This window comes from Cryptomeria japonica, chromosome 4 (assembly GCF_030272615.1).
Source record: "Cryptomeria japonica chromosome 4, Sugi_1.0, whole genome shotgun sequence".
Classification (NCBI taxonomy): domain Eukaryota; kingdom Viridiplantae; phylum Streptophyta; class Pinopsida; order Cupressales; family Cupressaceae; genus Cryptomeria; species Cryptomeria japonica.
In genome coordinates this window covers 627756703-627828791 of record NC_081408.1, presented here as the reverse complement: position 1 = coordinate 627828791, position 72089 = coordinate 627756703, and the positions used below count along the sequence as shown (strand labels likewise).

Below are 72089 nucleotides of genomic sequence, written 5' to 3'. Positions count from 1 at the left end.
GAAAAGCTTAGTGAAATTAGGTAGAGCTAAAACAGGGCATGAGCTGATGATCTCCTTAAACCGATCAAATACTGCCTGTGCCTTGTCTGACCACTCAAAAGCTCCTTTCCCTGTAAGATCTGTGAGGGGGCAGCTAACTGAGAGTATCCCTTCACAAACCTACGGTAAAAACCACAAAGACCCAAGAATCCCTTCAAGTGTGTTATGTACTCGGGAGGAGGCCAATCAATGATAGCTCTAATCTTTTTGGGATCTACCTTCATACCCCCTGCACTGATAATGTGACCAACGTAGAGCAATTCTTCCATTCCAAATTCACATTTGGACTCCTTTGCAAACAGTGATTCGGATTTCAGTATGCTCAACACTTCATCCAACTGTTGTAAATGCTCCTTCTAGGACTTGCTTAATATGAGTATATCATCAAAGAATATGAGTACAAACTTCCTCAACTATTTCCGGAAGATTTTGTTCATGCATGTATGGAATGTGGCCGGGTCGTTCGTCAAGCCAAAGGGCATGACTAGGAACTTAAAATGGCCAAAGTGGCATCTGAAAGTAGTCTTCTCTACATCTGACGCCCTCATCCTGATTTGGTGGTAGCCCGATATGAGATCTATCTTTGAAAAGAACACGACTCCATGTAGCTCATCAATGAGCTTGTCAATTCTCAGAATTGGGTACTGATTCTTGATGGTTTGCTGATTTAGAGCTCGATAGTCCACGCACATTTCTCCTTTTTCATCCTTCTTCAGCAAAACCACAGCCGAAGCAAAAGGGCTTTTGCTTGGCTGAATATATCCCATGTCAAGAAGCTCCTTAATAGCTTTTTCTATTTCATCCTTTTTCTTCTTGGGGTACTGATAGGGAGTAGTCATAACAGGGTTGGCTCCCTCTTCTAGCTCAATGATGTCATCTACACCTCTTTCAGGAGGTCTACCAGGAGGTGGATTCTCAAACACCATACTCCTCTTGGTTATCAAAGCCTGGATGTCTTCAGGATAACTCTTCTTCTCTTCAGATGGATTGAATGGCGTAAGCATGAACTTTGTATGTTTACCAAGGAGTGGATCCCCAAGAGTCTTACTCCTCTCCGTGATCAAAGCTTGAATGTCTGTAGAGTAGCCCTTCTTATCTTCAAGTGTATCTGAAGGTAATATCAAACACTCCGCTGCCCACTCCACTTGGTTATTTTGGATCAAGCTCTCCATCCGCTTCAAAGATACTACTCTAAGTCCACCATTGGACATTCCTCTTAGGACTACCTTATTCCCATCTGCCATAAATTTCAGCTCCATGGTTTGCAGATTTAGAGTAATCTCTCCAAGAGAGCTCAGCCACGGAATTCCAAGGACTGCATCATCAGTCCCTCCAATGCCAACCACAAAGAGTCATCTCGAATCTCATGGTTTCCCAACTTCAGAGACATGTTGGAAATCATTCGGTTGCAAGATATAGTGGAGCCATCAGCTACCATGACTTTGAAGCCTTCTACTTCCTTTGCCACTAGCCCCTTCTTTGCAACAATTCTCTCATCAATGAAATTATGAGTCAGTCCAGTGTCAATGAGAGCAATGACATGATGTTCTCCTATCACACCCCGAACTCTAAAAGACTCATTCTTGTGAATACTAGAGAGTTGAGCAACCACTCCTCTGTCTTCTAGTTCATTTTCAGACCCTTTAGGAGCCTCTTCATACTCGCCGTCCTCAATTTCAGTCTGCTGTTTTGAAATTTCAGAATCTGATCCATCTGTAGAAAAGCACTATATTTGATGTAAATTGCCCGTCCCATGACATTTATGTCCTGGGGCCCAAGGTTCTCTGCAAGAGTAGCACAGATTCTTCCTCCGGAGCTCTTGATGGAGCTCGTCATCCATCTGCCAAGGAAACTTCTTGGTTTGATTTGTAAACTTCTTCTTATCCTTCCGGAAAAGGAAAAGGTTTGGACTGAAATTTGTTCTTAGGGGCAGCCAATTCCATGCTCCTAGATTTCTTAATGGTTTTTGCCAAGGTGGCCCAATCAAAAGCTTTAACCCAACCTTTCAAGGGTTCTTCAAGTCCTTCAGTGAAAAGGACCACTAACCGCGTCTCAAAAATACTACTTACCATAACAGAGAGATTTTGGAATTCAGTTATGTAAGAGTGCAATGAACCTTGTTGTTTGAGTTGAGCAAGTTCCCCAAATTTCATCTCCGGATCCTTGGTATCAAACCTTTCAATGAGCTTGTTGGTGAAATCAACATATTATCAAGTTATGACCAAGGGAGACCAACCCATGGTACCTCCATTTATGAGCAATACCATCCAAATGCAAAATGGCGAACTTGATGGCGTCTTCTTCGGGCATAGGCCTTAAGGACAAATAATTGTCCAACTTCTGCACCCATGCTCTAGCTGTGCTCTTATTGGTTCCATCAAAATGTGCTAGAGTCACCCTTCCAAGAGCTTGTTGATAATCTCTTGGGGTAGGAAATCGGTTGTCATTTCTCCTTCCTCGCTTCATTTTCTAATTCATGTACTGATCCAAGGTGAGAATATCTCGGATCTCTATAGGGAGAGAAGCATACTCTATATAGACGCCCTTATCTCATCGGCTGTAGGTATCTCAACGTCATCTTGTGGTGCTTCTCTAGGTAGAAAAATGGGTTGCAGAGGTCTTGGAGCTGAACCTCCATTGTTGTTCCCATTGTTACTCCCGTTTCCATTTCCTCCAGGAGTATTAGAAGTGCTAGCTTCCGGGCCATTGTTGGGTTGATTAGGGGTCCCAACAACATTCTGGTTAAGTTTGGCCAGCAACTGAGACATCCTATCCATCACGGCATTGAATTGCCTCTCAGCCTTTTTGTCAGGTGCTTCATTCTGTTCTGCAACCTTCTTTGCCATTGAATGCTTTTGCGTCTTCAACATTTTCTCCAAGGCATCACTATTGCCATCAAACCAGATTCTTACGTTGAGCTCATCCTGACACTTCTCAAGGTCTTTTCGGAGACACTTCATTTCTCCTTCTAGTTGCTGATACTTTTTATCCTTTGCCTCTAGCTCAGATGCTAGATCATTACACCGACATTCCTTGGTGTCTTCTTGTTGAGTCTTCAACTCTGAGATACATTTCTCAGATTCTTCAAGGCATCTGATCAATCGGTTTTGTTCCACAACTGCAACGTTCTTGAATAACTTGTATTCATTTGTCACTTTGCTAAGTTCTTCTAGTGCACTTACAAGTTCACCTTCAAGATTGACTTCTAGTTCATCTTCTTCTTCACCTTCACTATCACTGCTAAACACATCTTGCCGGTACAAGTGGTCTGCATGATCATTTTCCAATGTGTGTCTCTCATGTTCTGATTCTTGAGCCATGAAGAGATTAGTTTCTTCTTCATCATTGCTGTTGCTGCTAACAGATCTATCTTCATCATCTGCAGACACATGAGTTGCATTTCTTATCTTGTCTTCACAAACCGGTTCTGCAGTGGTAGGCTCATTTCCATAGAGCTTCTTCAATTTGTCCCATAGGCTTTTTGCCGATCTGCATCTGTCCATTTGTGATGAGACATCACCGGATAGCCCACTGAGTATAACCTTCATTTCTACATCATTACATTGGTTTCTTCTTTCTGCATCTAAATTGGTGGGAGAATTGAGTTTACTAGGGCAGCCATTAACAATCGACATCCACACTAGAAAATCTAAAGAGGATAGGTAGACTTCCATCCTACAACTCCGAACAGAAAAATTTGAACAATCAAACATAGGCGTAGGGATTGACACTTAACAAACCATTGTGTTCAAATACCAAAATCTACCCAAGCTAAAGAAAGCTTGTCAACCCGAAACCCAGGCTCTGATACCAATTGTTGAACACAAGATGTCACTGAGAGGGGGGCTGAATCAGCGATTTCCAAATCTTTTCCCTTTTCTATCCTATGCATATATACTGGTTAACTAATCTAACATAAAACAAACATACCGGTTAGATGAGAGGATAACACAAAAGCAATCACACATAAAAGGGACATCTCATAGCACCAGATGTACAAGGAAAACCCAAGATGGGAAAAACCTCTGTGAGAAATGCTGCTCCAATCTAGCCTCACAATGAAAACCTTGGTTACAATATTTAAGGAACCAACTCAAGGAGTATCACTCCTGCTTTAGGGCACCAACTCAAGGAGCACCAACCTCTGATTTTAGGACACCAACCTATTGTGCGTTGCACACACTCCCTGTCGCCGATAGGATCCCCCTCTTTCATTTTCAGTCACGTGGCCCGGAGGCCATGTCGCAGAAAGCCTCGCAATCTGAACAATCAAAATCAATCTAAGGAAGACTGGTTTTGGCACAAGCCTGGGAATCGGCTAAGTTGGCATGAGTATCAGTTCCATGGGTTTGCGAAATCTCTCTCTAGCCCGAAATTGCAAGCATAAAGGGCGCTTCACATTACAAACTTTTTTCAAAGCCCGGTTCACCTCGAAAATCGCCTAATAGAGGGAAAATGCTAAAAGTTTGAAAAGACCTTTTCAAAAAGGCCTTTTAAGCCGAATTTCGGGGCCCAGAGTCAAAACGTAAAAAAAAAAAACTTTTCAAAATATCCTTTTGACCCGAATTTCGCTAAATACAAGTTAAAACGTGAAAGAAAAAAACTTTGCAAAAGTGCCATTTGGCCCGAAATTCGCCAAGTACCAGTGAAAACGTCTAAGTTGAAAAACTTTTCAAAATGGCCCTTTGGGTCGATTTTCGCAAAAGCAAGTCAAGTTAAAAATGTTAAAACTTTTCAAAGTGGCCTTTTAGGCTGAAATTCATTAAAATTTAAAATTGGCTTAACAAGCCGAAATGCGAAAAGATAACTAAACTCGCAAAACGCCCAAGGTGGCCAAAATACCGAAAATCGTCAAAGATCATGCAAAATAAAGAGGTTTCAGCCTTTTCATTCATTTTGAAAGGATCCAATTCTCGCAAAATAAGCACATTGACCCGAAAGTAATGAAATAGGTGTAAATCGCGTTAAAGTTTACAAAATGGTGCGCAGGCCGAAAATGGCAAACTCCAAAAATCTCGCACAGAGCCCAAGTGAGCCGAAATCCACCAAAACTGCCAAAACCATCATGTATGCTGAAGGTTAGCAAAGTCAAAATCGCGAAATAAGGTTAAAGGTCGAAAATCAAAAATACTGAATGCGTTAGAGAAGAAAGGAGTGTTGGAAACAATCTACGGAAAACTTGCGCATTTCCACCTGAGGTCGTGAAATCCCAATAAGCTAAAATCATGTGAATACGAGGAAACCCCAATTTCATCCTGATAGGCCGAAAATCAAAGGGCGAAAATGATAAGGGAGGGGAAGTCGCGAAAAAAAAGCCTAGGCGGTGTCTTTAGATTTGCATTTATTTCCTTCAGCTCGAAAAATTGGGCAATCAGAGAATTGCGTGAGTTGTAGTTAGGGCTTTTTATTTAGGTTTGTATTTGTCTCTTCAGCCTCAAAATCGCCTAGCATCCAAAATCGCGGAGCTATTATACTTTTTTCCAAAAGCCCTCTTGAGCGAAAGCATAATTCAATAAGAACTTTAAGGAAGGCGTTTTCAAAGTTTTCAGAAGGACCTTGTAGGCGAATTTGCACAAAGCCATTCTAACCCAAAGTTTGGGGAGATCGCAGGATAGTCATCTTGTTTGCCAGGTAAGCTCGTTTTGTCTCCTTTAAAATCATTTAATAAGTGCAAGACTAGTCACTATGCTTAAACGGTTAATGGAGAATTAATCAGGTTAAATTTTGTAGATTGCAATTTTCTTTTGAAAGGTACCAAGCAAAGCATTAAGCGTAGCGCAAAAGCAAATCCTGTCTAAAGTTAACCTTGAAAGCAAAAATTCAGACTTAGGGAAATTTTGAACATTTTGAAAAAATTAAACATAGGCAAAACTCCTCTTCGAGTGCAAAATTGGCAATCATTAAGGCCCCCGAGCCCTGAACCACCTCCCAGTAGCAAATTTTAAGCAAAGAGCTTAATAGCATTTCACTTCCAAATTAATCAGGCTCTTTTGTTGAAGCATCGTACTTTCTTAAAGTTTCAGTTTTCCCGTTAATCCTTATGTGCTAACATCATCCTCTATTTTGACTAACCTGTTTGTTCCCTTCATCTCGTCTCGTAATCCGTGTCTTGTTATGCAGGATAAATACCTAAATCTGCGGTAGAATCCTCAAAGATGCCTAGTGCGACCGAAACACCTCGGGTCTCTAAATGTGACACTCCCTGTAAAGGCGAGAAGATGAAATATGATAGGGAGCTTGCTAGGAACGTACTCATAAGGCTAATTTGCTCAAAAGATTCAATTCATTAGCCAGAGAATTGTAGAGTCTGTTGTGTATGACTACTCAATCTGTCTTGTTGTCGTAATACCAAGTACTCCATGGTTTACTTGCCTAATAAACTCCCTTTTTGGTGATGATTCTCGCCCATGCACAAATCTACTCAAAATGCTTATTCCTTCTAACTACACTTTCTCATGCTTGGCTCTTGGGGCCTTCAACCTTAGGTTTCAGAGGGTACTAGGGGTCTTCCACATGGAAATGCAGGGGTAGTAGGGTATTGTTCACCTTTGAATGCTCATAATATTGTTTGAGGTCTATAACCCTTAACTTGCTCAAATTCATTAACAAGGCTCAACTACCCCCAAATGAGGCTGCACACTGTCTTGGAGTCCCAAGTACACTTGTTGATCTGCTTGAACTTCTCTCAATATGTTTCATAAGTCTCCAAGTTTCATTTTTCCATCGGGTTCATGCATTTGACAAAAACCAGTCATTTGTGTGTTATGCAGTCCTAGAGGGCTACTAGCTCATGGAGGCCTAATTGGCCCTTTTTTCCTCACCTAGCCCAACGATGGGCATTTCAACCAAGAAAATTGTTTTGGATGGTGTTTATGAGGTCTAAGCTTGAAGATTTTCAAGGTTTAGCCCACTGTTTGTGCAGGTTTAGGACTGTCCACCTTTTGTGGCATATTTGGAGGGTTTGGTAGGGTTTGGAGCAAGTAATGTTAGAAAGTCTCTCTAACTCCACTCTTTAAGCCTCTACAATGGTTTAGGACCTCTGCCACATCTTAAAGAACCTTCCCTTGTTTTTTTCCTGCAAGTAAAATGTCAAACACTTGGCAAGCAAGTGGGAAAACAGTAAACTGCCCAGTCACTGTCTTTTTTCTGCCTTTTACTAGTCAGCAACCTTTGCTCTTTGGAACCTGCAAGAGTGAAGAGTTTGGAAATGGGCAAGTACCTCAATGAGGTCTTAAAACATATAAAACTCCTCCTATTACATTGCCTTCAAGATGCAAGGCTTGGATGATGCTTTTGGACGCATCCCATTGAGCAATTTTACAAGATACTAGTCACAAAACAGTGAACATATTGTTTGTTTACAAAAATAGGAATGTTTGATACAACAAGTTTAATCCAACAAGCCAAGGTGATGCTCAACTCTTTGGACCATACTTCCATATCACTGCCTCATTGATTTGTTCATTCCAAATTACTTTTGGGTGACAATCTTGACTTTTAACCATGAACTAGCCTAGTTCACACTCAAATGCATCTTCAAAACACTTTTCTGGCACAAAAAGAAAGATATGTACATTATATACACATGGATCAACTTGGAAGAATCCATTGGAGGGATCCCAGACCTGGATCAACCAAGTTGATACATTTTACAACTCCAAACCCTTGGCAGGGCCATAGGTTCCCAGTTTACACATATTTTTATACAAACACCTTGCAAATGAAAAACCAATGAAATAATTACATAGGAAGCTTTATTACATCAACATTTCAACTTCCAAAAAGGTATAGTACGGATTTGCACAGCTACAGTACAGACTGCTCTTCAAAGAAAGGAAAAAGAATCATAAAAGCCCCAAAAACATGATTTTTATTAAGTCTCACTTGTAAATACAATCACCAACCCTTTCCAAGGCAAAGGGAGGCCTTATATAGTTTCTCCAGTTGGTTTTCACGCCCTAGTACAGACAATGAAGCTTCAACAACTTCATTTTGCAAGAAAATGACAATTTTGATAACTTTTCAAGGCAAATGACAACTTTTCTTGCTCACAAAGGCATTTTGACAACCTAGCCCTATCAACTTGCCTAAACAACTTAGACATGCTTAAAAACACTAAACAAACTTGTTTTAATGCTCTTGAAGACATTAAGAGACCTTTTTCGCAATTTTTGTGAACTCAAGGCCTAAAAGGCAAAATTTAATCTCTAGAGCCCAAAATGAGATCAAAACCACTAAACATGACCCAAAACAATCTAAAACAACAAAATCAACCTAACACAAGACTTTACAAACATAAAAGCATTAAATACCCAAAAATGGGAGTTTTACTCAACTAGGTGCTCCTGCACCATACTCCCCCCAAAACAAAGAAGTCATGTGACTCTTTTAGGCAGCAAAGAAGAAGAAATTCCAACTTTCTGAAAGTCAGCTTCAGGTATCCAAGTGGCCTCTGAGATAGGCTGATCCTTCCACTTGATGAGATGATCCATGTAGGTGTGATTCCTTGTCTTTTTGAGAACTCTGGAGTCTAGAACCTGTTCAGCTTGGGGAAAAGAAAGATAAGGGAGAGATAGATCAGAAAGGGATTTGGAAACATCTGAAACTCTTTGAACCTCCTTAGGTGGCTGCCCTTTGAAAGCAATCAGATCTGCAACATAAAAAATGGGGGAAAAGAAACATTAGTAGGCAAATCAACTTTATAAGCATTAGACCCATACTTAGCCATGATCTTGCAAGGGCCTATCCTCCTCATCTGAAGCTTGCTTGGAACTCCCTTTTGTAGCCTTGCCTTATTCAAATGAACCATCACATAATCACCTATGGCAAACTGAACATGTCTCTTTGTAGCATCCACTCTTGCCTTGATTTTTTGAGAGGTGTCTTGGAGAGCTTGTCTCACTTGCTCATGAACCTCCTTCATGGAGTGAGCCATGTCATCTGCTGTCCCACTCTTATGCTGCAAGTTAGTGATATCCCTCAACTCCATTATACCCCTTGGATGCATATCATAAACAACTTCAAATGGACTTTTACCTGTAGACCGGTTAACACTGTCATTATAGGCATATTCTGCTTGATGAATGAGTTGATCGCAACTCTGCCCATAGTCCTTTGTCAAGCACCTAAGCATGTTTCCAAGAGACCTGTTCACAACTTCTGTTTGGCCATCAGTTTATGGATGATAAACTGAACCAAAAGAGAGATTAGTACCCAATCTCTTCCACAATGTTTTCCAGAAATGACCAAGAAACTTAACATCCCTATCTGAAACAATGCTAGTAGGCAAACCATGAATTCTAACAACTTCTTTGAAAAACAAATAGGCAATATGACTTGCATCATGTGTTGTTTTGCAAGGAATGAAGTGAGCCATCTTACTGAATCTATCAACTACTACAAAGATGCTATCAAATCCTGCTCGAGTTCTAGGTAATCCTACTAAAAAATCCATGCTAATGCAATCCCAATGCCTATGTGGAATGGGATAGAGGCTGATATAAACCAGCATTAGAGGAATTACCTTTTGCTTTCTGGCATACCAAGCACTGCTCAACATACCTCTTGATGTCTCTCTGCATCTTAGGCCAATAATAGAACCTTTGAACCAGTTCTAAGGTCTTATTGAGACCGAAATGTCCACTTAAGCACCCATTGTGCTTCTCTTGAATGAGGTTCTCTCTCATAGAACCCTTTGGAACACACAACTGTCCACCCCTAAATAATAAACCATCCTGTAAAGTGAAATCAGCATATGCACAATGGAAGTTATTCTCAAAATCTTTATAAACTTTATAAGCTTCAGCAAATTCATTATCAGTAGGATACATGTCTTTGAAACTATCAATACCAATGCTCTGAACTTGAATCTCATGAATAGTTAACAACCTTCTACTCAAAGCATTTGCTACTTTATTCAACTGACCCTTCTTGTGCTTAAGAGTAAAAGTGTAAGCTTGCAAGTATTCTACCCATTTAACATGCTTACAATTCCGTTTATCCTGTGAGTTCAAGAAACTGAGTGCTTGATTATCTGTGTATACAACAAACTCTTTAGGAAGAAGATAGTGTCTCCATTTCCTAAGTGCTTGTACCAATGGATAAAGTTCTAAATCATAGGATAAGTACGTTTTCTTTGCATCATTCAATTTCTCACTAAAGAATGCAACTGGTCTATTTTCTTGACTTAAAATAGCTCCTACTGCAATATAACTAGCATCATATTCAATAGTAAAAAGCTTATCAAAACTAGGTAAAATGAGCTCTGGTTGAGTAGCTACTTTAGTTTTCAATAATTCAAACCCCTTATTGGCTGCACTTGTCCATTGAAACTTTACCTTTACACCCCCTTTTATGGTGTCCAACATTGGAGCACAAATCTCACTTAATCCCCTGATGAATTTCCTGTAAAATTGTGCGAAACCATGGAAGCTTCTGACATCACTGGCTGTCTTAGGAGTTGGCCAACTGATTATTGCTGCCACTTTTGAGTGATCCATTTTCAGATTGCCTCCTGATACAACAAAACCAAGATAGACCAATTCTTGTCTTCATAAAATCACATTTCTCAAGATTAATGGTTAGTTGTTCATCAGATAACTGTTTCAAAACATTAGCTAAATGCTGTAAGTGCTCTTCCTTAGTCTTGCTGAAAATAAGAATATCATCTAAATACACTACAACAAATTTTCCAATGAAATCATGTAAAACTCCATTCATGAGCCTCATGAATGTGTTGGGAGCATTAGAGAGTCCAAAAGGCATGACTAACCACTCATAGAGTCCCTCATTTGTTTTGAAAGATGTCTTCCACTCATCCCCCTCTTTGATTCTTATCTGATGGTAGCCACTCTTCAAATCAGTCTTACTGAATTACTGTGCACCCCCCCAAACAATCCATCAAATCCTCTCTCTTGGGTATGGAAAATCTGTATCTGATGGTGATTTTGTTTATGGCTCTGGAATCTGTACAAAGTCTCCATGTTCCACCCTTCTTAGGTGCCAACATTGTAGGTACTGCACAAGGACTAATGCTTTTCCTAATCAGCCCTTGGTCTAAGAGTTCTTGTATTTATCTTGCTACCTCTTTGTTTTGTTCAGGGGTCATCTTGTAGGCTGCCTTATTGGGCAAAGAGGCTCCAGGAATGAAGTCAATCTGATGGCTAATGGCTCTAGGAGGTGGTAAGGCTGTAGGTGTACCATCACTGATTATTTGTTTGAAGTTATCAAGGATTTGCTACACCTCATATGGCATCTCAACTTTCTTTTCTACCTTTTCTTCCTTGGGCTTCACTATGAGTGCAAATCCTACCCCCTCACCCTCTTCTAGTGTTTTTATGAACTCTTTCTCATTCACTAGCAAGATGTTAACTACTTTGTTGCTGCTGTCTCCTTCAATGAGGGATTGGGTATGATAGCTTACTCCATCTTTCTGAAAAGAATAGGAGTTTCTTTCCCCATCATGTTGTGCTTTTCAGTCAAACTGCCATGGTCTACCCAACAGCAGGTGGCAAGCATCCATAGGAAGGATGTCACATAGGATCCTATCTACATATCCCCCAATGTGGAAATCTACCCAGGCTTGCTCATTTACCAACACATGTTGTCCCTTATTCAACCAGGTGTCTTTATATGGCTCCTAGTGTTGTATCCTAGGTAGTTTCAATTTGCTTACTACTTCTTCTGATATGATGTGATCTGTGGATCCTGAATCTATGATCACCTTACACACCTTTCCGATGATTTTACACTTAATCCTGAACAATGCTCTTCTCTGTGAGGCCTCTGTACTATTCGGCTTCTTCATTAACACTCTCTTGATCATCAAACTCTCACCATCTTCTGAAGCTGGGTGGTTCAATGTTGAAGTTCTGGTACTACATCCATCTTCCTGAACATAATTTACCCTCTTTTCACCTCCATAGGATGAACTAGGCTTCTTTGGGCATCTATAGGCAGGGTGGCCTGACTTTTGGCAGTTGTAGCATTTCATGGTTGAGAAGTAGGACCCTCTCCCTGGTCCATTAGATCTACCCCTATTCGGGTTGCTTGATCCCCTACCCCTATAGTTGGGTTTGCTCTGAGAATCCCCACTTTGCTCAATAAGCTTAGACTCTCCCTGGGACCGTTGGTCTATGTTTCTTACCCCAAAACTGCCTCTATGGCCTCTACCATCTCTTCCCCTACCTCTTCCTCTATTGTTTTGTTCTTGCTTTCTCCTACCTTTGTCTTCCACCTTAAGTGCCAATTGATAGCACTTGTGTACGGTTTGTGGGCATAACAAGCTCATCTCTTCCTGGATGTTCCATCTTAACCCATTCAAATACCTTGCCACTTTGATACTCTCATCCTCTACTACTCTGGATCTCATGCACAGTTTTTGAAACTCTTCAGTGTAGCTACTTACATCTAGGTCTTTTTGTCTCAAGTTTTGTCTTTTCTTGTGAAGTTGTATCTCATAGTCTTCAGGAAGGTAGGACTCTTTGATTTTGGCTACCATTGCTTTCTAGGTGGTTAGTGGTTGCTGACCTACTTTCACCCTTTCCTCTTGGATGAATTTCCACCATGTTAAGGCTGCCCCTCTCAGCCTTGATTTTGCCACCTTGACCTTTTGTGCTTCAGTCACTCCATCACACTCAAAATGGTTTTCTAACCCTTCAATCCACTCTATTAGAGCATCTGGATCCATCTTCCCACTGAAAAGAGCCACTCCTTCTAAGGTCTTACCACTCATAGCTCTCAAGGCTTTCAAGAATGGTTCTTGCTCAATGACAGGGTCGGGCATGGGGACTTCATCCTCCATTGCCATCATTTTACCCTGATCTCCAACCTTATCATAGACTTCTTCAGTTTTGACTTCTACATCAACTAGTTTCATTGCTAGTTGGTCTAATCTCTCTCTGAGTGTCCTATTTTCCTCTTCTTGGTCCTCAACCTTCTTAGCCAATTTTGCATTGGTCACCATGTTTGCCTAATGTGTCTTTCTGCTGAATCTTTTGTTGGCTCTGATACCACTATGATAGGGAGCTTGCTAGGAAAGTACTCACAAGGCTAATTTGCTCAAAAGATTCAATTCATTAACCAAACACTTGTAGAGTCTGTTGTGTATGACTACTCAATCTGTCTTGTTGTTGTAATGCCAAGTACTCCATGGTTTACTTGCCTAATAAACTCCCTTTTTGGTGATGATTCTCGCCCATGCACAGATCTACTCAAAATGCTTATTCCTTCTAACTACACTTTCTCATGCTTGGCTCTTGGGGCCTTCAACCTTAGGTTTTAGAGGGTACTAGGGGTCTTCCACATGGAAATGCAGGGGCTGTAGGGTATCGTTCACCTTTGAATGCTCATAATCTTGTTTGAGGTCTATAACCCTTAACTTGCTCAAATTCATTAACAAGGCTCAACTACCCCCAAATGAGGCTGCACACTATCTAGGAGTCCCAAGTACACTTGTTGAACTACTTGAATTGCTCTCAATATGTTTCATAAGTCTCCAAGTTTCATTTTTCCATTGGGTTCATGCATTTGACAAAAACCAGTCATTTGTGTGTTATGCAGTCCTAGAGGGCTACTAGCCCGTGGAGGCCTAATTGGCCCTTTTTTCCTCACCTAGCCCAACGATGGGCATTTCAACCAAGAAAATTGTTTTGGATGGTGTTTATGAGGTCTAAGCTTGAAGATTTTCAAGGTTTAGCCCACTGTTTGTGTAGGTTTAGGACTGTCCACCTTTTGCGGCATATTTGGAGGGTTTGGTAGGGTTTGGAGCAAGTAATGTTAGAAAGTCTCTTTAACTCCACTCTTCAAGGCTCTACAATGGTTTAGGACCTCTGCCACATCTTAAAGAACCTTACCCTGTTTTTTTCCTGCAAGTAAAATGTCAAACACTTGGCAAGCAAGTGGGAAAACAGTAAACTGCCCAGTCACTGTCCTTTTTCTGCCTTTTACTAGTCAGCAACATTTGCTCTTTGGAACCTACAAGAATGAAGAGTTTGGAAATGGACAAGTACCTCAATGAGGTCTTAAAACATATAACACTCCTATTACATTGCCTTCAAGATGCAAGGCTTAGATGATGCTTTTGGACGCATCCCAATGAGCAATTTTACAAGATACCAGTCACAAAACAGTGAACACATTGTTTGTTTACAAAAATAGGGCAGCAGGTTCCCAGTTTACAAATATTTTTATACGAACACCTTGCAAATGAAAAAACAATGAAACAATTACATAGGAAGCTTTATTACATCAACATTTCAACTTCCAAAAAGGTACAGTACGGATTTGCAAACCACAGTACGGACTGCTCTTGAAAGGAACGAAAAACTGTCATAAAAGCCAAAAAAACATGATTTTTATTAAGTCTCACTTGTAAATACAATCACCAACCCTTTCCAAGGCAAAGGGAGACATTATATAGTTTCTCCAGTTGGTTTTCACGCCCTAGTACGGACATGAAGCTTCAATAACTTCATTTTGCAAGAAAATGACAATTTTGACAACTTTTCAAGCCAAATGACAAGTTTTCTTGCTCACGAAGGCATTTTTGACAACCTAGCTTTATCAACTTGCCTAAAGAACTTAGACATGCTTAAAAACACTAAACAAACATGTTTCAATGCTCTTGAGACATTAGGAGACCTTTTTGACAATTTTTCACATTTTGCCAAAAATTGTCTACTCAAGGCCTAAAAGGCAAAACTTGGTCTCTAGAGCCCAAAATGAGATCAAAGCCACTAAACATGATCCAAAACAACCTAAAACAACAAAATCAACCTAACACAAGACTTTACAAACATAAAAGCATTAAATACCCAAAAATGGGAGTTTTACTCAACTAGGTGCTCCTACACCATACTCCCCCAAAAACAAAGAAGTCATGTGACTCCTTGAGGCAGCAAAGAAGAAGAAATGCCAACTTTCTGAAAGTCAACTTCAGGTATCCAAGTGGCCACATATGGGAAAACATAGGTGATACTGATTTGGGCTACATAGACATTCAAGACTTCAGAGAACGAGTATATTTTCCTAACGCCTATGGCAAGCCTAGGCGGATGACGGAAAGTGGTATCGCTTAGATGGCAGGTTTTCCTCCATCCGTGCAGAATTATGAGTTAGTAGTTGAGGCTGCTCGACATTATCAGCCAGAGACCAGGATAGTGGTTCTAGAAAATATGGTGCTAGCTGACTTCACACCTGAGGCCATAGGGGATGCATTTGACATCTCATTTCCTTATAATTGCATTAATACAACTATAGATTAGGCATAGGTTGCTTATGACATGAATCCTACTAAATGCAAGGCATTGATAAACGAAGAGTGGTATAAGGAGAGAAGGCCTCCGAGCATTAGAATTAGTAAACAGACCCCCAGAAGTGACTTTTATAATGAGCATGGTGATATGGTCACCTTACTCAGCCAGGTTATGGGACTCCCTCAGTCTAACTTTTTTGAATACTGGATGTTCTCCTTTACAGAGCAGGTCTTTGCCGGGAAATCCAAGTTCGACTGGGCTGAGATCATCAGTGATAGTATCCATACGCAGCTAGTGGAACTTGAAGAGAAGAAGTACTTCACCATGACCTCCTACCTGATTTATATGTTCGCCTGACACCAGCCGATGACAGGATTAGTCAAGAAGGGTCGGGAACGACCCAAATCAAGTCAGGGTGTTGTTGATGTGTATTTTGTACACAATCATACACAAAATAAAATACCCAAGGGTACCTTATCCTCTCTTGAATAAAATCTCTAACTGCTGAAGATATCGCAAGAAGGATCAGTTAGGGTGACTTCAATGTTCTTTTAAGTAGGGTCTCTACGTGTGGATAAGCACCAGTGGTCGTTGTGATTGCTATGTCATCAAGGGGCCTTACGTTTCCGAAGTAGAATTTCCTAAACTAAACGAATTCTCAAAAAAGATCAAAAGAGTAGGGCTTGCAAGAGATCTAGTCTAATCTAACCCTAAGAATGACTCAATGTGGACGAGACTTGGCAAGATTCTACCAACTTCAATATTGCCATAAAATAACAACTCAATTGAAATTGATGTGATCTTCTAAGGTAACAAATGATTTTTCAATTCATCAAGGATCATAGACACTACCACAAAGGCACATATCCAAGATACAACGATGATTGAAGGTTTAAGCGATTCAAGTTTATCCAGTTGACCACGCAAGGCATTCCTACAATCAGCAAGAAGCTAGTGGTTTGGAGAGTGAATCTCACCGACGATCAAGTCCAACACTTTATCCTTCAAACTAAAATACTACTTTGATTGAGAATGATTCAAGAAAGTGAACAACCATGAAGATAACCATAAGAATTGCAATAAAACACCATAACTTCAATATTCTATTGATCTCAAAGCCATCATGAACAACAATTGTTTGAAATTCCTTCCTCAAAGCTCAATCTTGCTACAAATCAAATTGCTAATCTCTAATATCTCTCTAATTCTCTAATTTCTCCTTAATCTCTAGTTTTTTTAGTTACAAAATGAAAAGAAATGAGGGTATATATAGCATCCTCAATTACAATGAACGGTCCAGATCAAAAGAAGATCAATGGCCAAGATTATGACACCTAAACCCTAATTAGGGTTTATTACAAGTAGCCCCCTTTTTATTGAACAATATTAAATGCATAGCCAAATATTAAATTTGGCACGAAAATTTAGGAGACATAGACCAATGACAATTAAGGTGCCACATCATCTATAACAACCTCTCATCTAGAATCTTATTCCCTTTCCAATGCTCCTTCTTAGCATATGCAATGAATCTAGACATGATTCCCTTGATCTTAGCAATTGGAATCTCGGGAAGATTCTTCATTCGTTCCTCCAAGTGGATGACCTGATCGAAAGCCTTGAGAAGAGCAGCGTCCCACTCAGGTTCAAGTTCCTTGGTCTTCTCAATCAGGAGCATGGTAGCAAACATCTGGTCCAGTTGCTCATCTGTAATAACATTCTCATCTTTGCAAAAGATGACCTTGACTCTATCTTCCAATTCCTGCAAATCCACATCTGTCTCAACTTCGATCCTCCTGCCAAGAATAGTACGTAGTACCTCAAACACTCTGTCCTAGATTGGGTGGATAACCTCCTCAACATGATTGCATCTAGTACTGATGTCCTCGAAGAGAACTTCCTTCATTTGGAGTAAAGTCGACCACTGAAGTAAACTATGAGGTCCTCCATCCATTATCTTTTCTTGCACTAGGACCTTCCTTGATGTTTGTCTGATTACTTGTAAGACAGGAATGATAACATCTTTAGTATGAGCAAAGGCAGCTACCGTTATCATCAAGTTGTGGATGACCTCAAGAACTTGAATAGCTCGATGAATGGTCTGCATCATCCTTGTTGCAAATTCAATAGCAACTGTATGGGATTTGTCAATCCACGAGCTCATAAGCTAAACCAAACTCCTGACTCTCTCTGCCTCGCCAACTGATTCAAGGGGAAGTGCCTGCATAGGAGATACTGCTGGATCCTGACGTCCCAAAGGCTGATTGAGATGGCTAAAGTAGCCTCTCCAAGCACTGACCTCTCGCTCAAGCTTCCTATTCTTTTCCATTTCCTCCCTAAGCTTGTCCTTAAGTGCCTCAAATGAATCAGTGGCATCATCCAACGTCTGCTCGGCTGTGAGTGGACCAAGCTCAAATGTCTCTACATCATATTCCTCTGCGAGGATCTCACCTTCATACTTGTCTACTGCCGGTGTAGCTATCTGCAATTTCCTGAATCCTGTCTCATCTCTGATCATCTTGGACATCTTAGTAGCCTTCCTCTTCTTTGTCATCTTTTGAGAATTTCCAACAAGGCTCTCTAAATCAATCACACTGTCCTCGTCTTCGATCACAATCACCCTTGTAAGTCTTTCCTTTAACCAATCTGGGATGGCCGATCTTGTTTCTTTAACCTGTATCTCCTTAGGTAATGTTTCTTCTTCTCTGAGAGGAGATGTTACTTCATTATCTTCCTTATCTTCATGTAGCTCATTAGCTTGGAGAGACCCACTTGGTGACCTTCGAGGTGCCTGTCCTTCTTTATCGTTCTATACCATTGATTCCATAGACTCCTCTATCTCAAGTGTCCTCTTCTCAGGTCGAGAAGATGTGCCGAATGAACGATCTCGGTTGGCCTCTTGCTTCTTCTTGGAAGATTCTCTTTTCTCAGGTCTCTCTTTCCTCTTCGAGCCTCTTGGATGGGGATTGCCCTCACTTACGGTTCGAAGGTTGCCTTCGCTTGCATTTCTGGGATTAGGATTACCCTCACTTACACTTGCTCCTCCTTCAACTGATCTTTCTTCCAAAGTGAAAGTCATAGATATGCCTTGCTCTCTCAACTTTTGATGTTGCACATCAACCCATCTGCGAGTACAAGACAAGACTGGAGCCATCAAAGCATCTAGATCCACAACCTCGGGTTCATTCCAATCTAGCCTCACTGATTTGCTTTCTCGATCATAAGATGATTGGAGATGTCTACCACTGTCCTGAGCTTGGTCGGCCACTCTGTAAATCTTGCATTTCCTGATGAAGTCTAAAGGCAATCTAGAATGCATCTTTCTTTTCACTTCAAGGTCATCCAAGAGATTCATCACAAAGTCTTCTATCTGAAACTCATGCTTATATTTTCTTCCGATTGTCTCCTCTATATACCCATATGGATCAAAGTTCTCTCTCAAGGCAAAGAATGAAAATGAATATAAAGCTAACTCTTTCTCTGCATCATCCATGGCTAGAGCATTAGGACATACCTCAACTGAATTCCCTAATATGATAGGCACAGGAACTCCATTTCCATGTCTGTGTCTGAATGCTTTCACATAAGCTGCCAACTGTCTTGTTACCTCAAGTAACACTATTTTGTCTGTCGGATATCTTGGCAACATGTAGGGAGGTGAAGGACATCCATGAACTCTAATATATGTAAACTTCTGCAATTGGATGAACCAAGCACCGTACCTCTTTACAAGCTCTTGTGCATCTTGAGATAGCCGATTGTGAATCCCGCCTTGCAATGCCCTGGTGATGTTTATCGTGAATGTATCATTGACTAACTTGTAGTTACTTCCTAGCGGATGATGCAAGTGAATATAGGAATCACAAACTCTGACCTCGCCAGGTCCTCTTCCAATCACTCCTCTGTGAGGTAGTCCTGCATACTCAAAGCTCCTGATCAAGGCATATATGATGCATGAACTCATGTGGAAAGACTTGGTAGCCTTCAATCTCCTTAACTGTACGTCTAAGCAATGGCTAATCATTCTAGCCCAATGGATTGTTCCTTTTCCCTGAACTATCACTTGGATGAAGTAGAACATCCACTTCTCAAAATAGAAGGCTTGAGGAGCCCCTGTAACTCGGTTGAGTAGTGTTATCAAATCTCTGTACTCCTCCTGGAAGTCGATCCGATGTGGTGTGTTCGGAATCTTGCTCAGGCGAGGACGACTCTTGAGTAACCAGTTCTTGTTGATGATGCTCAAGCAAGTGTCTGGATCATCTTCGTACATGGACCTGGCTCCTTCTAAGCTTTTATAAATCATATCTTTATGTTCTGGCAAGTGAAGAGCTTCACTGATAGCTTCCTCTGAAAGATAAGCAAAAGTGTCTCCTTCCTTGGACACGATCGATCTGGACTGTGGATCATAATGGCGAGCACACTCGATCATCAACTCATGGCACTGGATTGCTGGAGGGAAGCCGACCGCCTTAATGATGCCACTTTCAATTATCCTCCTGGCGATAGGTGACGGCTTGCCAATGTAAGGGACCTCTCGAAACTTCTTCGTACTGAAGTTCCCCAAGTTAGTATCTCCAATGTTGCTCCACTTAGACACGATCTTGGTCTCCAATTCTTCGTTCTTTTGATCTTCCTTCATGAGAGCTGGATGACTGATGGATGCTCCCGCCTTTGGGGTCGCCATTGTAACACCTACACAACATTTCATAATAAGAAATAGATTTTGCAATGTATAAACATAAATTAGATTAAAGATTGAATTTAGGAAACTTCATGATAAGTCCTTGAGTTATCATTTCCTAAATACGATTGAGCTACTGGAAATTCAAAATTTCAAAATTCAAAATTTAGATTAAGACTATGACGATCAAAATTCAAAATTTAGACAAAAGAAGACTTCACCATACCTCACTTGAGAGCTAACTCTAAAAAGATGCAAAAAATATGAAATTCGCCTAGGCAAAAATGAAATTTGAAGTCTTCAACGTGATCCTCCTTTAGCAAAGGCGCCTTTCTTGTCAATTCCACCACCCCTGGGGTCTCCAACGTGATGATAGAGAATTCGCTCCACTTGCAAGAAAATTCGCACTCCTTTCTTGATGATATTTCGCACTTTCTCCTATTGCTCCCCAAAATCGCATGCAACAATGATTGAATGATGATTTGAAATGAGATATCATACCTCCCCTTTATAGGCGCTTACATCTTCAATCTCCCCTGGGCCGACTTTTGAAAATAGGCAAATAATAAATAAATTTTAAATAAAAATGGAGGCCGACTTTGTAAAATATAGAAAATAAAACCCAAGCGCTTCAATTTTATTTATTTAATTTAATAATTAATTAATTAAATGCCTTGTAATTAATAGCTTCGATTTTTTAAAAGGCAAAATTAATTATTAAATGCCTTGTGCGCACCCATTAAATGCCAATTTTAATTAAAAATATCAAGGTTTATCGAAATTTAGCATTTAATGCAATTCAAAATTTATTGGCGCCAAACACATGAGAGATGTAAGGGATACAAACCATATCGCTCTGGTCCCTGGGAGAGGGACAGGAGCGCCTTAGCTTTTTAATTTTGATTTTCACGTTCAAAACCACTTCCTCTACGTTGAAACTAGCATTTTAAATAGGAACCTTGAGCTTGATTGATTCAATGTTTTGAAATGAATGCCTCCTAGACCATTTTCGCTTTGGTCCTTGACTGAGGGACAGGAGCGATTTTGCTTTTCTTCCTTGGTCTTTGTCTCCTTAATCACCAATTTGCATCACAAGGCAAGTAACAATTTTATCCATTCATTCTACGCATACTTTACTTGTCCTTTACAAGGCAAATTTGATATTCAAGTGAATATCGCCCTGGTCCTTGACTGAAGGACAGGAGCGAACTTTACATTTTAGCTTAACATTGTCAACTTTTAACATTAACTCCTCATTCATCGCCTTTCTAATGACATTTTCAACCTTGTGTGGCCTAGGCTTGACGAAGCTTTTGAAGGAAATGACTAATTTTATGAATATCGCCCTAGTCCTTGACTGAAGGACAGGAGCGACTTTGCATCCTTGCTCAAGTTAATCACTTTTTGACGTTTGGTTCCTTGTCCATCATCCTTCCAAGGACATATTCGACCTTGTGTAACTTTGCCTTGGCGTGGTCTAGGAAGAAAAGGATTGATTTTATGAATATCGCCCTGGTCCTTGACTGAAGGACAGGAGCGAACTTTTGTTCATTGGGCTAATCCTTGTTCGTATCAACTTGCAATTGCCTTCAAAGTATTAAATGGTGTTCCTTACTCCTTTTTGAACATTTGAAATGGAAGTGGCACCTCAAAATTAAGCATACTTAGACATTTCGCTCTGGTCCCTGGGAAAGGGACAGGAGCGAACTTGACCATTTCCATCACTTTTCGCGGCCCTTGCAACTTTGTTTCTCTTCGAGGCGTTCCAAACATCATTGCCCCCTTATACCTTGGCCTGGAGTGGTTTAAACTTGGAGGGGAATATTAGATAGCCTTGATTTCGCCCTGGTCCCTGGTTGAGGGACAGGAGCGAACTTTCACTTATAAGCTCATTCGTGCTTTCCAACTTTCAAATTTGTCTTCAACGGACTCATTATGTTCCCCTTCACTTATCTTTAACATGAGACTTGCTCCAACTTGGTGGTAAATTTGTTTTAAGAAGAAATCGCTCTGGTCCCTTGGAGAGGGACAGGAGCGCCTAGGCAAATATGGGCTTCATTTGGTATCTTGCAATATTCAAATGATCTCCAATAGATTCGTTATGCCTCCTTTTACTTGCCTCAAACTTAAAAACTCTTTTCACTTCGCCAAAAACTTGTCTTGTGGAGGAATCGCTCTGGTCCCTGAGAGAGGGACGGGAGCTATCATTAAAATTCGCCCTGGTCCCTGGCAGAGGGACAGGAGCGATTTTGCTTCTAGGGCCAATTTTCTCCTTCGAGGTACAATCAAATTATATTCAACGAGTAAAATGTACCTCCCTTGTTCTTCTCAAATCGCGAAATCGTTCAAATCTTTCAAGGACAAGGCAATTTTGGATTTCAAGCTCCGGTCCTTCAGTGAGGGACAGGAGCGACTTGTCTTCATAGCATGTTTCCTTGTTTGCAAATTTCTTCAAATTATATTCAATGGACAAAAGATGTCCTCCTTTACCTCTTCCAATCCAAAAATCACCTTAGTCCTGCAAGGACAGTTGAATTTTAAGAAACAAGCTCCGGTCCTTCAGTGAGGGACAGGAGCGATTTTTGTCCTTGAGGTCAAAATCTCAACTTTTCATTGCAAACGGCTGAATCCTAGCGTTCCATCATGTTGATTTCACCTTCCATTGCGTCCTTGACGCTTCAATTTGATCAAAATGAGGTCAAAAATGGTCTAAATAAGTCATTTCGCCCTGGTCCCTGACTGAGGGACAGGAGCGATTTGACTTTATACTTTAAAAATTTGCCATTTTGAGTCTCAAAAATCTTCTAAATCTTTAATTCATGCTCGATTGCACCTCCTGGCGACCCTGCACAAGATAAATGAAATAAATTAATAACCAAGATGCATAAAATATCATTTTCGCCCTGGTCCCTGGCTGAGGGATAGGAGCGATTTCACTTCCATAGGCCAAAATACCAAGATTTTAAGACTTAAGTCAGTTCTCAAGGCAAAATTAGGCCATTTCCAATGCCTGGGATCAATTATCAAAATTTCCAAAATTTGGTCAAAATCACTCAAACAAAATTTCAAAATTCCATCATTAACACTTAGGCAAAATTTGGACTTGCATTCAAAAATCTGACTGAACCTAGACAAACTCATTTGACCCCCTGACAGATTCACCTTATATCAAAATTGCATCCTACGAGAGGAAGCTCAACAATCTTCAAAATTTGGACTAGACACCGGCTTGAAAACATCAAAACGGAAACCCTAAGGCTTAAACCCCAGTCCAGACGACTGACTCACTAACCCAAAACCCTAAAAGCAGAGAGAGAAACAGGCAAAACCGAGCAAAAAGAGGGGGTCCCCATTTTAATGGGGCGATGTGTGAAATGGTCACAACAGGTGTATGACTGCTATCCTCAACTGCATTACTATGACATAGCTCAGAGGGAAAAGGACAATGTTGCTTATGCAATTGGTCAATATGAGCGTGTCAATGACGCCTTTACAATGAGTCTAGTTAGGTTGATGCAGGGGGGATTGCACATAAGGCTCTTGGAGCAGGTTACCATTTTGGTACAAAAGTACGGAGCCTGGTTTATTCAATTCCCTAGGTTCACCTATATTAGGATAACCAACTTTGAGGGAGCTCCGTTCCGACTTCCATGCTATTCGACAGAGAAAGTAGTTCTTATGGAAGTTGCAAGGCAAGCACATCCAGCGGGCAGCTTACTCAGAGATAAGAAACAGTCCAGATTCACCTTCCCTATGATTTTGGGTAACCTTGATGTGCATTTCAAGAATTCAGTGCAAGCCGATGAGTCACTTGCTGAGTTAGCATCTTCTGGCCTACAGGAACATTTCCCAAGGAAATATTTTGATCATGACAATTTGGCAAAAAGAGCCTATGGTAGGCGCTACAGAGCAAAGGAATCAATTGAGGACTATTGGAGAAATTGTTCCGATGACTATGAGGTCGGACGGCGTGAGTATTTAAGGTTAAGTGTGCAGCAGAGTTGTAGTTGTTAAATCAGCCCCCTTCCAATTAATCAGCCTGCTAGAGTAACAATTCTAGTTTGTGATTCATCGGGAAGCCTAACTATCGCCCCCCTGCAGGGGGTTCGGTTGTTAATCCACCCCACAACCTATTCTTCCATTTCCATCCCGATGAACCGGACCAAGTCCTTCCTTTCATGCCGATCAACCCATCCTGGAATAGTAGATTCAATGATCAATCCATCCGACCCTCGGAATACGAGCCATTCTCTGATCCAGCCTTGCCATCCCAACTATCGAGTGTGGGTTCAGCCGTTGCTCGAACCGATTCTGATGTGGCTTTATGAGTACCGTTCGGTCCCATATCAAGTGACAGATTCTGGCAATTGCTTGTAGGTCCAAGAGTTTGAGGCAGTAAAGTACCTCTTGTCGGGCATTGATTGGTCTTAGGATCCGATTACTGATTTTGAGGCAATTATGGCGGCTCAAGGAAGGTACATTGATCATTGGTTACACTAGCAGATTGAGAGACTAACCCATGAAGGAATTCAATTCACATACCATATGATGGGCAGTCTCGATTCCCAGTCTTCGGAAGATGAGAGAACCTCAAGTGCACCGAAGGAAGAGGTTGAGAAACCCAAAAAGAGGAAGAAAGCCAGAGCTAATAGAGGGACTCAAGCATCAAATAGAACTAGAAGGGAAAAGATCCCTATTAGAAGGCCTGAGGTCAGTTCATCATCCAAGGATCCCAGTTCGGAGGATGACGTAGTTGAGCTTGACTATATTCCTGCTCCGTCCTCCCAGAGCGATGTTGATGCATTCGAGGCTAATAATCCTCCGACACAAGATGAGCTAGATGCAGAGGTCAGGATCATTGATTCTAGTGAACCAGGAAATCAAGTTGAGGAAGGAGAATTTCTGCCTAATCAAGAGGCTGATATGCATGATCTCACCCAGGGAAGTCGACATGAATTGCAATTGAATAGCGCTGGCAAAGATGACACCACCATCGAAGAAGAACACAAGGCGGATGAGACCCAAGAGCCCGACAGAACTAAAGAGCAACCATCACATGTGGATACCTAACAGTTGTTCAGTGAGGTAGGGGAGAACTCAGCTATAAGTAAAGGGCTGGATACTGCATTTGTTCCTTCTATGACAGATCAATGGCAGATAGGTAGTGAACCAACTGAACCTCTAAGAAGCAAAGTGGGAATTTGGCCATAACATCTGGGCAAACCATTCCTCAAGATTGGTTAGTTGCTAGTGCACAGCGGAAGGCAGTCATCAAGCCACCTATGAACTTGGAGGATATTTTCTCTCGTATAGGGGAAACAAAAGTTAAATGCAAGAAGAAGCCCAAGACCTACTCCCAGATCACCAAGGATGAATAGAGGAACCGCACCATCCATATCGCTACCCCACTTGTCGATAAGCTAGCAGATCAAATTGCATTGGTTGATTATAGCATTGCAACCATCCCGATAGGGCGAGCCACCAAAGAGCAAGAAAGGGAAGTGTTCGAGGATTCCGTGCAGAATATGCTCAGGCAACTCGACGAAATCTCTGCTGAGAGAAACATGTACCGTGTTCGTGTTGAGTAGGCCGAGGGATATATCGATCACCTGCTGAGACCACTACAACATGCCCCTGAATCCCATGTCCCCCCATTGGCATTGGCACAAAGGACAACAACAGAGTTTGAAGGAGTATGTGATATCGCCAAACCTGTCAAGGATTGGATTCGGGACATCAAAGAAAAAGGAGAGCGGATCATTGAAGATGTAAAGGAAATGGCCCACCACCGAGAGACAATTCTTGTCAAATTGTTCGAGGTAAAGAGGGAATGTCTCAGGGTTCATGAGGTGGTTGGTACAATTCTCCCCCTCATGGGGGCTCTTTTTTTGACCCACGCGCAGATTCCCACATTGTATGCTATCCTGGATCCCTATGAAATCATCATCTTTAAAGAATGGTACTGGATCGCCACCATGAAGAATGAAACAAAAGATACCCGTTAATAAAGAGTAGGAGGAATGCGAGGAAATTTTGAAAGACATGAGGGATCTAGGTGGAAAGATCCTCCGATCAATGGTTCTGGGTTGGAAAAATAGTTTGTCCGATGACCAAGTGCAACCAGACTGGGAGGATAGATTGAGAATTGATAAGGTCGCGTACTCCACGGAGGCCCTAGAGTTTGCCAGTGGATTGCATTCAGACATTTTATGTTTTGAAGCTCATTGGTTCGATCGGAATGATGGTTTAAAGCATGTAGATCGCCACTTGGAGGGTACACAATATAAAAGACGCCATCCTCCTATGCCTCAAAGCATGGTGTTGTTCCAGCTATGCATCAGATTTCAAGACAATGTTTGGGCAGAACATACGGCAGGTCGGGACCTCTGGAAAGAGTATTTGCACGGCGAGGATGAATTTCTGGAAAAAGGGTCTACAACAAAAAATGAGAAAGTGCTTTCATAAAGTGCAAAATTCTTTTAAAATCTTAAAAAAGCACTTTTTGGCCATAAAGTTCATTTCTAACTACCAAAACAGTTGTAAATCTTGAGCTCCGTGCGTGTGCAACTTTTGAGCAGCTTTTTGGTAGTTATTCATTACCTTTTTGGGTAGTTATTGTTTCTCCTTTTGGTGGTTGTTGATATTTTGCTTCCCATTTATGGGCATGGGTACTATGTTGTATTGATGTATCTGGGCCACTTGTTTTGTTTTAATCTTGGCCATTCATCGAAGATTTGAAACTCTATTTAAAGGGGTTGGTTTTCCCTTACTTTTGTAAGAAGTCTAAGATTGTTGTTGAAACTTTGGCGAAATTCAAGCAGAATTAATGTAAATTAAAGCTGTCTTATTTCTTTGTGAGTGCATGGTCTCCTTCTTCATCGTTTAATATTCTTGTTATGTATTGTGCTTTCAGATAGTGTTTTTGGGGATAATATTTGATAGAAACCTTGGTGTTCATACCATTAAGGATTGGCTGATTGCCACCCCCCCTGCATGGTTAGTCTGAACCCATTTATGTGCTTAGTTCGGTTGTTAAACATTAAATGGGTGGATGTCAAATTCTGTATTTATGTTTATTAACATGAAAATCAAACTCCCTTCGAAGATTGCACTAGATTTTACAACATTGTGCTTTATTAGCTGATAATGTTAAATTTGGTTTTTTAAGGTTTCCGTCTATCTTCCTAGATATGCTATCTTAGATAAATTAATTAGATATTTTCTATCTCTTTTCCCTTCCTTTTTCCCTTTTCTTTTTATCAAGAAGAAACTATACAGTCAAGTTGAGATAGTATCAATTAGAAGCAAAATCAGATGATATAGGATTGTTGAACTTTAGGGAACTTGTTCGAAATCAATTTCGTCTAACCTTAAGTCCCCTTTGTGTTTCCAACAAAATACATCAAACCACTAAGGTATCTCGCAGTGAAGACCTGACAACCAAAACATTGAGGTAATTTCCATTGATCAAATTAACATAGCATTAGGGATTTCCTTATCTCAAGAGAGGATAGGATTCTTAGCATTTCTATTCTGCGTTGGCCGGATGAAGTCGTAGCAATGCGATTTTAGACATGTCAACACAACCCAAGGAGCACCAACCTCTTAACCAAGCTCCAACTCAGTGATTACAAGATCATATCATAAATACAAAAGTAATCTCCTTGTTACAAAAGAACTTTTTAACTCTTATCCAAGTTTCTCCGTCGGTTCTCCTCTCTCCGATTCTACATTGGTTCTCTTATCACCTTCTCTGTGTTGCAACCTTATCTCCAGCTGCACCCTTACCAGTTTAGCCTCTTCTTTTTCTCTGTCAGTTCTGCTCTTTGCTAGTTCTTGTTGGCATTGTGTTGTCATTGATGTCAATCGGTATGGGATGACCATTGGTAGAAGAGATGTATGTGCAACACTGTTGTGAAGGAGTACAGGATGTGATATCTTGGATATCACCTTGTGTTGCAGAACACCAGTAAAGGTAAGGGAGATGACCTTAGGAGTCACCAGTACACAAGTTAGTGCCTGACTTGTATGATGAGATACAGAGGTGTTTGAGTGGTTGTTTGTGATGAAGAGACAAAATGTCATCTGAATCACATCCACACTAGAAGAGAAGATTGAACAGGTCACCGGTATGATATGAGGTTATAGAACAACAGGACTCCCACCAGATGAAGATACAGTCATCTTGAGAAGCCATGACCAATAGCCAGTGTGTCCACACCGGATCACATGTGCTTGTTTGAAGATATGCTGCACAAACAAGGAACTCACATGAGTAGATGACAAGGTGTTACTCCACCAAGTAAGTGGAGCTTATCTCCTATATGCATTCAGTGCATTATAGTTTGGTGAGATAAGAGTAAAGAGATTAAGGCAAGTACTTGAAGGATCACACTAGATCCACTGGTGAATTGAGGGAATGCCTTAAGTGCATGAGATCAGGATTATGCACTGGACCGACAGAGAAGGCATGCTGAAGAAGAGTGATGTTTTTCATTCAGACAAACCGGTTGAGCAAATACAGTCAGAGGAAAATGGTCTAACCGATGAAGGAGTCTAGTGAAGGTTGATGACTGGTGTCATCATGAGTGATAACCCGTATGTAAGCCCACCGGTAATATGAGCAAGGTGCAGATGCAGACGACTCTCCACCTTGGGGAAATGAGCAAATGATCTTTCTCAAGAAAGACATGTCTGTCGACCGGTCAAGGTGTTCCACCCACAGTTCAGCAGAATGCAGACATGATGAGGTTACCAGTACAGTGTGTGATACCGACGGGGTTAGCAAACCATTAGGAAAGAGGAACCGGTAGAGTGTTTGGTCGATGATCCTATCTGGATCAACATGAAGTGCGAAGCTGGCAGTTGGTCGATATGGATGCCACATGGAGTCAACGTGGCGAACTTGCATTTGGATAAAGATGGAATGTACATCGATAGGGTTGTTGCAGGGTTGGTCGACTTTAATGAAAGGTCACACAAATCACATGACATGTTGTAGAGCTAAAGAGAGATTGAGAAGATCGAGCCGATGGAGGAAATAGCATGACAGATCTTTCATGTTTGACCAAGGAATCAGCTATTAGGGTAAAAAGCAAGTCGCTAGAGATGAAAGGCATGATGGAGAAGATGCGTAAATGACAGAGTCATGCAGATTAATAGTCTGAAAGATTGGATGAGACAAGATTTCATAGGATCTGATTGGATTCAACTTTCCTCTAGGATGGTGAAGAAACCCTAACCTCCTAGAATTTGAATTGTCCGTTTGTGGTAAATTAGTCCATAAATAAGAAGGGCAAAGACATTGTTAGGTGTTGCTGAATAGAAGAATATTGTGCGATTGCGAAGTGGAAGACTTCTGCAAGTAAGAGCAAATCAGCCAAGTGCTCAACGAGCATCTGTGAAGAGAAAAGGAGTGAGAGAGAACTTGGTTGAAGCATTCAACCGGTTGGAGAGAAGAACCGGTAGGTTCCATACCAACACAGCAGAAGTGAAGGAGGCTGCAAAGTAGATAAGCAAAGAATCGGTGGGGAGTAGAATCGGTGAAGAGCAGAGCAGTGAGGAGGAGATTCAGTGAGAGCATCACAGAAGAGAGATAAACTGGTAGGGCTTACTAGCAGAGAAGCAGTAGGTGAAGAGCAGCATAGAAGTAAGTTGGTGAAGCAGAGAATGTATCTCACCGACAGATATATATATATATATATATATATATATAATGGTTGCAAGATTCACTTGTAACAAGATAACTACTTATGTATTTGATGTTTACATTGTGAACATTGAGTTGTAGCTCGATGCAGGGGTTGTAGCTCCTTGGGGTGGTGCCCTAAAGTGAGGGGTTGGTACTCCTTTTGGTTGTAGCCCATAAATTAGGTAGGGATTGTAGCTCGTTGGGTTGGTTCCCTAAAGTCAGGGGTTGGTGCTCCTTGGGTTGGTGCCCTAAACTTTGTATCTATGTTTTATTGTGAGGTTGGATTGGAGCAGTAGACTCCAACAACATTGCTCACCAAGGTTTTTCCCATCTTGGGTTTTCCTCGTATATGCTAGTGTTATGTGATGTCCCTTGTGTGATTGTATTTCTATTGGTCCCTCCACTAACCGAGCAGTCTGCATTAAGGTAGATCTATGCTCACATAGGTTTAGTTAAAGAAAAGATTTGAGAACCACTGATTCACTCCCTCCCCCTCTCAGTGGTGCATTGTGTCTAACAGTTCTCCTTCCTCTCTGTCACATTGTTGCTAGACACCACCAGTCTTCTTCATTCAGTCAGATATTCACTATCTGATTATTGCCAGTTCTTAGCTTACTGGTTCTTCACTCCAATCTTCTCTGCAATCTCCTATGGCTCCTCTCTGCCAGTTTAGTCACCACTGATGTATTCCTCTGTCAGACTTAATGACAGGCTACACACTCAGGCTCTTCTCTGATTGACGTTGAACACTTGACTGATTGGCTCTCCTTACCAACCTTACTCACTCATCCAGCAGCCCCATCAACTTCTTTGACTCGCATCCTTATAGCCAAATTTTCCCGCCTAAATGCAAGTTTGAATGTTGGCATGCTAGGGTTTCCGCCATGCACTAAATCTGCGTCCAATCTGATCTCTCATCATCATAGCACATCATATCTGATCATATCTCATGTCCTTGATCGATGACCAACACTCCATCAATGAGCATCGCCATTCTGTTTACCTTGTGATTCACGTCTTCTATCTTTAGCCGTTTGTAGCATGATTTTCAGCCCCGTGTCTAGTCAATCACGTGCATGATATGGTTTCCTTTACCCACTTCGATTTGCTGGATCAGTTTGTCCTGGATCTTTGTTGTTTCCTTGATCTCGAGCCGCAATCCCCTGCCATCTTTCCTTGAGCTTCGCAGTCTCCAATTAATGTTGGACCAACCACTAACGACCTTATAGACACACCATACCGACCTGTGCATGCATGCCACTTCACCGTCACGTGGCACCTTTGTCAAAATCCACCTTGGCTCACTATGTCGGCCCAACTTGGTCACCGATCAGTAGCATACAACTGGGTTCATCTACCGGCTCACACACCTTGCTTCTCTTCCGGTGGAACACGTAAATCGATTAGCACTCTTGGCAACCTTCCTCATGCATATCATCAACAGATGGGAGCATTTTGCATCTCCACTTTGTCAGCTTACCGGTTGCCATCTATACGGTAGTATCTTCTGCATAAACTGGTAAGATGGTAAGATACCATGCACACCGGTGGCACCAAACTTCATCTGCATTCCGAGAATATTCTCTGTCTGGAGCTGTTCCAACTTGTCGCCTTCATCAATAGACAGACTCACCTATCAATTGGTTTGTCAAAGTGACAAACATATCCTTCAATCTCTATATCGGCAACACATCATGTCTACCAGACTGATCCGGTGAATATCACTGATCACATGCACCTTAGGCAACTTTGTGTTTAACTGGTTGATCTGGTGTGAGCCTTCTAGTCTTCTGTCTTATCTCAGAGAACTATGATGCATTTCATGCAAAGTAGGAGATAAGCTCCACTCACTGATGGGAGTGGATCCTTGTCATCTGCATTGTGCATTGCACCAATGTGGCTTCCCTGTTTGAACATGCATATCTTCAAAGAGGCACATGTGATCCGGTTGGGCATACTCATTGTCAGTCATCTCTTCATTTGATGACTGCAACTTTATCCAGTGGGAGTCCCACTATTAACATCCAACAGTATACCGGTGGCCTGCTAAGCTAGGTGACATCAAAGACATCACATCGTGTATGTATAAATGATAGTATTGCATATACATCTCCCATACCGGTTGCCATCCTATACTATGTATCGGTGACCTGCTAAGCTAGTTGACATTAAGGACATCACATCCTGTATGTATCAATGATAGTACTGTACATACATCTCCAATGCCGATTGCCATCCTATATCGGTTGACATCAATGACAACACAATGCCAACAACCTCCCCCTTTGGCATTGATGTCAACACATGTAGTATCTGGCATACTACAAATTCTCTCTCCGCCTTTGACAACAATGGCAAAGGGCACTGTCAGGATTTTTCTAGCAACTGCAACACTCCCATTTGATACCAATTGATCTTGAGAATCAAATGTGATTGTACTATGAGTGCTACCAATTGCGAAAGTAGATACCTGTAATCATGAAATTCTCTTGGGTATTCCTACAACAATTTCCTTATTTTGTAGTTGATGTTGTTAGTTCACCCATAAGTTCAAGCATGTCGATTCTGCCAACTAGATTGCATCATCTCCTCTTGATATGCATAAGCCATTCTGACCCCAAATTGCTAATACCAAGTGTTGACGCTAACACTAATACCAATTGTATCTCTTCTGATACTAAATGCATGTTCTCTTGTGTGGGTAACTCTCCCTTTTGCAGACAAGACACCCACTGATCCAGTTTTGATTTCAATTGGATAGACATTGAAATACCTCACAACCCTGGACACTTCCAAAGACACAATCATACCGGTACGGCCATAGACACATGCACTCCCCCTGTCTCCAACATGTCTGATAACAATCAAAAGATATGGCTGTCAACTCCCCCTGAGTCATAGATCTCAGGTCCTTATTGCCTGTCAAGTTCAAAACCAGAGCTCCAATCTACACCATATACCGGTTGAGCTGTGTATATGTGATCAATCTGATGATCTATCAACTCGACAGTTTCCACCACAACATATGATATGATCCTAGATGTACACAATGCCACACAATATCACTATCATGCCATAATTTAGACCAGTCAGCCCACAAAGGATGCATGCATACATGATCAACAACCGGGCCAACATATGTCATTTAGGTCTTTTCCAATACCACTTGAGACATAACCACCTCAATCCATGCCACCGGGGAAAATGCAATGATCCTGGACCTCATTGTCATACATAACCTGCACTACCGGAGTACCTTCCTCTAACTCCTGTCTTCTTGTGTCAATTTGTATCGGATCCCAATTGTTAATTTGCCATATATTGACACATGTAGTAGTGATCCATCTCTGATCTGTAGGAGTGTAGCCAAGGCAGCCAGCACACACACTTACCATCTCATTTCCTTGCTTCATACCGACAACAATTGTCTTCTCCTTTGTCCTTATCAAGCATGGGGGTGAATGATCTGATCAATATGTTACTCCCCTTGAGGTCCTACATCTCCTTTATGCCTTAGGAGATATCACCTGTGCATTGAATGCACAGTGCTGATTCATGGTCCTACTCTCTTCCTCCTTCCATACCTGCATGGTCTCATTCTTTTTCCCATTTTCAGTCTTGGGAGCGAGTCTTGCCTTCTTTTGCTGATTGGTCCTTGCTTTGTCGGATTCTGCATCATGATCGGAAGCATTGTTGTAGAAGCAAACAATATTCATGTCATGTGCATGAATGGGGGACCATCTTTGAAACCGGTTTGACCATCTTCTTCTGGTCATACTATTGTAACCGGCTACCGGAACCAGTGGACCTCTTGATCCCGCAGGGACATTTCTCCTTTGGTTGCATGCAGGCCTTTGACTTCCATATGCTTTAAACCCATTACCATGTTGAGCATAGCTACTATACCGGTTGTCATGTGACTGAGCATTCCCATCCCTGCATTCATGACTTCTATGCCCAAATCCATTGTAGATATAACATACATTGTTTACATTTCTTGAGGCAGCAAATGGACTCATCTTATTAATCATAGGAGCAGATCCATTCATGTTTCTACATCTTGACATTCTATGGCCATATGTATTACTTCTTGGACAGACAACATTCTTATTTCTAAGCCTCTTCATGCATTCTTCTGTCCTATGACCATAATCTTTGCAAGCGAAGCAATAACCGTTAAAGAATGGGATATGACTTACAATTTTATTCTGCCATGCATGTGGAGATCTTACTGGTTTAGTATCTCCATGTCTGCTTCTCCGGGGATGGATCCTAGGATGTTCACCTTCTGCAGTTCTTCCATTTGGTCCCTTCTTTTCCCACACTTGCTTTGTCTTCTGGGCGGTAGCATTTACTTGTCTTCTATTGGTAGGGGGTCTTCTTTGGTGTCTTCTCATGTTCTTGCTTCCGGTGAAGCTGCATTCTCCCATCTTTCCTTTTCCTTTGGGATCTGCATTGTTTCTCCTTTTTGCAACACCGGTCTTCATCCTTGGCTTCATGTCCTCACCGATTGTGGTTAGATCAACCTTCTTCCGCGAAGTATCAACCTTTGAATAATGAAATAATATTTAATTCAATGACTTATAACTCCATTATTGATTATCATCAAAATAAAGGATGAAGCTATGCGATGAAGACCACTGAACTGTGTTGAATCAGGACCATGTCTGAGACTGCTAAAAATAGAAATGCTCAACACAACCACTTACTAAAAATAGTAAGTCAAGAAATACTGCTCTAAAAAACATGATCTTTGCACCCAAAGAAAGAGCTTGGAAGGCTCAGGTAGAAGTGCATCATCCAAAAAGACAAACCCTAACTTACTAAAAATAGTAAGTTCTGACTTCACCAAAGAATCAAATGCATGTTATGCCACCCTGGAGTTCATGGAAATCCTGAAGGAAACCAAAAGCAGAACTGAAGAATTCCCTCCTGACAAACTCGAAAAAGATCGTGCAGAACTCCATAGAAATTGGAAACCCTGATTCTCCTCTCCAAATAGCCTACGGGTCTTCGGAATAGGCCAATGGACCACTGAATACATCTTACTGAGAAGGGGACATTACATATCTCCAATACTGATTGCAGTCAAATCCACAGGTGAACTGAAGTGAAGAAAAACACTGAATTGCATTGGATTGGAGTTTTCCCAAGACTGCCAGAAATAGCAATACCCAAACTGACACTAAAAATAGTAAGTGAAGAAAAACTATTGTGAAAATCCTAATCATAGAACCTCGGAGAGAGAGCTCAAAAAACCCAAAAAAGTTGTACTATCTAGTCAGCCCAACACCCACTTACTAAAAATAGTAAGTTCAGACTTCTCCTCAGAGCTGAATGCATGCTATACCATCGAGAAACTCCGGAAAAACCCACAAGGAATCCACGAATATAAATGTAGAATTCCCACCCGACAGTCCTCCAATGGCTCGTGTAGAACTCCATCTAAATAGAAAACCCTAATTCTCCATTCCAATCAGCCTACGGGTCTTTGAAACAGGCCAATGGACCACTGATTACTCCTCACTGAGAAGGGGACATTACAGTCTGTCGTCCCCAAGATTTCTTGCCCTCAAGCAATCGCAAGCCTAGGTGCTACAGAATCTCCTCACTCTCCGAAGTAGCATCCTCAACTGGTAAGTTATTCCATTTCACTAAGTATTCTCTGATGGTTCTCCTCAAAAATCGTTCTCTGATATCAAGGATTTCCTCTGGAATGAGCACCTATTCTCCCTCTTCATCCAAAGGAAGCAAATCTATGGAGACTATAATATTGTGTCCAAGCGTCTTTTTTAGGCGTGACTCGTGCAAGACATTATGTATTCGGCTACTTACTGGTAGCTCCAACTCATAAGCCACAACTCCAACTGTCCCGATGACCCTGAACGGACCATAAAAATGCGGCTTGAGTTTCTCCACTCCACTATTCTTAAGAGTAGACTGTCTAAAAGGTTGTAGTGTCAGGTAGATCATATCTTCAACCTCGAATAAGCGCTCAACTCTCGGTTGTCACAGCGTACAACTTCTGTTGGTTTTATGCAATCTGAAGGTTGTCCTTCAATGCCTTCAGAATATCTTGACATTGCTGAACCATGTCCTTAGCCTAAGGGGCTCGGCTATCACCAAAAACCAAATCAGCAAAGCTGAGAGCCTCATAATGATAGAACGCCATGAATGGTGACATCTTGATGGACATGTGATAGGTGGAATTATAGAAGTATTCAGCCAAGTACAACCATCTCACCCATGCTTTATGCTGCTTTGAAACGTAATTTCTGAGATAGCCTTCCAACCATTTGTTCACTATCCTTGTTTGTCCGTCAGTCTGAGGGTGATGACACATGCTTCAATGCCTTAAGAATATATTGACATTGTTGAACCAATGCCTTCAAAATATCTTGACATTGTTGAACCATGTCCTTAGCCTAAGGAGCTCGGCTATCACCAAAAACCAAATCAGCAAAGCTGGGAGCCTCATAACGATACAATGCAATGAATGGTGACATCCTGATGTCCTTCAATGCCTTTGGAATATCTTGAAATTGCTGAACCATGTCCTTAGCCTAAGGGGCACGACTATCACCAAAAACCAAATCAGCAAAGTTGGTAGCCTCATAACGATACAACGCCATGAATGGTGACATCTTGATGGACATGTGATAGTTGGAATTATAGTAGTATTCAGCCAAGTGCAACCATCTCACCCATGCTTTCTGCTGCTCTGAAATGTAATTTCTGAGATAGCCTTCCAGCCATTTGGTCACTATCTCCATTTGTCCGTCAGTCTGAGGGTGATAACACGTGCTCAGGGTAAGTACAGTACCACAGAATTGGAAAATCTTTTGCCAGAAAGTGTTTAGGAACTTGTTGTCCCTATCACTTACAATGTTTTAAGGCAGCCCATGCAGGCTAAAACCTCATGGAAGAACACATCAACAACCTGTTCTGCTGTAAACGAGCTGGTGATAGCAAAAAAATGAGCAGATTTTGTTAATTGGTGTACCACCACATAGATACAATCCTTCCCACTAGCTCTAGGCAACACTATGATGAAGTCCATTGAGACACTTTCCCATTTCTCACTGGGAATCGACAATGGCTCCAACAAACCAGCGGGTGCAGTGTGCTCGTCCTTGTTCTTCTGATAAGTATGGCATTCGTTGATGTACTTCAAGACATCTCTTTTCAACCCTTTCCAACAGAATCTCTCTTGGATCTGCTTGTATGTCTTGAAAAACCCTTGATGACCAGCAAGGGGTATGTCATGAAAAGTTTGTAATACCTTCTCCTTCAACTTAAATTTAGGTAGAAGAAGGATTCTACCCTTATACATACTCAAACCATCCACCAAACTGTACTTTTCATCATGAAAAGTACCCTCAATAAGGCTGGTTGCAAATTGACTTTTGGCATAATCAGCCAACAACAAGTCTCTCCAATCAGCAGTGAGCTCGCATAGAGAGCTCAGATGTGGTCTCCATGAAAGTGCATCTACGACTATGTTATTTTTCCCTTTTATATACTCAATGTCAAAGTCGTAAGCCTGAAGCTTACTAACCCACTTCTGTTGCGTCTCATTCAGATCTCTTTGGTGCATGAAGTGTTTAAGACTGTTATGATCAGTCTTAACAACAAACTTACTCCCCACGAGATACTGCCTGAACTTTGCAAGAGCATGCATTATGGCAAGCATCTCTTTATCATACATTGAATACAATATTTCAGGTCCTCTCAATTTCCTACTTTCAAAGACAATAGGATGCTTGCCTTGCATAAGGACCGTACCAACACCTTCTCCTGATGCATCACACTGTTGTTTGAAAGGCTTGGTGAAATTTGGTAAGGCCAAAACAATTTGTGAGCTCATAATCTCCTTGAACCGATCAGACATTTTTTGTGCCTTTTCTAACCACTCAAAAGCTCCTTTCCTAGTGAGATCTGTGAGGGGGCAGCCAACTGAGAATATCCCTTCACAAACCTTCTGTAAAAACCACATAGACCCAAGAATCAATTCAAGTGTGTTATGTTCTTAGGTTGTAGCCAATCAATGATAGCTCTAATCCCTTCAAGTGTGTTATGACCAAGATAGAGTAGCTCTCTCATTCCAAATTCACATTTAGATTCATTCGCAAAAAGGAATTCGGACTCCAATATACTAAGCACTTCATCTAAGTGTCACAAGTGCTCCGTCCAAGACTTGTTGAAGACGAGGATATCATCAAAAAATATGAGTACAAACTTTCTCAACTGCTTTTGAAAGATCTTGTTCATGCAAGACTGGAATGTGGCAAGAGCGTTAGTCAAGCTAAAGGGCATGACTAGGAATTCAAAATGCCCAAAGTGGCATTTGAATGCGGTCTTCTCAACATCTGATGCTCACATCCTGATTTAATGGTAGCCTGATTTGAGATCTATCTTAGAGAACATTGCAACATGTAGCTCGTCAACGAGCTCATCAATCCTTGGAATAGGGTACCAATTGTTGATGGTTTTCTGATTTAGGGCTCGGTAATCCACACACATACGCATGGTTCCATCCTTCTTTTTCACCAATACAACAATTGAAATGGATTTTGCTTGGCCTAATGTAACCCATATGTAGCAACTCCTTATTGGCTTTCTCAATCTCATCCTTTTGCTTCTTGGGCTATCGATAAGGAGTAGTCATGACAGGCTTAGTGCCTTCTTCTAACTCAATGATGTGTTCAGTACCACGCTCAGGCGGTCTACCAGGAGGTGGATTCTCAAACACCTTACTCCTTTTTGTAAGCAAAGCTTGAATGTCATCAGGATAACTTCTTTTCTCTTCAGGTGAATAAGATGGCATGATCATACACTCAGGATATCTACCAAGAGATGGTTCCCGAAAGACCTTACTCTTATTTGTGATTAGTGCTTGAATGTCTGCAGAGTAGCTTCCCTTGTCTTCAAGTGGATTTGACAACATTATCAAACACTCTGCTTCCCATTCCACTTGGTTATGGTGGATCAGCCTCTCCATCCTCTTTAATGAAATAACTCTAAGACCACCATTGGACATTCCTCTCAATACCACCTTCTTCCCATCAGACATGAAATTCAGCTCCATGGTTTGCAGATTTAATGTGATCTCACCAAGAGATCTCAGCCACTGAATCCCAAGTACTGCATCATCATTCCCTCCAATGCTAACCACAAATAAGTCATCTCTAATTTCATGATTTCCCAACTTCAGCTACCATGACTTTGAAGCCTTCTACTTCCTCAGCCACTAGCCCCCTCTTCGCAACAATTCTCTCATCAATGAAATTGTGAGTCGCTCCTGTGTCAATGAGAGAAATAAAACGATATTCTCCTATCACTCCCCGAACTGTAAAGGACTCATTTTGTGAATGCTCGAGAGTTGAGCAACCACTCCTATCATTTGGCTCACTTTTAGGCCCTTCTGGAGCCTCTTCGTACTCATCCTTATTTTTAGTTTGTTGTTCTCAAATTTTAGAGTCTGGTCCATCATCTGAATAGGACTCCAATGTAGATTGCCCTTCCCATGACATTTATGTCATGGGGCCCAAGGTTCTCTGCATGAATAGCAAAGATTCTTCCTCTGGAGCTTTTGGCGGAACGCATCACCCATCTCGGAAGGAAACGTTTTATGCTGATTGGAAAAAAAATTTCTCCTTCCGAAAAAGTACAAGGCTTGGACTGAAATTTGGCCATAGGGGGAGCCAACTCCATACTTCTTGATTTCTTGATGGCTTCAGCTAATGTAGGCGGATTAAATGCTTTGACCCATCCTTTCAAGGGCTCTTCAAGAACTTCTGTGGAAAGAACAACTAGTCTCTTCTTTGAAATGCTGCTGACCATATCTGAGAGATTTTGGAATTCAGTTATGTAATTATCCAAGGAGCCTTGCTGTTTGAGTTGAGCAAGCTCTCTGAGCTTCACCTCCGGATCCTTAGAATCAAACCTTTTAATCGACTTGTTGGTGAATTCAGCATAGGTGGTTATCATGTTATGAACAAGGGTGACAAACACATGGTACCACCATTCCTGAGCAAATCCATCCAAGTGCAAGCTGGCAAACTTGATGGCTTCTTCTTCGAGAGTAGGCCTCAACGACAAATAATTGTCCAACTTCTGTACCCACACTCTAGCTGTTCTCTTACTGCTTCAATCAAAATGCGCTAGAGTAACCTTCCCAAGAGCTTGTTGATAATCTCTTGGAGCAGAGTATCGATTATCATACCTTCATTCCCTCCTCTTCTTCTGATTAATGTACTCGTCAAGAAACAAGACATTTCGGATTTCTTGGGGAAGTGATGCATACTTCACAAAACTAGCTCGAATCTCATTAGCTAGCAGTGTTTCCCTTGGAAGGAAAACTGGTTGCAACGCTCTTGTCACCGATCCAACGGGCATTCCACTATTGTTGCTGCCATTCCCATTACCACCATAGTTGTTGGAAAAGTTGGTATTATTTGCACTAGTATTTTGATTCTGGTATTGGCTATGTCCTCTTCCAACATTCTGTCTAAAAGTGGCTATCATCTGGGACATCATGTCCATCATAGTATTAATTTTTTTCTCTGTTTTCTCCACAGCCACTGTTACATCATTTTGACCGAATATTCTTTCTCCCATTGAATCCACTAAATTTACTTAATCAACTTCCTTATCTCTGTTTCTCAAAACCTCTGAAAAAGTTTCCTCTATTGACATTGATGGTATCTGATACTGCTGGCTTCTTTGTTCCCGGTTGTAGTATCTGATATCTCTATCACTCATGGAACCCTTCTGTCACACAGGCTGACAGGAAGAGTGGCTTTGATACCACTGTAATATCCCCAACAATTTATTTTTTTGATTTTTACAACAAGATCACAATCACATCAATCACCCATTAGGGTTAGAATAATGTAATCCAAACAACTGAAAGGAACCCTACACCTTTTGATCACTGAGGGCCCAAACTGGGAGGGTGAGAGCATACGATAGCAGGGGATCATTAGTTGCAAATTGCTGAAAGTACTGATTACAATAATGGGCGGCAAGACAGCCCCTTCCACTTATCCAGTAGGTAAATAAGATACTTGGCGGTAAACCAGCCGAGGCAACAAGAGTACACTCAACACAAATCACTCCACCACAATGTTTCAGCGGGAGGACTGAACACAACAAAAAAGCTCAACTTGACCGCTTATGCACCAGGAGGACCATTACAAACAAATATCAATCGACCGCTTATGCAGCGAGAGGACAAAATTACAATTATTCAATGTAGGCGGCAAGCCAGCCTCTTCCACTTTTCAGCAGTGAATACAAGTATAAAGTAGGAATAATTGACTATTTAGTACTACTGAAATCAGCCTTACAATAAATGTACCTACATTACACTGTTAGCATCCAAGAAGCATTACATTCTCAATATTATCAAAAGAAATGATTCGAATCCGCTACAATGAGAACTACGGAGATGACAAGCCAAAACCATTTCTAACACAAATTATCAAAATTTGAAAATGCATAGAAAAATCACTACCAACAAGCTACAAACACACTAATATGCTTACAAATCATCCTAATGAACTCCGAATTGCACGAGAATGGAAGAATACAGAAGGTATAGCATAGACGATGAGATCGAAACCTCAAACCAGCCACACGAACACCACAAGCACTCAAGATGCAACCCGAGGCACATCCAAATGTTACAACCAAGATGGAAAATTCGATCTGCAACTAAAAGTTTGAATATCCAAATCACAATCTGCAAATTTGTGGACCTTATCGCCCAGGGAATACAGATAGATAGGGCCAATACCCAGAACGATGCTCTAAACACACGGGCAGCTACGAATAAAACACTCTTCCGGCCAAGTAGACACCAACAACATAGAAACTCGAAAACACACATTGAAAATTGAATCAGGCACTTCAAAACGTCACCAAAATCAACTATCCAGCTAGGTACTGTGTCTCAAGTACCAAACTGAAGCAACTAGGAAGCTCTTCCAACTTCGAGGTTCAATCACTCACCATTGCGACAACATAACGATGTAAATTGTAAATAGATTTCTCAGTTTGGAATTCAAATCCAAATACCGTCAAATTCACCTTTCAAATTTGCATTTCATTTCCCAAGGTGGGCCCAAGCTTGGCGCCACACTCATATGCCAAAACTCATGCCAAAAATGGGAAAACCACGATTTGGCAAGTAAATAAAACTTGACTAATAAAAATAATATCTTCACATTCACTTTTGCGTCCCCTTTATCAAATAAATATTTCACCTAGCTAGACTTACGAAAATAACATTATGCACAATTCTCCATACAATTGATCAGTGATATAAATAATTAAATTTTGAACTTTAAAGTAAAGTAATAATATTTAATTAATTGACTTATATCTCCAATACTGATCGCAGTCAAATCCACAGGTGAATTGAAGTGAAGAAAAACATTGAACTGCACTGGATCAGAGCTCTGTGCAAGATTACCGAAAATAGCAATACCCGATTTGATACAGACTAATAATAGTAAGTCAAGAAAAACTATTCTGAAAATCTTGATCATGGAACCCAAAGAGAGCTCAGAAAACCCAAAAAAGTTGTACTATCCAGTCAGCCCAACACCCACTTACTAAAAATAGTATATTTAGACTTATCCTTAGAACTGAATGCATGTTATACCACCGAGAGACACCCGAAAACCCCAAAAGGAATCCACAAACAGAAATGTAGAATTCTTACCAGATAGTCCACGAATGGTTCGTGCAGAATTCCACAAAAATAGGAAACCCTAATTCTCCATTCCAATCAGCCTATGGGTCTCCGAAATAGTCCAATGAACCACTGATTACTCCTCACTGAGAAGGGGACATTACAATATATTCACAAATTGTAGATGAAGGAAATAACACACTTACATATATAAATATTGTCAAATGTATAGAAAATTCATGGAATATGGAACCCATGCCATCAAATATTTCAAACAAACATGAAAATGATTACTAGATGTCTATGGCTTAGAAAAGCCTGCATCCCTCCTACGAAGGCATCTAAGGTAGGTCTTGAATGATGTAGTAGCAATAATATTTTTCTAACTGTGAATATGCAGAGATTTGCAATAGGGGATATGTATTATTTAGATTTTAATGGTCATGATTTATCATTGGTATATTACTTGCTTAGACTTATAGTTTGATGTGGGTTTGTGGGCAACACCAAAAAGAGGTTGAGGGTAGCACCAGCACCCCTTATGAGTGTGATAGAGCGAGATGTAGAAAGATCGGCCTCGATATTGGGGGAGACAGGAGCGAGTCAGATAGAGAGATGTGTTGTGAACTAATCACACATCACCCCATCCCAGATAGGGACCCCCCTAACTTTTAGGCCCTTTCGGTTGTTTGGTCTTGGTTTTTTGTTTTTTTTGGTGGCAATCTTGTCAGTCTCTCCACTTGGCAGATGTTTGAGGGTCATTTGGAGTTGGTCTTCTGTTCGTTTGAGCAAGTTTGGTGAAGTCTAGGGCTTGTTCTGTCCTTTTTTAGGGTTTTTTCCTTTTGTCCTCGATTTTAGGGGTTTTTGTTAGGGTTTTTGAAAAAACTAAACATACGATTGGAATTAGGACCCTGCAAGGAGCCTCCCAGTAAAATTTAAGCCAAAATAGAGCAACTTTCTATTTTTAGAAAGTTTCTATTTTTTAGGGATTTTTCTAAGTCTCGGAATGTCGTCATTTTGCCAAAAAAATAAATTTACATTTTTAGTAAGTTTCTATTTATAGTAAGTTAGTACTGACAAGATCAGTCAGACAAGGTGACAAAGATCAGACATTCGCAAATATCTCTAATTCCGGAAAGTCAGAAAGCTAACAGAGAGCCAGAAATGGTTAAGTGCTGGAAGCTCATGCCTGAAATAGAAAGCTTGGAAATTTACCCAAGTTCAGGAAGACACTTCAAAATCACAAGGACGACAAAATGTTCCAAGTCTGGGAGATTGAATGATGAATTCCAAGAATCCATGCCAGAGTGAAAATTCCACCCAGGTATGCAGTTGGGCGCTAAATCCAACTGTCCAGGGATAGCATGGAAAGTGTAAGAATCCATGACCAAGGCAAAATCATGCCAAAGGAAGTAATTGGGTGCCAAAATGGCATGCTCAAGGAGGAAAAGAGAATTGCAAGAATCCTTGGCCAAGTGTGAAATGTGCCCTAGGCTAGTGGAGGGCGCCAAAATGGGACGTGCAAGAAATTTATGAAAAAGTCAAAATTCCACGCCTCATGAAGATTAGCGCCCAGGAGAGGTGAAAAGCACCAAAATGGGAGGTGCAAGAAATTTATGAAAAAGTGAAAATTCCACGACTCATGAAGATTAGCGCCCAGGAGAGGTGGAAAGCGCCAAAATGGGAGGTGCAAGAAATCCTTGGAAGTGAAGAAATTCCTTAATTCAAAATCACGCCCAAGGAAGCAATTGGGCGCTAAACTCAGCATCCCATGGAGAGTAAGGAATAACAGTGAATTCCTTCCCCCCAGTGAAAATTCCGCCCTAGACCAAGAATGGGCGCTAGAATGAGGGGACCAAGGAAAAATGGACAAGGGGTGGAATTCCTTCCATAGAGAGAAATAGCGCCTGGACATGAGGGAGGGCGCTAAAATGCAACGTGCATGGATAATGGACAAGTTCCAAGAATCCTTCCCCAAGTGAAAATTCTGCCCCAGCCTTGAGAAGGGCGCCAAAATGAAATGTACATGGAGATGATGAAAAGGTAAGAATTCCACGCCTAGTGAAGACTAGCGCCCAAAGGGGAAGAAGGGTGCCAAAGGTGGATGGCCAAGGATAACAAGAAAGGACATGAATTCCTTGCCTTGTTGGTAGTAGCGCCGAATGGTTAGCTAGGGCGCCAAATGGAGGTAATAGAGGAATGTTCAAACATGTTGAAATTCCTCCCTTGTCATGTCCCCACTCTAGCTCAGTCTAGCAGAGACATGTGAGTCAGCTTATTATGGGGTCTTGTAGGCTGACAGGGTTGGACAGAGACCCGGTATGGTTATTCAGTGTTGGAGACTTGGTATTCTAGTAGTTATTGATCAGTTGGGAGACATTCCTTGTTTTTAGGAGGCAGTTCCTACTTTTTAGGAGGTTTGATCATGCCCAAGGTTGGGTCTCCATGAGATGCCTCTTTGGGTTCAGTTTCAGAGAGATTGGGCTTGTTTCCTAAATTTTAGGAGCATCCCTAGATTTTAGGGATGAGACTACCAGTGAATCCTTGATTTCCGACTTTAGTCACAGACAGGTGACAGGATGATTATAGGGTTTGTAATGTCAGTTGGGCATTTTATGGCTATTTGGGTTATATTTTTAATATTTCCTAAGTTAGCGTTTAATAATTAAATAAGGCTAAGTTGTTAGCCATTTTGGAGTAATAAGGGGATTTTTGGCCTCATCTGGATGCGCACCCTATTGTGTGATAGCTCGTTGGAAAGATCTTGAAATTCTTTAAATCTTTCTCTTTGGTCTCAGGGCAATTCAGTGAGCGGATTTCTGTCTATGAGGAAAAAGGTCATTTTCTAGTAACATGACCACTTTAAAATAAGAAATTATAACATTTCCACTAGACCATGCCACTTGGAGACAATTAGGGTTCGATTTGCAATTGAGAGGGGTTATAAGGGGATAGGAGCTTCATTCTATCATCATCTTTTGCATATTTGACAACTTGTATGAATTTGCTCTGGAGAGCGATTTCTAGACTGGGACGCAAACCCCAGGATTAGGATTGGCTGGGACGTAGCCCTCAACAATCTTTGGCACCGGACTTATAAGGCATTGTGTGTGGTGATTAAGGACAGAGGCATCAATTCTCAGTAGGGTTTCAGCGTGGCCTACCATCTTTCCAGTGGAGACGTGGTTCATTGCAGCTGGAGGAATGCCATTTGCAGCAAATACACCACGTGGTGTATAGGGTATTGCTTGTATTCACTTCCAGTGTATGTGGGGTTGGAGAACATTCTTCATCTTCCAGTTTGACTTTGAATTTGTATGAGAGCTTGGGAAATACATTGGATTCATTGTTTGGCTTTGTAATTCAGACAAATCTGCCTGGTACGATTTGCAATAATTCTGACTTTTGCTGTATACCTCATTTATTTCAGTATTGCTTCATATTTGCTGTTATCTATTCCTTCCTATGCTATTAAACAATCAAAAACACAAAAACAAACAACCCTTTCTGCACTTCTGTCTAGTTCTGTAAGAAAAACTTAAATAAATAGGAAAACAAAATTAAAAATAAAAAAATTACAGCAGGTTAACAGCAAAGATCTATCAGGGATCTTTCAGTGGTATCAGAGCCATGTATTCTGCCAGCCTGTGGGGTTAATCAGAGTTTATTTCTATGCATTCGGGTAGAGCGGATATAAATAGGTATTACACACGCAGAAGAGCTCAGTACGAGCGTGAGTTTGGGATAGAACAGAATCCAGTCATGGCTGAGGAACAGGTGGGCGACAGAAGAAATCAGGATGAGGAAGAGAGAGAGATGATGAGGACTCTTATCACTACTCAGCCCAGGATCGTCCAGGCATTAGATAGGTTACAAGATACCTTGGATCGTTTGGATATGGATGGACACAGAGGTAGGCGTGGTAGGTCACCTTCAGTGGCTGGTAGTCACTGCAGCCATCAGTCCCAATCTTCAGTTGGGAGTTCCCATCATTCCAGCAGGAGGCACCGCCATCGTACACCTACTACGAATAGGCCATTGCTTCCTCAGTTCATACCAGGTGAACAACCAGCACAAGTGGAACCACCGGAGGTTGGGTTCCAGGAGTCAGTTTTAGCAGCCACAACTGAGTGGAGAGCTCTACCCCCTGAGGTTAGGGACGTTTTCCCTCTTCCCCAGTATTGTGCACAGCGTAGAGATACAACCAGGTTCAGGGGAGATCGTGGTAATAGACCACACCAGCAGCAGCAGAATTATGATTTGAATAGAGCTACTGGGAAGATTACATTGGCCCCATATAATGGCACAGGAGACACTAGCGCACGAGCGTGGGTCCACAAGCTGGACATATATCTTTCATTGAGGGCCATGCCTGAGCGTGAGGCTATTCAGTTTGCTGTATTGCATTTAGAGGGGATTGCCTATGATTGGTGGCACCATGGATTGGTCACCCAGGATCACACCTTAGTTCACTCCTATACTGAGTTCACTGAGCGTCTCATTGCACGGTTTGACCGTAAGGATACAGAACTTTATTACAGGGAGTTGGCTCACCTTAGACAAACCGGTCATGCAGAAGCATATATTAATGAGTTCCAACGTATTGCAGTGATGGTACCGGATATGCCCCAGAGACGTAGTGTGATGTTGTTCACTGAGGGCTTGCAGGATAGGCTAAAGGGACTAGTGCGTGCTTTCCAACCAGCAACTCTTAAGGAGGCTATTGAGGTGACATTGAGACTAGATACTGTTCCCACTTCTTATCAGGCAGATAAGAAACCATTTAGAGATTCACGGCCTGCACAGAAGGCCAATACGTCCCAGAACAAAGAAGGGACTTCAGCGAAAACCCCTTGGATGAATCAGGAAACGAGGAATGAATTGAGGAGGAAAAAGTTATGTTTTTCCTGCAAGGAACCTTGGGAACCAGGACACCGTTGCATGGGTAAAGGAAAGGTTCATTTGATTGAGGTGACTTCTGAGTTAGGAGATGAGGAGGTTCTTGATACTGATATTGAGGAGGATACAGAGGATGTTGAGCAGGTTCAGACACAGTTGGAGCTAGACATCCCTGAGCCGTTGGCGTCAGCCAAAGTAGCTATGGCTACTCTCTCCAGTTATCCTAAGTTTCATGCCTTCCGGTTGAAAGGTACACTTAAGGGTAAGCGGGTCACCAGCTTGGTAGACACAGGTGCTACGCATAACTTTATTGATCAGAAATTAGTTGAGAGGCGTGGCTTGCAGTATGAGGAGTTTGGTGGTTTTGGAGTGAAGGTGGCAGATGGTGCAGTTTTGGGTTGCACCAAACGGATTCCACAGCTTAGTATTCAGATGGGGAATTATACTTTGACTGATGATTTTTATGTGCTTCCTATAGAGGATTATGATGTGGTTTTGGGCATGCAGTGGTTATAGGGTATTGGGCATTACATTATTGATCACCAACGTATGCAGTTGGAGTTTCTGTCTGGAGGGAAGAAAGTGATTTTGAGGGCAGCTTCAGATGGTGGACCTAGGGAAGTGACTTCTCGCAGGATGGAGACTATCCTCAGGCATAATGATGTACTCTGGGCTACGCATTGTTTGGTTAAGTCCAAAACACCCACACCCCAGGATGGCCGTGTGTTTCATGTGGACATTCAGTCAGTGATGGATCGCCATGGTAGAGTATTTGGTGATATACCTCCTGGAGTGCCACCAGATAGAGGTTTTGAGCATGGTATAGAGTTGGAGGAGGGAGCAAAGCCAGTGATTACTACCCCATATCGTCATCCTAGAGCTTATAAGGATGAAATTGAGAAGACAATTCATGAACTATTAGATATGGGTTTCATTCGACCGAGTTCTAGCCCGTTTGCTTCTTCCGTAGTGTTGGTTAAGAAGAAGGATGGGACTCTACGGATGTGTATTGATTATAGAGCCTTGAACAAGAAGACAATAAAAAATAGATATCCTATTCTGCGCATAGATGAGTTGTTGGATGAGTTACATGGGGCTGTCTATTTCTCTAAGATTGATCTTCGTTCAGGCTACCATCAGATTCGTGTACGCGCTGAGGATGTACACAAGACTGCTTTCCGTTGTCACTATGGGCATTATGAGTTCCTGGTAATGCCTTTTGGCCTTACCAATGCACCAGCTACTTTCCAGTCCTGTATGAACCATATCTTCAACAAGCAGTTGAGGAAGTCGGTTCTAGTGTTCTTTGATGATATATTGATTTACAGTTGTACTTGGGAGGATCATCTCAGACATCTTGAGGAGGTACTTGGCATAATGGAGGATCAGTCTCTATTTGCTAAGCTTTCCAAATGTGAGTTTGGATTGAGGGAGGTGTTATATTTGGGACATGTGATCAGTGCTGATGGAGTGAAGGTGCATGAGGAGAAGATTCAGGCAATTCAGAATTGGCCCGTCCCTCAGAACATTACGGAGTTACGTGGATTCCTTGGATTGTGTGCTTATTATAGGAGATTTGTGAAGGGGTTCTCTCAGTTGGCGGCACCTTTGACAGATCTTACAAAAAAGGGGGCCTTCAGATGGACAGAACAAGCGCAGGGGGTCTTTGATAGACTCAAGGAGGTGATGAGCACTTGTCCTGTCTTGGCACTACCTGATTTCTCGCAGCCCTTTGTTCTAGAGTGTGATGCCTCAGGATTTGGTATAGGAGCCGTGTTGATGCAGAACAAACATCCCATTGCCTATGAGAGCAGAAAATTGCAAAATAATGAGAGGTTGTACTCTACCTACGACAAGGAAATGTTGGCTATCATGCATGCGTTAGCCAAATTCAGACAGTATCTTGTTGGCAGCAAATTTGTGGTAAGAACTGATCACAACAGTCTGAAATACTTCCTAAATCAAACAGAGCTTAATGATAGACAACAAAAATGGATTAGCAAAATTCAGGCTTATGACTTCGATATCGAATTCATAAAGGGGAAGAATAATACTGTGGCTGATGCACTCTCTAGGAAACCTTCATTGGCTGCCCTTTGCTCATTGAGCGAGATTTCAGCAGATTGGAAGGCTCAACTCTTAGTTGAGTATTCCTAGGATCAGCATGCTTGTGAGATCATGGATGGTTTGATAGTGGATGACAGATATAGTGTGGTAGATGATATTATCTACTACAAGGGTAGGGTTTATCTTGTTCCGAGTTCTCAGTTGAAGGAACAAATTTTGCATGCTCTCCATGATACTCCTACAGCAGGACATCCAGGATATGGTAAGACTTACAGGGCGGTTCATGAGAGATTCTCTTGGAAGGGTCTCAAAGATGATGTTTTACGCCATGTCCGTGAGTGTATGACTTGTCAGTAGAACAAGTTGGAGCATACCTACCCAGCGGGGTTGTTGCAACCCTTACCTATACCGGAACAGAAGTGGACAGGGATCTCAATGGATTTCATTACAGGTCTTCCTCGGGTTCAGGGGAAAGATTGTATTTATGTTGTTGTGGATAGGCTAACAAAGTATGCCCACTTCTTTCCCATTGCACTGGATTTCACAGCATCACAGGTGGCTGAGTTATTTTTTAGGGAGGTATTTAGACTCCATGGTCTTCCCAAGACCATTGTGAGTGACAGGGACAGCAAGTTCATGAGTTCCTTTTGGCAGGAACTTTTCAGGCTTACAGGCACTGAGTTGACACCTAGTACTAGTTACCACCCTCAAACTGATGGACAGACCGAGATAGTCAACAAGTGGGTTGAGGGATATTTGCGTAACTATGTGTCAGGGCAACAAAATGCATGGGTACGCTGGTTGTATTTGGGCGAGTATTGTTATAATACCACTCACCATATGTCCATTGGCATGACGCCTTTCAGAGCTCTCTATGGATATGAGGCATTATCTTTCACTGATTTGGCAATTAGTGATAGTAGAGTTCCTTTGGCTCAGGATTGGTTACAGGAGAACCAGGATGTCATGAGATCTCTCAGGGAGAATTTACAGCAGGCCCAAAATCAGCAAAAGATGTACGCAGACAGGCACAGGATTGAGAGAGCATTTGAGGTGGATGATATGGTATTTCTGCGCTTACAACCATATCGGCAGAGCACCCTAAAAAGGGGGGGAGCTGAGAAGCTCAAACCACGTTTTTATGGTCCATACAGGGTACTCAGGCGAGTGGGAGAGGTTGCATATGAGGTTGAGTTACCACCTGGCAGCAGGATTCATAATGTATTTCATGTATCTTGCCTGAAAAAGGCCCTTGGACAGCATATTACAGTTTCACCCGAGTTACCTCCTATGGATGAGGAGGGTAAATTGATTTTGGTTCCTGATGAGATTCTTGAGGTGAGGGAACGACGACTGAGAAGCCGGGTGATTCGAGAGTATTTGGTTCGATGGAGAGATCTTCCCATAGAGGACGCCACTTGGGAAGGTGAGAGCATTTTACAGCATCCAGCATTACAGTTGCTTGTGGGCAAGCATCTCCGAGAGGGGAGGACTGTCATGTCCCCACTCTAGCTCAGTCTAGCAGAGACATGTGAGTCAGCTTATTATGGGGTCTTGTAGGCTGACAGGGTTGGACAGAGACCCGGTATGGTTATTCAGTGTTGGAGACTTGGTATTCTAGCAGTTATTGATCAGTTGGGAGACATTCCTTGTTTTTAGGAGGCAGTTCCTACTTTTTAGGAGGTTTGATCATGCCCAAGGTTGGGTCTCCATGAGATGCCTCTTTGGGTTCAGTTTCAGAGAGATTGGGCTTGTTTCCTAAATTTTAGGAGCATCCCTAGATTTTAGGGATGAGACTACCAGTGAATCCTTGATTTCCGACTTCAGTCACAGACAGGTGACAGGATGATTTTAGGGTTTGTAATGTCAGTTGGGCATTTTATGGCTATTTGGGTTATATTTTTAATATTTCCTAAGTTAGCGTTTAATAATTAAATAAGGCTAAGTTGTTAGCCATTTTGGAGTAATAAGGGGATTTTTGGCCTCATCTGGATGCGCACCCTATTGTGTGATAGCTCGTTGGAAAGATCTTGAAATTCTTTAAATCTTTCTCTTTGGTCTCAGGGCAATTCAGTGAGCGGATTTCTGTCTATGAGGAAAAAGGTCATTTTCTAGTAACATGACCACTTTAAAATAAGAAATTATAACATTTCCACTAGACCATGCCACTTGGAGACAATTAGGGTTCGATTTGCAATTGAGAGGGGTTATAAGGGGATAGGAGCTTCATTCTATCATCATCTTTTGCATATTTGACAACTTGTATGAATTTGCTCTGGAGAGCGATTTCTAGACTGGGACGCAAACCCCAGGATTAGGATTGGCTGGGACGTAGCCCTCAGCAATCTTTGGCACCGGACTTATAAGGCATTGTGTGTGGTGATTAAGGACAGAGGCATCAATTCTCAGTAGGGTTTCAGCGTGGCCTACCATCTTTCCAGTGGAGACGTGGTTCATTGCAGCTGGAGGAATGCCATTTGCAGCAAATACACCACGTGGTGTATAGGGTATTGCTTGTATTCACTTCCAGTGTATGTGGGGTTGGAGAACATTCTTCATCTTCCAGTTTGACTTTGAATTTGTATGAGAGCTTGGGAAATACATTGGATTCATTGTTTGGCTTTGTAATTCAGACAAATCTGCCTGGTACGATTTGCAATAATTCTGACTTTTGCTGTATACCTCATTTATTTCAGTATTGCTTCATATTTGCTGTTATCTATTCCTTCCTATGCTATTAAACAATCAAAAACACAAAAACAAACAACCCTTTCTGCACTTCTGTCTAGTTCTGTAAGAAAAACTTAAATAAATAGGAAAACAAAATTAAAAATAAAAAAATTACAGCAGGTTAACAGCAAAGATCTATCAGGGATCTTTCATCCCTCTTAAAGAAATAGCGTCCAAAGATGATGAGAAGCGTCAGAATGCAATGTGCATGGATGGATAAGAAGTCATGAATTCACCGCCTAGTCAAAACTCCGCCCTACTCTCCTGCTGGGCACCAAAATCAAACATCCATGGAAGATTCACAAATTTGATAGAATTTCCCCTTCAGTGAAAATCCACGCTCAAGCTTGAAAAAAATTGAAAATTTGCCTAAGGCATGAAAACCAAGAGGTCAAGGAGGAATCAAAAAGCAAAATTCCCCTTGGGCAAATTTTTGAATTTTCTATTTTAGACACCGAATGTTGACGGAATGTGAAAATTTTTATAGATTTAGAATCATGGTGAAATTCTCCATCCATTGAACTTGGCTCGTAAATTTTAGGAGGATCCCTAAAAAATAGGGATGTTGAAAAGAGACGTGGAAATTCCTTCAAAAGCCGGAAACGACAAGTTAGAATGGAATCAAGCAAATCTTGAGAAGATCCTTCAATGAAATTCCTTCAAAAGCCGGAAACGACAAGTTAGAATGGAATCAAGCAAATCTCCCTCCAAAATTGGAAAGAGTGAAAATCAACGAGTTGGTGAAGAGAATCTTCCAAGTATGACGCATGACTTGGCGCATTTAAGGAAATTTCTAAATTCAAATTCACTTGCATGGAAAGTTTCTTTTGCATGGCGTAGTAATTGGGAAAGTATGACGCGTCATGAATACAAGTGCTAATTTAATGCCTCTTAAGAATTTTTTATAAGTTTGGAAAGGCATTTCATTTCTCACGTTCAAGATTCAGGAAAGAAGAAGTGGAGAAGTGAAGAGTGGTCATACTTAATCTTTGTTTTCATCATTTCCAAGGTGCTTCCGGGATGACGGAATCAAGCAAGGTAGCTACTCTCTCCAGGCAGGCATTGATCAAGGCAGAAATAAAAGGTTTCTTTCCCCATTCCCGGCTGAATTCAAGATGGGAAGAGATCAACGATACTAATTTAGGCACATTCAATTTGGTTACATTCAAGATTAGAATGTTCGGGACAGCGGGTAAGCAAGAGACTTGGCGGTAAACCAACCAAGTGAACAATACTCCAAAACACGAATCACTCTACCGTAATATTTCAACGGGAGGACCGAACACACCAAACAAGCGCAACTCAACCACTTATGCAGCGAGAGGATCATTACATCAATATCACTCAACCACTTATGCAGCGGGACGACTATGACAAATAGATATCACTCGACCGCTTATGCAACGGGAGGACTGAGCAACAAATATCAAAGTATAGGCGGCATGCCGACCTCTTCCAGTTTTTAGTAATGTTGTCCAATGCTGATAAATATCTCCAAACAATTACTAACTCCGAAAGGCCCTTCAAAATGTAATTATGAAATTCTAGGATCAATAACACGTAGACCAATAGCTTCAAAAAACTATGAAATGCTCATATCTCTCTCCAAACTCACCTAAATCAGCCCAAATCACACCCAAATGTACTAACCTACTCACACTTTGAAATGCACACCCAAACGCCAACTTCAGGAAATTTGTAATTTAAGAGAGCAAGCTGGAAATGCACAACCAGCAACACCAAGAAACACTAAAATACATAAAAATCACTCATAACTCACAGCATCTTCCCCCAAAAAATTCCCAAATGGCTAATATATCATAAATGACCAAGTACAATCAGCAAAATATTCTTTATACTATACCAACCACCACAACTTGCTTCCAAATGTCCACACTAAGAGTGACGCCTAGGCTGGGAAGTTTGATTTGCTTAATAAAATTGAAAACTCAAATATTAGTGTTGTTAACTTACAAATAACATTGCGTAGGACATAGAAAACAAAGGAGCCGATACCCAGAAGCAACGCGAGATCACACGGAGACTTACGAACGAAAGTATGGTTCAGCCGTGACGTCCGCAGCAACTTGGAAACACACCAAAACTCGAACTACAACAAAACTAGCAATCCCACACTCCAACAAACTCCCTAACATCACTGAAAGATCATCGTAAACAACTAGGTACTGTCTTGCAAGTATGAAACTGAACTTAGCTAGGAAGGCTCACTTCGAAGCTTAGATTTCATTCGCCAAATTGGCAGCATAACGGTGTAATTTCTTCAAGATGATCAAATGAAAGGCCAAGCACATGTATTTATAGATTTTCCCCCCTGAAATTCAAATGTAATTGCTCCCAAATTCGCCCAATTCTCATTACATTTCATTTCACTATCACATGGCGTCCAAATTATATTTCCCAAGGTGGGCGCCCAAGTGGTATTTTAACCAATAATTAGATAAGTTCGAACTTGCCTAAGTCCTGAACAATAACTTAATGCATTCTTCACATTTCAACGCCTAACTTAGGAAATAATAACATTGATATTACATATAAATATGTCTTTTGCTAAGTCACCCAATAAAACATTAATCAATAAAAATAATTGAATATTAAACCTTAGGATAAGGAAATAATATTTAATTCAATAACTTATAACTCGATTACTGATTATCATGAAAATTAAGGATGAAGTTGTGCGATGAAGACCACTGAACTGTGCTGAATCAGGATCCTGTTTGAGATTGCTAAAAAATAGAAATGCTCAACACAACCACTTACTAAAACTAGTAAGTCAAGAAATACTGCTCCTATAAACATGATCTTCGCACCCAGAGAAAGAGCTTGGAAGGCTCAGTAGAACTGCATCACCCAAACAACCGAACCCTAACTTACTAAAAATAGTAAGTTCTGACTTCACCAAAGAATCAAATGCATGTTATGCCACCCTGGAGTTCATGGAAACCCAAAAGGAAACCATAAGAAAAACTAAAGAATTCCCTCTTGACAAACCCTAAAAAGCTCGTGCAAAACTCCACAGAAATTGGAAACCCTAATTCTCCTGTCCAAATAGCCTAGGGGTCTCCGGAATAGGCGAATGGACCACTGAATACACCTCAATGAGAAGGGGACATTACATTTAGGATTATGGATTGAGGGATTAAGTGGAGGATTAGCATTATAGGTTGCAGCATTTTAGGACAAGGAATTTGAGGTAATGAGTGGAGGTTATGGAGGGGTTATACAAGGTATGGGTCCTAGATGAGTGTTGTATGTAGGTGAGGGATAAAAGGGAGAGATGGATGGGGGATAGGATAGATTTATGTTATCAAAGGTAAATTAAGTGTGAGCAATAAGCATGTGTTCGTAAGTGTTATGTTGACGGATATGCATCAATGTAGATATAGAATTGCTTTGGGGTGATTGTTAAAGTGTAATAGGATAGTTTATGCAAGGCATTGCTTGGCCAAAAGTAATTTCATTCTAAGTGGTGAATCTTGGAGAGTGTTCACTAGCATTAATGGTAGGAAGCTTTTCAAGGCCTTCATTATCATCATACCAATCATAGTCAACAAGATTATCATCATCATCATCATCACCATCACCATCTTATCATCAGCATCGTTGTTGTCATCACTATCAACATCATCATTATCACCATCACCATCACCATCAACATCACCATCACCATCACCATCACCACCACCACCACCACCACCACCACCATCACCATCACCATCGCCATCGCCATCACCATCACCACCACCACCACCATCATTATCATCATCATCATCATCATCATCATTATCATCATCATCATCATCACTACCACCATCACCATCAACACCACCATCATCATCATCATGATCATGATCATCATCATCGTTGTCGTCGTCGTCACCACCACCATCACCACAACCATCATAGTTTACCGCTATCCTTGTTGAATCAATCCATCTATCACATTTGGTCTTTGATGATAATGAGGTGCAATAGATTGCAATGGTAGCACATACTCTAGTCTATGGGTGTGTAACATATATTCCATATTATGTTTTGTTCCAACTTTGGAGCAATAGAATGTTACACTTCCATTAGCTGCGAATTTCTTGTCCATTGTTGATTCCCAAGGCTACGGGGATGGAGATTAGACACAACCACACTCAAAGTTATATCATTTTTTTTTGGCAGCCAAGAATCACAAATTCTATGCAAAGGTTGATATATGTGCATGGGGCTGATTCAAACTCAAACAACAATTTCTAGATGAGGATGTTGAGAATATGATGAAAGAATATGATATATTTGGTGGACGTGAAAGTTTTTGTAGGTTATTTGTGTTTCAATTCTATGCATTGGATCACATCAATGCTCATTTTGATGCAATTGGCAATAAGTGGAACTTATAAAAGTCTTATGTTGATGTCGTCAATGATTTCTTGAAGATTATGGTCAATTAAATTCGAATTGAACAAAGAGGTTCAAATTCTAAAGATAAGAGGAGGATGATGTCGAGCATTTGCCTTTAATGCCTCTTCGACGTTTGTTTGTTGCTCAATCATTTTAGGAATTAGTTTTACTAATTGTAGCATTTTGTTCAATTGATCTGCTTTATTTGTGAAAGGAAGCTAGGGGCACTGATCAATTATTTCCAAAGAAATGAGTCTTGGACTTGGTGCGAACTCGATGTAGGTGACTCGACTTAGGACTTAGGACGCATAAAAAAGACTGGGCACGTATTCGGCAAAGACTAAACAAAGTGAAAACCCAAGGAATTTAGAGATTTTTAAGGATTTAAAACTTGTTTCATGTAACCTTTATTAAATAAACCTTAAAGACATAATAACATCATGAAATGAAAGCTAATTTGATCACATACACATGTATACATTGATCACATAAATATTCAAGCAAATTGTAGATGAAGGAAATTGCACACTTAGATATATAAATATTGTCAAATGTATAGAAAATTCATGAAATATGGAACCCATGACATCAAATGTTTCAAACAAATATGAAAATGATAACTAGATGTCTATGGCTTAGATGAGCGTACATCCCTCCTATGAAGGCATCTAAGGTAGGTCCTGGATGATGTAGCAGGAATAGTATTTTTCTAACTGTGAATATGCAGAGATTTGCAACACGGGATATGTATTATGTAGATTTTATGGTCATGATTCATCATTGGCCTATTACTTGCCTAGACTTATATTTTGATGTGGATTTGGGGGCAACACTAAAAGGAGGTTGAGGGTAGCACCCGTTATGAGGGTGATAGAGAGTGAGGTAGAATGATAGGCCTCGATCTTGGGGGAGAGAGGAGAGAGCTAGATAGAGAGATTTAGAGGGAAGGGATAGAGGAAGAGTGATAGGGATAGAGATAGGTCCAGAATTTAGGTCAAAGAAAGTGAGTGAGATGGAGAGAGCGAGAGATTGCTGATAGAAGCCTGCTGCTTACTGAAATTTGATTGTCTAAACTTTATAAGATCTTCTAAAAGCTAGAATTTGTATTATAACTCATAGAGCTTTGAAACCACTCTCAAACATCCTACCAATATATAAATGAAATATAACTTAAAAGTATAAGAAAGGAAAAAGACAAATGAAAATGTTACTTATTCTTAAATGTTGTATTTCATGTATATATTTCGATGAAGAGAATGAGATTGACTTGAAGACAAAAATGTGAAGCTAAATCATGTCATATTTCATGTATATTCTGGGGGCATGTCATAAGACATTTTTGTTTTTGTTTTGAGTTTGGCTCAGACTAGGAGTCGAGACTCACTCGGATTCTACGAGTTTGAGTCTCGCCCACACTCAGATGAGTTCAAGTTCTAGCATTCAAGACTCGTCGAGGTTCACTCGGCTTGGGACTTGATGGAGAGGTTGGCAGGAGTAGGGTGATAAACCCACCTACACACCTTGGTCTTCTTTACCTTGAGTCTCCCTCACGGCTATGATTCACACCTCAACTGTGAAATCAAACTCTTACCCCTAACCAGGGATGGCACAACATTTCTACCTAGACAAATATTGGCTTTTGAGGCCTAGACAAGCCTACCAGTACAGGTCTATCGGCACAAGTTTACTGGCACCGGTCTACCGGTTCGTAGCCCTATTTCACTGTCTTTTTGGACTTTTCTCCATATAACACCAAACAACACCCTAAAAAAATTTAGGTTTTAGACATCCTTTTGGGATAACTATCAAATTCTAAAAGATTAGAATTCCACCCTATTCCTGCACTCTTCGACACCTACTTGGGTCACAGGCCTAATTGATTAGGTTAGACCGATTTCACAAAGGAGGTATATGAGAATGGGATCACAGGAAGGTTCCAACTCTTTAGGAAGTTTCTTCTATGTTCAAATACTCCAATTCCATCAATTGAACTCATCATCTTATCATTGTTAATTTGTATGCTCAATGAAACTCATCTAATCTAATCTAAACCCTTGCCTGGTTTATACTAGGGCTTGGTGGTAATGTTCCAACCAACTCCTCTGACCTCGCCCCTCTGGAATCTCAAAATACATGTCCCTAACTTGCATTCTACCCATGGCCATTGGATCCTAATGAGTAGATTGCGAGTTAGGGTATTATTTGCATCGTAACCCTTGAAAATGGAGGGTTTCAAACCTGCAGAGGATAAAACGCTTATAACTTCCACTAAACTTTACTTCAAGAGGTCAGACCAAATGCATGGGAAGGGTGTTTAAGGGTTCTTTCTAACCAGATCAAAAATTCATTAGTAGATCTCACGCTTTGTACGGAAAAATATCACTGTTATGGCGAAATCAAACTTGTTCTATTCACTTTCTCCACCAAACTTTACACAACTTTCTACTCCTTCCTACGGTTGTCCAAGCATATATAAAACCTCTTCCAACATCCATAACCAACTTTTGAATAGTTAGGACCGTTGGAGAAGTAGTTGGCATCCTACTGACAACTTTGAAAAGTTGCTTGACAACAAATGCAACATTTTGCAACATAGGACAACATCGGTTATTAACCACCTAAACCTTATGGAAACACATCCAAGGTCATTATTTGCCATTGTTTAGACTCCAAACACCTAAGACAACATCCTAGACATACTAACATTGAAAATCCCAATTCCAAGCCTTCATGGCCTAATAGACCTCTAGGTTTATATGCTTACCTAAGAGATTATTGACCATACAATTAGGCATTCAATTACATCAAGGGTGATCATTGATCCAACCCATTATTACATCACAAATAAACCTGTAGACACCACCATGTGCTTGAAAATAGATGTGTAATGGAATGTGCTCTGCACCGGGACTTGTTGAGGGTCACCTTGCTCGGGAGTCACCGAGTTTAGGAGAATCCCAACGAGTTTTTGATCTTTGATTATTTTCATTTTGGGGTTTTGAAAATAAATGAAGGTTAATCATGATAGGAGAGGTGGATGCAGAGGTAAAACTAGATTCTTTAGGGATAGCTTTGTTTTGATAGAAGAGGGGAGGAACAAAAGAGGAATTCCATATAGGTCCCAATGGAATAAGAAAGATTATCGTATGTATTATTTTATTGTGTTAAAGATAAATAGTTTACGTATTTAAGCTAACTTATTTGGCTATCTAGGAGTAAATCAATGTTGCCATGCATTCTTTTTGCTTTGAATCAAATGTAATCTCCTCACTCGAATCTTCTGCTATTTAGAATTGACTATTTTGAATATTAAAAACCATCAAGAGACTAGTTTTGGAGTTTCATATGTAGTTTTAGGTTTGAGTCGGCATCAATCGTTGGTTGTGTATTTCTCAAAATCTAATTTTTTTTATTCTTGTCAATTGCGTTAATCTCCATTCATTGTTACCATATTTTATATCCTTACAATTAAAATCATTGGGTTTAGTTTGTCTTGTAAGGTCAAATACCCATGTATTTAATAGTGAGTTAAATGAAGGATGAAATAACTATCATAACCTTATGGGACATCTTAGTAACGTTAGAACAAATGAACCTTTGTAACTAATAATATGTAGAAAAGCGTAAACCTCTCCATTTTACATTACTTTATACATTAGAAAGAGTCTAGTATATAATTTAATGATTTATGGTAGATAGATTTATAATGCTTATGAAGATTCTTAGCCTTATCAATATAAAATGGTATGGAAGGATGTGGATACATAGGATTTGTTATGGATGAAGCTTGCCCGAAAGTGTAGAGTGCAAGAGGATGGGTGATGGAGAAATGGAAGGACTCAAACGTCTAGTTTAACATATGTCATCCGTAAAAGATGTGCTACTATAAACTGCAACAATAAGATTTATGCTCATAGACATTAGTAGTATAATGAAAACGGGGATGGAATGGATGGGGAAATGTAGATGGATAAGGATTTATGCGATGGATTGGATTAAAACAGGATGATTGAGGATAAATGATGAATGATGAATGGGGTATTGGAAGACCTTTGGATGAATAGATGGAAATGTTGTCAAGACCAATTTTGGCTAGGGGGATGAAATGGATGGGGAAATGTAGATGGATAAGGATTTATGTGATGGGTTTGATTAAAAGAGGATGATAGGGGATAAATGGTGAATGACGAATGTGGTATTGGAAGACGTTTGGATGAATAGATGGAAATGTTGTGAAGACCAACATTGATACACACCCTGATTGGTGGTGGAGTTGTGGAGAAGTGGATGTCAAATTAGATGGAGGGGTGGATTTGGATTTTAGGACATAAGGACCCAAAATGGATTTGGAGAATGAGGTAATTTTAGGTAGATGATTAGAGGAATTACGAGTGGAACTAGCTATTAGATTAGCAAATTTGGATGCCAATTTGGAATTTTCTTTGTGATGCAATTCTTGTATGAGTATAATTTTGGGAATCCACAGTGTTTTTGATTTTAGGCTTTCGTAGATTTTTAGATTTTTTTGTTTTCTTTATGGGCCTTTGTGGCCTTTTTTGGTTGAGCTTTTTAATTTTGGATCATAGTTGAGTTGTTTTTGGCATGTCTTTTTGAGTGGACATTTTGATGCTTGGATGCATGTGGATTTTTGGATTTATGCATTATAGATTTGGGATCCAAATTGCTTTAAGGGAAATGTTATTGTCGGATAAAATAGAATGATATGGAGTTGTTATACATGGGTTAATATAGTCATGATGTTGAAAGTTCTTCAAAGATGTGTGCCTTTGTCGATATTAATGTACGATAGGAGGAAAGGATTTTGGGGTAGGCATGATGGGTGGTGGAATGTAGGGACCGAAGATGGATGGAAGGGATAAAAGTTTTGACTATGGAATATAGGGGCCCAAAATAGATTGATGGATGTAGGACTGTTCTTTGAAATATAAGGGTGTATAATGGTGCAAAAGTGACCCTAGGAAGGGAAAAACTATGTTCCCTTGAGAGCCAATTTCACAACATACATTCAGATATCTCCAACTAGTGATATTGGTGAAGATATCTAATTATAGAAATAGAAAGAGTAAACGACAGAGAATCTTAAGTCCGAACCTAAGCCTCTTGGTCGAGGAAGCTAGCACGGCGTGCAAATGGTTCTGTGACCCGCTATAGTGTCGTACGAACTGCGAACATAAAAGACTTAGAAACACAAAAATTCGACTTTGTATTTTGATTAGGCTGCAAAATTCCGAATTTAGAAACGTAACAAGTACTAGATGATATATACAAATAGAAATGAATATAAGTGAAATAAATAAATTAAAAGCAAATCCTCATGCGTTTGAATGCTTGTAATAAACCTGCACACATGAACAAAAGGGAAAATTTTTGGCGCTGTTTGGATACTTGCATCAGTCAAGTCCCTGTTTTGGTGTTTCCAGGTGCACAAGAACTAGATAGATAGATAAATATGTAAATAGAAAAGATAAATGGTTTGATAGATAAGGGATGTGATAAATCAGAAGATGCTCAAAGACGTAGGAGAGAGAAGGATATTACCAGCAAGGCTTGAGAAAACCAAGAGAGATGCAAAGAGTATTTTGAGAGCTTGAGAGTGCTTTAGCTAACTAGAGACTGATGTAGCAAGCGAGAGAGAGAGAAAGGGAAAGTTGTGAATGCCAAGAGAATGAGAGACATTTCTTTAAAGAACTAAGAGAACCAAGAGAGATTGAATGGAGAGAAAAGATCTTTAAAATGAGAGAAGAGGAGGGAAGAAGAGGGCTGCTGAGCCATTTAGAAGATTTTGAGTTGTTTCCATCAACCAAGATAGGTGACAAGTGTCCAAATGTGCAAAACAAACATTCGAACATTAAGATGTCGCAAGACGAATGCCCAAAAGAGGATGTTCGTGCGACACGCTCTTGTCCATATGAATTACTCTCAAAAATGACAATCGACAAGAGAAACACGTGGCTAACATGAAGCAAAACCTGAAGAATAGCATCTGAAATGGGTGCCCTCAACATCATGAGAGGGAAAAGGCTAATGCAATGGTTGAAATGAGCCTACTCAAATGCTAGGGGAATGGACATGAAAGTGGCTACAAAAGTATAGGTGGAATTGCAAAGGGGTATGCAATTTTCTACTTTACATTTTGCCCCCACTTTAGCAGGCTTATGAATCAACATGAATATGCATGCTAAAGTAAATCTACTAAACATAAATACCATCATTATACCAAAAGGATATTGTAGAGGAAGAAGGCAAATCTTCGAGCCAAGTAAGCATGCCCCCAAGCTTAAGACCTACAAAACAAATGCATTGGATAGAAAAATCTGTCCAAGACAAGGTTAGAAAGTGAAAATTCCCAAGACAATGGGGTTAGAGCATGATAAATAAATAGATATTCAGGTAAGAAAATAGATACCACACACATGAATGCATACAACGAACTAAAATATTTGAGTCAAGAAATTGAAAGAGACTTCAATGTAAAAGGTTGTCTTAGTACTATGCATAGTCCCCAACATACAAGAAACCACACAGTAGAATTCTGAAAAGAAGAGAAGAAAGAAAGGATGAATTGCTTCAAGGAAGAATGCACCCAAAATTTAGAGTAGCAATTGATGTCGAAGACAGTACATGACCCAGACACTAGCTTGCTCTGTAGCTAGCGATCATGCAGTTGATAATGGTTAAAGAGATAGATCATAGTCTAGCAAGTTGTGTTATGCTAGGTCATTACATCTTGGTCTTGATAAGGAAGGGGATCATGACATGGATTTGGATCCTGAGACAGAAGGTGGTCATGCGATGGGGTGGAAAGGATAGTTTCTTGAGGTGGAGGAACATCATTGGATGGGATGGGAGTGACATATTGATCTTGATAAGAAAGGGTATCATGAAGTCGGATGGAAAGGGTATTTAGATAATGATTTGTAGTGGGATCATTTGATAGAGTCGGAGGGATGTCTTGATGTTTATTATGAGATGGAGTAAATGGGACACCTTTATCTTGACATGGAAGGGTATCATTGGATGAAGTAGAAGGTACACTTTTCTCTTGACTTGGAGGGGGATCGTTGGAAACATGCTTTGGATTAGGGGATTGGCATATTTGGAGTTTTATAGAGTCTAATGGTTGAGTAGTATTGAGGTCATTTCTTTGGCGAGAGCTTACTATCTGCAAGGCGGTAGAGGATGAAATGCCCAAATGGAGTTAGATGATGTCGGGTTATTCGATGAGGGATCTTGTCTCCTAATTTATGATAGGTCACAATCATGTGGAATATTGACTCTCTTAAGTGCAAAGAGTTTGTTGATAATTTATCTATTGTCTTGGAAGAAGGCATGTAGTTTTTGATCAAGGGTTTGTAGCTTACTTAGTATGTATGGTGTGGTTGTGGAGGAATGTTGGATAGATTGCTTTTGTTGGGTGGATGGAGGGATAAGAGATTCATGAGGTTTAGGGATTCGGTTTTGTCTAGATTTAAAGAGGATGGAGGTCTATGTATGGCATGAGGAGAATTAATAACTTTATTTAGAAGTGGGTATTTAGTTTCCTTTGCCAATAGGCTTTGGTGGATTTCATGAACAAGGGACTTTGAGTTTTAATGTGGATTTAAAGGATTTAGATGAGGGATTTTAGAATTTAGAGGTCTAGGATTGTATTAATTTTTAAGATTATGGCTTCGATGAATACGATTAAATGGATGATTTGTATTAGGGAGTGAAGGGTTAGGATGATATGAAAGATTAGGATTAGGGATTGTACAATTAGTATCATGGATTTGGGGATTAGAATTAAGGATTGCATTGTTAGGATTATGGATTGGGCGATAATCTTGGAATCAATGAAGATTGATAGGGGGGGGTTGAATCTGTGTTTTGCAATTTGCAAACTTTTTAAGCTGATCCTTGAACCACTGGATGCATACGAATTAAAACAAGATGCAAAAACAGAAATTAAACAACCACACAATGATAACATCAATATTTTTACGTGGAAACCTGGAAAGGGAAAAACCACGGTAGTATTGAGTACCCACAATATTATTATACTATGGCCAGAAGTATGATAATATTACGTAAGGGGAATGCATTTGCATTCAGGTTTACTGCCTAGAGCTCACTGCTCAATTACAAAAGGGCTACAACCTAGAGGAAGGCTCACTGCCTTATAGGCTATTGAAAATGATTACAATAATGAATTAATTGGAGTATAGTATCTAACTATGCGAAAATGTAATTCCGGTTAGGCTCAGATTAAGCCTTATAGGCTATTGAAAATGATTACAATAATGAATTAATTGGAGTATAGTATCTAACTATGCGAAAATGTAATTCCGGTTAGGCTCAGATTAAGTTTTGCAACTGATTTGTCTTTTTGGTCTGCCACACACCGGGGCACCAAAATCTTCAATTACATTCACGAACCTTGCAAATTCTCTCATATATACTCTCATACATAACATACACCAAAATGCTCATCCATATTGATCTTATATATCCGCACCATCAAAAAGAAATCATCTATCATGTCGACTTCCAAAAACCGCATAATATGCAACATGAAACATGTTTCACCAAGTTTTCTAAATCAGTCCAAAGATCTGAATGCGTACCAAAACATGAATATAATAGGCTTCCCATAAGTCAGCTCAATCACCTCGAACATGAAACTAATCACTAAAATCAACCCAACAAATCTGCAACACATGTTACATGAAAAATAGCTTCGCTCTAACTGAATTACCAGATACCGGGCCTCCAAACTTGTTCATGAACCTCCAATCACCTGCCTTGATCACCCCAACCAAAATTACACCACCAATATCAAGATGTGCACCATGATCTCATGCTTCATCGACTACACAGTTCCACCTTCTAGACTTATGCCTATGAACAATATGACTTTCGGAAAACCAAATCTATGTACACCGGATGTGATCTCTGAACTGAGTTGCCATCAATGACAACCCATAACTATCATGCACCGATCTTCATCAGAACAGTGTCTCTTGCCAACAATCTCCCCCTTGGCAATGATGGCAACATTGTGAAAAAATGAATTGTACACTCAAGACTGCAAAATTTCAGAATTTCAAACTCACCAAGAATATACAAACTCCCCCTGAGAATTTACACCATTTTTCAGTCTTCTCTCTCTCCTCGTTTGACAAAAATGCCAAAGATAGGCAGCTGTCAAAACTGATATGCAAAGATATGTACAATTGCTCACAAAAACTTGAAGATATCCGCAAAAATTGTCTTAAGGGACAACAGATGATTATCACATGCCTTCTTGAAACTCTCCAAAATGCTGATCATTTCGCTGAAAAGGTAGGCATGCACCTTTGCTCCTCTTCTGTCTGCTGGAATAGGCTTATTCAGAGCATCCTTAGCATCCTGCATGCTACTCATCAAAGAATCCATCCGTGGAGTGATAAGACTCCTCACTTCACTTACTCTAGCCAAAACTCTTTCCTTTTCCTTATTTAGACATTTTATCTTATCTAGTTTACTCAAAACTTGTGGTTCAAAAATGCTAGTCGGGATTCATTGAGGTGCGTATGACTATGATATGCTAGCTAGCTTCCCTTAACATTCTTTTATTTTATTGTCAATGTCTATAGTGAACTTCAGCAAAATTAGACATCACTTATGTTACCACATTCATCAAGTGCATCTTGAAGACCTTTCATTGCAGTAACTAAATTGACTCTATCGTCTTCAATCATTTTCACAAATTCTTTTAATCGCGTAGATTGAATTGATTCAAAATCTTAGTGTCTGTTGCTTTCTCCAAGGACTCAAAATGAAAACCTACAACTTTCAGCAAACTCTTTAGCTTACCGGAGGGATCAGATGTATCTGATTTGAAGGATGGCATAATTTTCTCCAACATGTCTCTTGCCAATGATATCAACTCTTTCTCAGTAGAATGTGACTTAAGGAAGTCCTCACTAGCTTTAGCTTGAGTGAGAGTTGTCAATTTTAGTGCTTGAATTGGAGATAAAGAGATCAGATCAATAGGCCCTTGACCAAAATCATCCAAATCATTAGCAACTTCCTTCTTCTCTCCTTTCTCCTTTGCTCCTTCCTTTGCACTCTCATCCTTATTACCATCTTTATCCTTATCCACTTCAACTGTCTCCTCAGCTGCCTTGTCTAACACAACGTCAATTACCGGAGGATCCTGTACAGCTTCATTGGAGATATCAATAGCACCATCAACATCATCAATTGTGGTATGCACCTTGGGTTGTTCTTCCGGAACAGTTTTCTCAGAAGTTTGTTCTTTCTGCTTGTCAGATACAGTTATATGAACTTCCAGAACAGATGTGTCATGGGATTTTTCTGCCAGATGAGTGTCTCAAAATTGTCTCAAAAATTATTTCTGTCTCCTTAGTTACCTCATCTATTTTGCCGAGCATAAGCTTATGTACCCTCTTTTTACTTCAGGATCTTTCTTTTGCAAGCTTTAATGATATAATAATTTCATCTTTGGAAATGATAGAGGATAAGTTTACTAGTACATACTCCTTTATTCTCTAATCCTTTAGACTAGTTGTATGCCTTCTTGCATCCAAAATGTCATGCAGGCTTTTGGGAATCATGGATGATAGTTCTATCAATGCCTTACTAAAGACATCCATGTATTCAACAACTGCTTCCTCAATTGCTCTCTAATCTTTATCATCAAAATTTTTATAGTACACAGGCACATTTTTCAAATTCCCATCCTTAAGTACCTCATCAATTATTTGTTTCAGAGTCATTGGAGGCACAACTTCATATGTACCTTGTACCTTGTTGGATTTGAGAGCTGCATCCAATTCTGACTTTTGTTTCTTTCTCGCTCTGGCCTTTCCGGATGATTCAGGTTTTGCTCTTGGCTTCTTTGATTGCTAGGCAACATCGGATTAGGGCTTCTTCACCACTCAGGCATAAGTGGCTATCTTCTTCACCTGCTTCACTACTTCATCAGATTCAGTCTCTATATCCTCAGCAGAGGTGACAACATACACTCTTTGGGGCTTCTCCTTCTTTCACTTCTCCGCTCCACTGTATGATGTTGTTTGTGACTTGGGTGTAGGAATAGGCTTATGCACACCGGAGGTAGGTGCAAATTGAGACTGACTAGGCTTTGGTTGCTTTGGAGGAGTGGAAACAGTTTTTGACTTCTTCGGCTTGGGCATGTCCTCCTCCATCAGTATGTTTTGATCTCTATCCCTTTGTACAACCTCCTTGGATATGCCCATTTTCTCAGCTAATTCCTCAACTTCTCTTCTACTTTCCGCTTCCTCGCCGGTCCAGTAATATTCTTGTGTAAGTCAAGATCCTTTTCTTTACAAGTACCAAACCTTTCCTCTTTATCATCCACCGGTTGACTCAACAGGTGCTGAGCATATTTATCAAGTGTGTTTGCATCTACCTCATACTCCATGGGCATGATCCAAACAGTTCTTGGCTTAACTGCCTCCATGTGACATTGGTCCTTGTCAACCATAAAGCAAATGGTTTTCTCATATTTCTCAACAATATCTTTAGGGATCCTTTCCCTTCTTTGCTTTGTGGCTTGAAATGATTTAAAATAACCCCACAAAGCATATTTTTGTGCTACAGTGTCACCCAAACCCCACAAACCTTCTTTTATTTGAACGACCACCGGTTTATCATGAAGCCATTGAATTTTTCCAATTCTGGGGATCTTGTTCAATAAATATAGTGCTATATAGACAATTGGGGAACGAAATTTGAAAACATGTTTCTTGTCTTGTTTTATCTTCTTCAGATTGCTTAATAGCTCACTAAGAAGTATTGTACATAGATCATACATCTTGTCTTCCTTGAGCATCTCGTAGGCTACAAATATAGCAGTGTCAGATACTAAGTTCTACCTGCTGGATTGATACACCTTATATCCAATCACCATCGAAGCAGATCTCACATTATGCTTTATGATATCGCTGATAGTCATCGACCGACTATCATGTTGGGATCCGGTAACCTTTGTTACCGTTGTGTTCTGAACTTTCCTCAGGCCGAGAATCTCACAGGTTGCATTCAAACAAGTAACTGCTTGACTGGTTTGCTTGGTAATCTTGTGAGGTCGGTCCAGCCATATGAACTCATCGTGGATTTGGCTCGGGATAAATCGGCCTATTCGGGTTCTTCGAACACTGGAAAGTGAATAAACTGGATGAAACCCTTGTCCTGCAGTGACTTGAATTCTGGCTTCAAATTTACCATTCCATCCATCATATGCTTGGTATACAGTAATAGCATATCGACATTTCCAAGCTCCTCGATGTTACAGTGATGTATGCCCTAATATATTCGTTATGCAGTACACCATATGGGATAGAGGAAAATGCACCTTCCAGATCATCTTCAATAGATTTAAATGGATGACGCTTGAATACGGGCCTAGCTCTCTCAGTGATCTCAACTACTGATGCAGAGGTGGGAGTAATATCAATCAACATACAAGTTATTATTAAATGAATTCAAGGTGCTTTCCAATTACACCACTTGGATACATTGCTTCTTTGGTCTATTTCACACATGTCATCTAACTTCAACAAGGAAATATAATATTGGCCTGATCATGGCCTCTCACTATAGATTTTGATGGCACATAAGTCATCATTACATCAAACAACTCAACAATGGATTGTTTTATTAAACCCTCGTGATAACATTTACTATGAAAAGACACACAAAAACGTCCATATCTTCCCAAATGATAAAATAACCAAAATTCCTTTGTAGGAGCCTTGTGCAAAAATGTAAAGAAGAATCTCATCAAGTTTGAGCCATTTGGGATGATGCATTACAAAGATATAGTTTTCTTAATGCTTGCTGGAAACCCTAGTTCTATCACAGACCTGCTGTCACCAGAAATGTCATAACTCATTCAAAACTTAATGAAATTGGATCCGATCAAAAGGAAATGAAACTAGACTCATTTATCCACCTTCTCCCATTGGTTTCACACCATTATTGTATCTTACTAATCCATACCATACATTTCTTTCAGACTGTTACCGAAAAATCAGTCAGTGAGGGCAGCTTTCACCAAAATCGCCATATCTTACACAAAACTCAATGAAATTTAATGAGACAAAAATATTTGGAAACTAGAAACAAATATCTTTCCATCAATGAATTATAATCCTCAATATGAGGGCATCAAAAGGCCGTACAATGGCATGTTTCAGACTGCAAATTTTGAAAACTTCAAAAAGCAATGTAAGGATGCTACAAAATAAGTTCCTTCTTTATTCCATCCTTCTTCAACCCTCTCCAACCTTCAAATTCGATTTTGTGAACACAATTTATACAATATTCATCATATTAAACTACCCAACTAACCTATAACTACCCATAAACAACTGTTAACAATATTTTAAAAAGTTGTCATCAAGTTGCAAAAGTTGTCATGAATGGTCACAAATGACCTTACAAACAATAAACAACACAAAACAAAGAAAAATTATAAACTTTTACTCTTGTAGGCATATTAGGTCCTGAGGGTGCTCCTGCACCAATGACAAAAGGAGTTGCAACACCAGATGTAGATGTAGATGCCATTTTGAAATTAGGGTATGTAAAGATAGCTCGCAAACAAATAAATACCTTTTCAATCTCAATTGGATGCAAGGAATCGCTGAGTGATCGTGTAATGTCCCCTTTTTCGCTCTAGTTTGTTTTGGGGCCTTTTGGCCAATCCCGAGACCTGTTGGTCAGTCAGAGGTAGAATTAGGGTTTCCTATTTTCTAGGAGGATGTTTTGGCAATTTTGGTGCCTTGCATGTTGGAATTTTACAGTTCTTATTTTGGATTCCTTCTGTGTTTTCAGAGAGCTTTGCAATGGTGTGACATGCAACTGAATCTGAGGACTTTTTTGAACTTACTGTTTTTAGTAAGTGAAAGCAAGGACAACTTATTTTTCTGGGTTTTCAGAGAGCCTCGCGATGGTGTGACATACAAATGAGTCCGAAGACTTTTCCAGACTTACTATTTTTAGTAAGTTGTGACAGCTGCTTAGAATGTGGATAAAATGCATTTGGACACACTATTTTTAGCAGTTTGCTATTTTTAGTAAGTGATAGTTGCTTCCCGTTTGTGCCCTAACGGAGCTTGGAGACACTATTTTTAGGGTTTTGGGTTGAGCCAGTGCAACATAGGCTCTTTATGGTTGTCTAGCTTGGCATGATGATCCAAAGATTCAGTGCTATTTTTGGCATGTTGCTGTGGTCTAGTTTTGAAGCTGTGGCAGGGAGTGCACTTTTAAGAATTTCAGCCTTCAAATTATTTTGAGTAGTATTCGGTATATGAAAATTAAATTATTTTTAAATACTTTATTAGTTTCCCCTTGGCCTAGTGCATAAATGGTGTATGACATAAAGGGGGCCGGTTTGAAATTTAATTTATCAACTCATAGCCTAAGACTAGACGCCCATGGAGGTATTTTTCATTAAAAGGGATTGTGACTTTACAATATATTTGATATTTGCTTAAGGAAGAAATTCATTTTTGCTAAATAACACATTTAAAAGTCATTTTCCTAAGTTTATGTTGAGCGCTCACTTATTATATTATTGGCAATTTTAATAAAGTGACTCATCTATGCACTTGGGCGATTTGGGAAGCAGATGGAATGAAATGAAATGAAAGGCAAATTAAAAGAAATTTGAATGTCAGTGGTTAATCCCATATTGGAGGGAAAGGAAGTTCGAATTTGAGAGAAGATTATAAATAAAGGCCTTGGGCTCTCATTTTGGGTATCTTTGAGCAAATTTATAGTGAAGTGTTGTCAAACTGTAGAGTGAAGCTTCGGGAAACGCTCACCTCCTAGCCATTGCTTGATTTTTTGCTTGCAATATAGAAATTAGTTGAGCCAGATCGCGCTCTTCATTCAGAGGAGTGGATTGAAGATAATGTTGCAGATTTATGTATTGTTTTTTTATTTTTTTATTTTATTTTGGATTGTGTATTAAAATAGTAATGAGTGCTGAAAGCAATGAAACTCTTAACAAGAAATAAAAATGGCAAGTAGTAACTCAAAACTTTCTTTGTTCCTCCTTCAATAACTAGTACAATGACATGCATACCAAGGATTTCAGAATTTTCAATTTCTTATGATTTCGGAAGTGGCTTGTTGTTGCAACTGATCTATTCAGGGCTTCTTTTGCCGCGACCCCTTATTTCTCCTCCTTAAAGATCACGCCAAAACCTCTTCATTTATTAGGCGCCAACTTTGATAAGAAAATGTGTCCATAAAGCTAGGCAATATACCTAAGATGATCACGCCTAGGGAAGACACAGGTGCGGCTAGGAGTGGGAAGGCTTTACGGCTTGATACAATTGCGCCCAACAGTGAATTAATTTGACTCTAGGAGTAACCTGTCCTCTGCAATGAAATCCAGCCTCAAACCCTCAATGATTCTTCACAAATAAGCTCTGTTTTGACTTCTGAATGAAGGCAAACTCATAGGGAAACCTTCAGGAGATATTTCACACCCTTAGATTGCGGAAACAATGAAGAATGATCATTCTCCAATGCCAAACAACTCTAGAAATTGCAGATATCCTTGTCTCTGTTCTCCAC

General features: G+C 40.4%; 1 protein-coding gene across 1 annotated transcript; it reads left to right on the top strand.

The window, feature by feature from the left end:
• Positions 1-46037: 46037 nt before the first annotated feature.
• Positions 46038-49421, top strand: LOC131875270 (uncharacterized). The gene is made up of 3 exons (XM_059219344.1): positions 46038-47310; positions 47353-47639; positions 47781-49421. Exons 1-3 carry the CDS (start codon positions 46038-46040, stop codon positions 49419-49421), a joined length of 3201 nt encoding a protein of 1066 aa, XP_059075327.1.
• Positions 49422-72089: the final 22668 nt, after the last annotated feature.

What these genes read in the sequence shown, in the direction of transcription:
- LOC131875270 (XM_059219344.1), top strand. Translation starts at nt 46,038, where the DNA reads ATGCATTCGGGTAGAGCGGATATAAATAGGTATTACACACGCAGAAGA. An exon ending in ACCAGGACACCGTTGCATGG is followed by an intron (nt 47,311 to 47,352) that starts GTAAAGGAAAGG and finishes CTTCTGAGTTAG; the next exon opens with GAGATGAGGAGGTTCTTGAT. An exon ending in TTGGTGGTTTTGGAGTGAAG is followed by an intron (nt 47,640 to 47,780) that starts GTGGCAGATGGT and finishes CAGTGGTTATAG; the next exon opens with GGTATTGGGCATTACATTAT.